We start from the raw sequence: 72,089 nt of genomic DNA on the forward strand, positions 1-72,089 counted from the left end.
CGAGGGTGGACGTGGCAGCCATTACTGATGCCCTAGGCCAGGGACTGAAGTGAGCCCCCCCAAATCCCTCTATTGAAGCCCTAACACCAATGTAACTGAATCTGGAAGTAATTAAGGGCTTCCCAGGTATCTCAGTGGTGAAGAATCTGCCTGCCAGTGCAAGAGATGCAAGACATATGGGTTCGATCCCTGGTCAGGAAGATCCCCTGGAGGAGGAAATGGAAACCCACTTCAGTGTTCTTGCCTGGAGAATCCCATGGACAGAGGAGCCTGGTGGGCTATAGTCCATGGGGTTGCAAAGAGACGGACCTGAATGAGCACGCACACACACACACAAGGTTAAATGAGGGCACAGGAGTGGCCTTTTAAGAGAGGGGCAGGGAGAGAGAAGAGGGCAGGTGGAAAGAGACAGAAACATCTTCCATCTCTCCCACTTGTAAGGCAGGAGGGCATTCTCAGTGGAGCCCACCATGAGGGCACTCAGATTGACCTCAAATTCCCAACCTCCAGAACTGCAGGGAAATACATTTCACTGTTTAGGGCCACCAGTCCATGGGATTTTGTTTCAGCAGCCTGAGCTGAGACATCCTGCAATTTGGAAATCCATCTCCACAAACTAAGTGCTAGGGAGGATCATGTCCCTTCCCCAAATGTCCACCCCAAGCCCCCAGAACCTGACGTGGCAAAAGGGCCTTTGCAGATGTGGTGGACTTGAATCTCTTGAGATGGGAGATGACCCTGGGCTCAGGAGTGGGACCTGATATAATCACGAGGGTCCTCATAAGAGAGAAAGGGAGGTGGTGGGGAGTGTCAGGTGGTGGGGGAGAGGTGATGATGGAGGCAGAGGCTGGAGGGACGCAGTTGACAGTTTTGAAGATGGAGGAAGGGGCCACCACCCAAGGAAGGCAGCAGTTTCTAGAAGCTGGAAGGGCCAGGAAACAGTCCCCTTTCAGACTTCTGACCTTTAAAACAACACGAGAATAAACTTGTGCTGTTGCAAGCTACTACCTTTGTGGTGATATACTACAACAAGAGGGAACTCGGAGTCGGGCACAAAGTCTGTGAACCTCGGAGGTGGGCAGGAAGTGGCCAAGATGACAGACTTGAAGATCCTGCATCCTGGATTTCAAGTCCCGGCTCCCCCACTTACTAGCTGTGTGTCCTTGAGAAAGCCACCCACCCTCTCTGAGGCTCAGCTTTTCTGTTGGGAACATGGAGGAGAATGATCACACCTTCCTTGCCTGCTGCTGAAAGGTCAGTCTTTCTCTCCTTGATTGTCAGTCACTGCCAAGCAGAGTTCCAGGCACCAGGGAGCTTGGCATTTTGGAAACCAAGATCCTGAACGCTGAGCCCGAACTCGGGCGACTTTAGTAATTGGATGTCATTTCAGCACAGTACCAGATATACAAGAGGTGCTCAAGCAGTGCAGCCCAAAATGTCCACAATGAAGAAATCATAGAGGAGTCACCATCTTGCAAAGTCAAAGTGAGCAGGTACAGGCTGGAACTAGATTCCAGGTTTCCGACCCCAGACTCCAAGGGAACGGAATTGGAGAACGGGCTTCTCTCACAGTCTGAGGCTGTCGAAACTTCAGGCTCTGGGGTTTGGAGTTTATCTCACTGAAGGCTTGGGAGACCAAGTGAGATGAATAGTTTCCTTTCAAGGCACTTGAAGGACTTTATGTGGGCTTCCCTGGAGGCTCAGTGGTAAAGAATCTGCCTGCCAATGCAGGAGACACAGGTTTGATCCCTGGTCTGAGAAGATCCCACATACTGGGGAGCAATTAAGTCCCTGTGCCACTATTGAGCCTGTGCTCTAGAGCCCGGGAGCCAGAACTACTGAGCCCAAGTGCCCTAGAGCCTATGCTCCGCAACAAGAGAAGCCACCGTAATGAGAAGCCCATGCACTGCAACTAGAGAGAAGGCCCTGCTTGCTCTAACTAGAAAACAAAACAAAACAAAACGAAACAAAAATACTCATGCAGCAGTGAAGACCCAGTGCAGCCAAAAATAAATAAGTAAAAAAAATTTATTTATTTTTTTTTTTAAAAAGGACTTTGCATGAAACCTCCCTAAAGTGCTAGCCCTGCCTGGGGGCTATGTGGTGGCAAGTCCCAGGGGCCGGGCTCAGAGCCTTGTTCCCTGACAAGTCCTGAAGTTCCCAGGAGATGGCCTTCCTGCCTTGTCCTCCCCCACCACACAGGGGTCACAGGGTCTCAGAGCTCTTGGGAAATTACTGGAAAGTCCCCGAGAACAGGAGCAGAACTGCTTCTCCAAGGCTCCCATGGGCATGGCTCCTGGAGATGAGGAGGCAGGAAGCCGGAAGCCTGGGGTCCTCTCAGGATCGGGGGATGGGACCTGTTGGGGGGGCGGGCATGGGCCACCAGCCAAATTTGCTCTGTCCGGTCCAGTTTTTTAAATCAGAATAAGTTCACACTCACCCCCAGGCTTTAGCTTCTTTTGAAATCAGAGTGGGGTTGATACGGGATCGGGCAACACCGGGCCTTTGACCCTGAGGGTCCCCAGTTTACTACAGCCCCGGGCACCCTGGGCCTCCTCTGCCCCGTGTGTGACCTCTGGCCCTTGCTCTCAGGTTGCAGTTCTCAGTCACCGGGGTTTTGCCCTCAGCAGGTGTTTGGCAACATCTACAGACATGTTCGGGAGTCACGGAAGGGGCAGAGGCTGCTCCTGGCATCAAACGGGGCTGCCCCCACAGCAGAGAGCGACCCACCCTGTGTTGAGGAGGCTACAGTGAACCTGCAGGAAGGAGGTGGGTCTTGGTTTGCTTTCCCCAAAGCAGAGCTGGAGGCAAGACTTGGGTGCAAGCAGTTTTTGAAGGTGATTGCAGGAGTCAGGCATGGAAAGGGGATCCCGAGGCAAGAGACGGGAACAGACAGTAAACGGGGACCTCCAGAGCTAGGGATCTCTGGGGAACCTCATGGATATCCTCAGAGCCAAGCATGGATGGGGGGACAGAGAGGATGGGACGCTGACCTCTGACTCCTGCCCCTCAGTGAGGGTGGGCTCCTTGGACTGCTTGTGCCAGGACAACATCTGCTTAACTTGAACTGGGAGCCTGGCAGTGGGTGGACTTGACCCCTGATCCCCCTCCCCAGCCACATGGCTTTCCCCCCCAGGGAGCTTTCCCCACTCTGACGCACAGATCTTCTGGCTAGATGGGCCCGAGTCAGAGACGGGCAGGTTCAACTTCAGCTCTGCTCTCTGTGAACCAGCAGCTCACCTGGCCTCTGCCCTGACAAATTCTAATTCAAAAGTCAACGTTTCTTTAATTTTCCAGCCAAGAAAATGTGGTGCAAAAAAACCACCCCAGCACCGGCCTCCAGGATTGGTGGGATAGAGAGGCACGTGGCCCGGGGAACTTGCCCAGATCCTAACTTACTGGCAAAATATGGCCTATGCTGGAGTTGAATCTCAGCAGGTAAAGAGCACACAGCTTCATCAAGTGTCTCTTAGACACAAATGAAGGAAACTCTGGTCAGACTCTGGCTGATTGGTGACATTCTCCCATCTTTCCCAAGTCTCCTCAGCCCCTCTCTTTGCAGGAAGGAGGTTGGAGACCTTACTTCTCAACTCAAAGGGGGCCTCATCCCCCTAATGTTGGGGATGCTTCTTCTTGCCAAGGGACCAGAAACTCATTTCTGTGCCCCACCCTTGGGCTGTGCTGCAGCACCCTCTCCAGGGAAATAAAAGGAGGAGGCCCCGCAGTCTGCCAAGGCCGGACTGTTCTTCACTTGGAAATATCATCCCAGCCCTGCTCCCACAGCCCCCTCCTTCTACAGCCCCCTCCTTCCTCCGCCCCACAAGGCTATTCGTGAAAGAATTAAAAATGAGCCCAGCACTAAGGCGATCTGAGTAATAAATGTGTTGGGACAATCAGACAGCCATTTGGAAAGAAGATAAAATTAATCCATTTCTCATCCCAAACACAAGAATAACTCCACATGGATCAGTGATCTACATATAAAAATGAAACTACATGGGCACTGGAAGGAAATGTGAGTGAATACCTCTAAGCTGGGTGAAAGGGAAGACCTTCTAACTATCATGAAAAAATCAGCACTGATACATAATTTGATACATACAAGTTAAAAATGATTGCATAGTTTAAAACACCATATGCAAAGTCAAAGGACAAATGGTAATTTGGGAGAAAATATCTAACATCTGAGACAAAAAGTGAATACTGTTTAAAAGGCACAGAGCATTTAAAAATGGAAGAAAACAAACCAAGAAATACTATAGGAAGATGACCAAAGGTCATAAACAGACAATTCACAAAAAGAGATATAAAATGGCCCTTAAACATGTGAAACATGCCAAATAAAGAAAATGCAAATGGAAACTCTACCCAGGTACCATTTCTCACCCATCAGAATGGCAAAGGTCAGAACATGACCCCAGTCTCTGTCAGAAAGACTGGGAAACAGCCACGCTCCTACATTCCTGGTGGAGATGAAACATGGTAGAATCTCTAAGGGAGAAAACTGGGCAATAACACACAAAATAATACATGCACTTACCCTTTGAATACAAGATCTCATGCCTAGCAATTCACCCTAGAGGTGCATCTCCAATTATATGAAAACACACATGCCACTGTTTGCAATTGCAGAATATTAAAAAAAAAAAAACCACCCTGAATGCCCATATGCAGGAGCAAGATTGAGTAAAGGATGGCATTCCCATGAGATGGAGTACTACACAGCTGTTAAAAAAAAGCTGAGGAAGACCTCTGTAAAGGATTAGGGAGTGATTTCCAGGAGATGTTGCTGGCTGTAAATAGCAAAGTGCAGAAGAGCACAGGTAGAATAATACATATGCTACCTTCTGTGCAAAAAAAAAGGGGGGCAGGGAGGAATAAAACATGTGCAGGTAAAGCATGAAAAGGATAAAAGAGAAAACAGTGAACCTGATCCTTAACAGGGATGGAGTGAGGGGAGGATGGAAGAGACACAGAAGGGAGTGGTTCTTCGGGTGTGCCTTTTAGTTCAGTTTTGCCATTTGGAAGCATGTTAAGTTTTACATATTCAAAAACATAAAATCAAATCTGAAAGGATGTGTGTGGGGGGGGCCTGGGGTGGGGGCTAAGGAAGCTAAATGAACTCAATGTATTTCAAATGAACACCATAGTCACACTGAAAGGAAAGGAGAAAAAGAAACTAAAGAAAACAAGAACCAGTCCCACCGACTCACAAGCGCGGTCTTGGGTGGCTCTGGGACAGAGATTGGGAGAGAGCTGTAGACACTCCAAGCTCTTCGAATGGATGTTTCTGTGATGCTCTCAGCAGCACAAGTGGGGAATTGTTTCAAATATTAAATCTGAGCATATGAATACATGTGATGTTATTTTCAGGATCCAGGATCTCATTGGGAGAGAAGGAGCAACAAATTGAAACTGGGAGGGCAAGAAAGACCCCCAGGGTGTGGGCTGGGATTGAAGGTATGTGGGTGGAGGTGGAGGTAGACGTGGGAGGGCCCTGGGTGTGAAGGCAAGGGGAAGGCTCATGATTCGGCTGGGGGTGCTGTCAGATTATATGCAGATATAACAAAGTCTGCCAGTCTGACAGAGTTCCAGAGCAAGGACTGTCCATGGAGGGGTCCCAGACTGGCAACAAGCAGATCCTTATAACACTGCCTGTCCACTCACTGGCTGGAGGCCTTCCCCAGAGGAGCACATCTTCAGCTCGAAAGCTGAGGGGGACCTTGAGCAAGCTGACAGCTGGGGACTGCACTCTGAACAGCTGGGGATCTGAGAGGTGACCTTCCATGTCTGCACGGAGGTGTCAGGTGAAGGCATGATTTCCAAGATAAATTTGTGTGTATGTGTGTGAGTATGCTCGTGTATGTGTATGTGTATATATGCAACTGTATCTATATATATCAGTTATTTCTTAGCTCGTTAGAAAGCCTCGTCTATTCAATGGACATGAATTTGAACAAACTCTGGGAGATAGTGAAGGACAGAGGAGCCAGGTATACTGCAGTCCATGGGGTCACAAAGAGTCTGGTATAACTTAGTAACTGAACAAGAACAATAACTAAAAAGACCTAGAAACAAAAACACCCCAGTATCAACAAGCACCCCTAGTGCCAGATCTGAGTTTCTCAAGCCATCCACTCTGAGAGGAACAGGATCCTCAGAGAAATGGTCAGTTCCAAGACTGGGGTATGGAAGGTTCTAGATGAGCCTCAAATAGCTTATTATTCCCCAGAGTAAGGAGGCATTAAGACAAAAATGAAGATGTCTTAAGAACACAGCTTGAAAAGGATCTCCAAGGGTCAAATATGGGACAATTTGAGCACCAAAACGATTACGAACAATAATGAATTATAAACCATTGGGGGGAACATGGGCATTTCTGAGTCCATACCAATACTAGATAGATGAGTGAATGAGTGAATGAATGAATGAATGAGTGAATGAATGAATGGGAGAGGAAGAGCTCTTACTTACAGAAGAACTGCCAAGTGCTGAAGGGGGACTGAGGGGTGCCGAGAGTGCTGGAGTTACAAACATCACTTTGCAACCCTGGTTGTAAAGATGGTCAGGGCAGGGGTCACCAATGGGTAATAGGGAATTCATTGAGGAGCTGGCTATTTATATGCTTTTAAGGAAAAAGCAGTGGCGAAATCAGGCAATATTCTGACCAGGAGATAAAACTAACATCGCAGCGTGGGGCCCAAGGGCCCCTGATGAGCACACATATCACCATGCAGTCAACTGGCAGAATCCCTAGTGTAAAAGTGTAGGTTGCTCAGTCGTGTCTGACTCTTTGCGGCCGTATGGACTGTAGCCTGCCAGGTTTCCTCTGTCCATGGGATTCTCCAGGCCAGAATACTGGAGTGAATAGCCATTCCCTTCTCCAGGGGATCTTCCTGACCTAGGGATGGAACCCAGGTGTCCTGCATTGGCAGGTGGATTCTTTACTGTGTGAGCCACCAGGGAAAATGCAGAATCCCTAACGCATCCCTAACCACATGGAAAACAACAGATCCATCCAAAAAGAGGAACATACTGTTTGTTTGGTTTTTTTAGCAGGATGGGGGGAGGACTGTATTTTTAAATATGTCAGTGTCGCAAAGACAAAGAAAGACTGCAGAAATGTTCCACCTTGAAGGATGCTAAAGAGACATGACAACTCAATATAAACCCCAGTTTCTGGACAGACCCTGTCCAGTAGGAGAAAATGCTAGCAAGGATGGCATTGGGCCAAACTGGAATAGGAATGGAAAATCAGACAAAAGAATTGGACTCATGTCAACTTCCTGTATGTGGTTGTATACAAGAATATTCCTTTTCTTAGGAAATATAGACTATAGTATTGAGAGGGAAAGTCCTCTTACAAGGCTCAGAAAAATCTATACAAATCAGGAGGTGGATAAAAGAGGGCAGATTGAGATCAAGAGACAAGGAGGGACAGAGAGAGAGAGCTCACAAATGATGAAACAAAGGGATAAAATGTTAGCCGTCAATTTTGGCCAAAGGTTATATGGGGGTTCTTTGTACAATCCTATTCTTTCAACTCTTGAGTAAAATTTGAAATTAATTTCAAATTTTAAAAAGTCTTTAAACATGAGCCCCTTCTCTCCCTTGGACAGTATTTCACAGAGATTTACCAGTGCCCCATCACAGGTCAGCCTGTGACCCTGGATGCCTCCTGAGTGAACAAGATGCCCCTGGGGCACCCCCAGTTGTCTGGCCTTGGGGCTAAGGATAGGTGGAAGGAAGGACTCAGTGTCCTGTGAAACCAGAGGGAAGGCAGGGGTCCTTTGGCCTTGTGACCCTCACATCGTCACGTGACCCCCCCTTCCTCTCTTCCATCCCTGGGTTGGGAGGATGGGCCACATGTGGGCAAGCCAGCCCCCCATTTTCCTGTTCCCAAAGCTGACCCTTCTGCCTACTTTCCTCTTTGGAATCCACTTGCACCACCACCCCAAGCCCCTGCGCACACAAATTGCACACAACCCCTCCTCTTGCTTCACACAGTGTGGTCCCTGGACCAGCAGCATCACACTCTCTGGTAGCTACTCAGACAAGCAGAACCCTGGGTCCCATCTCATCCTGCTGAACCCAAAACTGCATTCTAACAAGACCTCCGAGGGTTTGTGTGAATGCATCAAGATCTAAGAAGCCCTGAGCTGACTTTGCAAAAAAAAAAAAAAAAGGTCACATCTAGAAACAGGGGACTATGGAAGCAGTTTCCATCACTGTGAGCATTACAGGGGCTGGGACTTCTCTGGGTTTGCTGGCTCTTTGGCCTGGCTGAGGGCACCCCTGGGTCTCCCCTGCCAGGTGGCCAGGCTACAGACTCCAGCAGCCACCGTGTCACATCTGAACCTGGCAGCCCAAGCCTCTGTGGCCTGGGCTTCGGGAGACTCAGGACTGGGGCTGGAGAGGGATCTCACTCTGGAAAACTGAATCCAAGAGCTAAAAGGCACTAGTTTACAGCCAACAAAACAACCATCTGGAATTAGCAAAAAGCATCTGGAACCAAGGGGGCCTCCAGGCAATTCAAGTTGTTAATCTCGATTGACTGTCCTTTGTGATCAAGAGAAGGTCTTATGGAAACTGGCCGTGTGGTCCTGTGCGGGGCTGAGAGGAGGGATGCCAGGGGGCATAGGGTCTACACCAGCTCTCAGCTCTAAGAAGCAGCCTGGTGTAGTGGGGAGGGCAGAAAACCCAATCCTGGCTCTGCCGCTCACTGATCATGGTCTGTGAGCAAGTCACCCGTGTCGGGGCCTCAGTTTACCCCTTGAAGGATGGGGTAATGACAGCTCCTGTGTCTGTGAGGGCTAAGAGGGTACAGAGCACTCAGCGCAGACAGAGGTGTTTGTGGGTGTATGCGCGCACTTATTTTTGCATTCTGCTTGTGGGGAGTGGGGTGGAGGAGCCAGCCCTGCGTTTGTCAGGAAGGAATGACTACCACTCCGGTATTCTTGCTTGGAAAATTCCATGGACTGAGGATCCTGGCGGACTATGGTCCACGGGGTCACAAAGAGTCAGACACGACCAAGCAACTAACACACACACTCACTCCAGCCTGGGGCCTCGATCTGGTCGCTGGATCCCCTTGCACTGCGATTCCCCTTTGTAAGGTGAAGTCACGGTGTCGATGCCTCCCAATGGGAAAACCCGCTTCTGTCCTCGCGGAGGTCAGCACCGTCACTGTTCCCATTGCACAGGTGAGAACGCGCCTGCACGGAGGGGCTGAGATGTCTCCAGAAGTTAGACCCCACCTTCCTGCCCTGGGATGTTGGGTCCAGCACAGATCCTCAGGAGGCCGGTGACCTCTGCGATTTGGGAAGATGGAGGTTGAGAGGCGGGTGGGGGTGGAAGCCAGAGACCTGCAACCTGCTCATGCTAAGTCACTTCGGTTGCGACCTTTGTGACCCCAGGCTCCTCTGTCCATGGGATTCTTCAAGCAAGAATACTGGAGTGGGTTGCTATGCCCTCCTTCAGGGGATCTTCCCGAGCCAGGGATCAAACCTGCCTCTCTTATGTCTCCTGCAATGGCAGGCAGGTTCTTTACCACTAGCGCCACCAACCTGCTCAGTCTCCACATACCACCCAACAACGCCCGATATGGATGTATACAGGGACCTCGGTGTCTCTTCCACCACTTTTCAGAAGTGGGGGACCCCAGGGCTTCCAGTTTCAGGGAGAAAAAATGATTTCAGAGAGGGGCTCTGGAAGCACCCACAGTGCAGGGCTGAGGAATGGGGTGTCACGGGCCCCAGAACAGAGGTCCTGGCTTGGCCACTCTGACTCTCTGTGACCACCCTTCCATTTCCTGATGGGGATGAGGGTCAAGCCATGAAGAGGAAACCACCCACAAGCTTGTCTCAGCTGGAAGGATGAGATGGAAGAGCTGCCCCTCAAAGCCCAGAGAGGATATGAGAAATGCCCCCCATACACAAGGTGTCGCCCCAGAGCCTTTCCTGGCCCAACTCCAGCTGTTCTTAAGGCCAGAGTCTGACCTCAGCGTGTCTTCTCCATAGGTTGGCCAATAACCTGTTACTTAGGCAAATGCCTGGAAGAAGAGACAGATGAGCCGTGGGGGGGATTTGACCTAGGAACTTTCTGAGAGGACATGTACAGTGAGTGGAGGTTGAGGGGCCATGTGATGGGATGTGGGGGCACAGATGCCCAGAGGCAGCAAGAGTGGGAAGGGAGTATGCTGGGGAGGTGGAGGAAGGGAGGTGTGGGGAGGGCTGAGGACGGGGGGAGGGGGAGAGTCCCAGGAGGCCGAAGAGGGCCAAGCCCTAAGATCTTGCCCTTTAGCTGCCCTGCCCAGGGCCCTGGGTCCCCAGGAAGTCCCAGTGCAGCCTGCATCCTTTCTCCCTGAGCTTCTCCTGACATCTCCCATCCCGAGTCTGCCCGGGGACCTTGAGGGCAGCTAGAACACTCACCTCCATCCCAAGGAGCACATCCCCCTCCCCTGCCATCCCACAGACCTTGGCCTGACTGCTGACCACCTGCTTCTCAGACCTGGCTCAGAGTTGCCTCATCTGTGCTTCTGAATGGGTGTTGTCCCAAACAGAGCTCCCCTCTTCTAAAGCCCACCCTGTACCCCTGCACATCCCTGATCCCAGGGATGCTGAAGGCTGGGAAGTGTGTCTCCCCGGCTTCACTTGGCACACAGTAGGAGCTGAAGAAACACAGAGGGAATGGATGACAGAGTGAAGGAACCCAGGATGGGAATCCTGGCTCCTGTCCTGGGAGTGGGCAGCTCACGCTGCCAATATGACTGCAGAAATTCAGGAAACATAAGTGGTAATTGAATGTTGTTTGTTCCTTTGGGGTGTGGATCTCCCCAGTGTCTCTAACTCCCAGGAAAATCTTCCATGCATGCACATGTTTTGTGAGAGTGACAGCTTTTGGTGGAAATATAGGAAAGGCTGAGTCCTCACATGAATCAGCACCATAAAGCATGGAGAACAAGATACCATCACCCCAACTCATTCTGGGGACAAACCAGCGGTGACCGTGATAGATCGATGCCCCTTCCCCAAATTTACAGACACCGAGTGAAGAGTTTGGACTTCCGCTGTGTGTTGGGGGTTGGGGTGGGGGGCAGTTAAAAACCATCTTTCCTTAGGTGGCAGGGAGATCACAGCTGATATTTGAACTCTAGTTCTACACCCACCCAGAAGCCAATGGCAAAACAAATGATTGTTTTATCTGTTGACAAAACAAAGGAATAAACAAATAGCCTGGGGGTGGCCCAGTTAGTCAGGTGACTGTTCTTTTCCTTTTTACCTTTTTTTTTTTTTCATGTTTATGGGGGTAAAAGTTGTGGGGGGAGAGGCAAACCAGGATGCTGACAACCCCCTTTATACTTCCAAAGCCAAGTGTACCACTACAAGACAGACTGGCTGGCTTTCAGAAAAAGTTTTTGAAAGGCAAAGTCCAGCTCCCCTCTGTGAGCAGAGAGTCCCACCCCAAAAAAAAATTGAGCAGAAAGATCTGATGGGCTGAGAGCAGGAAGTGCTTGCTAAAAAGCCTGTGTCAAGGCTGAATCCCAGAGCTTGTTTGCTTGACCCGGGACCAGCAGCTTCATGGAGAAGTGGCACTCGAAGGTCACCTTGTACTGCTCTGGACCAAGGAGGCAACCTTGGCCCAGCTGGGACCTAGGGTCTGCAACATCTCTCTGTCGGACTCCATTCTCTGGCAATGCTCCATTTGCCCTTGGAAAAAATTAAAAGCAAGAGACCAGGAATGAAGGGGATGGAATGAATTATCCAGAGGACCAGACACTTCGGTTTAAGCCCAGGACCTCGCAGAGTCTTGCATGAAATCTTACAAGCAGTATAAACAGAGCGGCCGCCAACCTCGCCACCAGAAATATTCAATAATAAAACACAGCTGTCAGCGCTGGCTTTTCCCAAGCAGAGTTTGTCATTCTTGCCGTTAGAAATGCTGACAAAGACAAAAACTGTAAAATGAAAGCCAGTTTTCTTTTCCCCACCAAAGAGGGAGGTTTTTGTGAACTGCAGTCTAAATAGTCACTTAAAAAACTAGAACGATCCATAAAAATAATTCAAGACAGAACTTCTCCTTGAAAACTCATTTTGGCCGAGGGTTCGTGAGAGACCTTGGTTGATCCTGGCTAGGATAATCGCTTTGATTTGAGAGCTGTGTCTTGATTATTAAAATACCCTCCAGCCCTTCTTCTTGGCTCGCCCCGGGGGTAATTAAGCGGGAGTCTTCTTAGCCGACTCTGGGTGATGGAGTTGACGTGGAGCTGGCAGCAGTGGCTGGCTCCTCTTGTTGGGACTTTATGACGGTAAAATCTTATAACTGTTCTGTGCAAAGAGAAAGACCCAGATGTGGGCAACAAGAAACGTCTGGAGCCACAACTCAATCCTCTGGCCTAAAAGTTTCCCACTTCCTGGGGTCCCAAAGATGCCAGAAGGAATTTTAGTAATAAAAACAGAGCTTTTGTGGGGAGCAGGATGCAGGGAGATAAGGATGCCAAAAGCACATGTGTTCCATGTAATCCTGTGTTCTCCGGGTTTTTTCTCATCAGGAAGATACATACCATCAAAGATACACATCCAAACCAGGGTGTGGGTTGTGAGGGGAAGCAGGAGACGGGAAACTGGGGTAGGGGCGAGCAAGAGAGTAAGTGAGGTGAGGTGGAGGCTTTCCAGGGACTGGGGGAGATGGAGAGTTTTTTAAAAAACTTTTAATTTTATATTGGAGTATAGCCAATTAACAATGTTGTGATAGTTTCAGGTGGACAGCAAGGGGACTCAGTCAAACATATACATATACCCATTCTCCCCATAACGCCCCTCCCATCCAGGCTGCCACATAAAATTTAGCAGAGTCCCCTGCTGTACAGTAGGTCCTTACAGGTTATCCATTTTAAACATAGCAGTATGTACATGTCTAGCCCAAATTCCCTAACTGTCCCTTCCCTCCATCCTTCCCCCTGGCAACCATAAGTTCATTCTCTAAGTCTGTGAGTCTTTTTCTGTATTGTGAATAAATTCATGCGTATCATTTCTTTTTAGATTCCATATATAAGGGATGTTATATGATACTTCTTCTTCTCTGTCTGACATTTTACTCAGTATGACAATCTCTAGGTCCATCCATGTTGCTGCAAATGGCATTATTTCATTCTTTTTAATGGCTGAGTAATGGGAAAAGATGGAGAGTTTTGAGCTTAGGAGTTAGATACATTCAAATCTCGGCACCTAAGACCCAAAACAGACAAAAAAAAAAAAAAAAAGAAGAAGAAGAAGAAGAGCATTAGGAGCAGGGAAAAGTGATCCTGAATAGCACATATTGGTGGTTCAATGCAGTGTGTCATAGATTTCAGCCCGGAACAACGATTGCCCAGGTCTCAAAGTGGCTTCTACCTTTGGTGGCTCTTTCTGCCTGTGGTTTCTGTTTAAGAACTGATTACATTTAGCCAAGTGCTCAGAGAGGCCAGACAAAAAGATGGCCCTGCCCTTGGACGCCTCTCTGAGCATGAAGCACAATGGCAGGGCAGCAAAGGGGAGAACACTGTGACTTTAAAAGAGCAATTTTTACCCTAGCAGCAGGGGAGGACTGTTATCACTTTAAAAAATTCCATGTTTATTCCTGCCTCGCCTTAACTCAGAGGCGCTGGATGCAATTGTAACAAGTTCACCCCAGAGCTGCAGGCTTCGGTCAGACTCCAGGCAGGGATGCTGTAATCAAATGCACAGGTCTTATCTCCTTCGAATAAAGCTATCTCCAGCTGAGAAGAGGGCAGGGCAGCGACTGGCAGGAACGTGCTGCCTGGGGTTCCGGGGTTGTCAGCAGAGTCACCCAGGCTGGTGTCTTGACCTCTCCCATTTTCTTGCATCTCCTTTCACTTTGATTGTAGCATCACAGACATTTGGAAAGTGCAGACACCCTCAATCTTGCCAACCAGGAGGACCCTCTAGAGGACCAACTAGGCGACCCACATCCAGATCAGGTAGTGTAGATGCAATCTGCAGCTGCCACCCCACCTGCTAGAGCCCCCCAGTGTGGCTGCCTCTCAGCCACACTTGAAAGTGAAAGTGATAGTCACTTAGTCATGTCTAACTCTTTGTGACCCCATGGACTGTAGCCTGCCAGGCTCCTCTGTCCATGGCATTCTCCAAGCAAGAATACTGGAGTGGGTTGCCATTTCCTCCTCCGGGGAATCTTCCCAACCCTGGAACTGAACCTGGGTTTCTCGCATTGCAAGGAGTTTCTTTACCATCTGAGCCACCAGGGAAGCCACACTTTGAAAGGGTTAATCGCATCAGACCGGCCTCCCCGACCCTCTTTCTGCTCATCAGCTCAGAGAGCTAGGGAGGGGATCCACTGACTAGACAGCTTCAGTTAAATCAATAAAATAATGTTTAAAAAATGAAGTTAAGTGCACGATCTCTCCATTCCATGGGCTGGGCTTGCCCCGGGACACTGCTGGTGTTGCAGGTCCCCCAAGGTAAGCAGTGCCCAGGTTTCTTGCTATGTTGAATGAATTCAGTCTACTGAAGCACAGCATCCTGGGTAGGGACTGGGAGCAAGTGACAGCTTTTCTTTTTAAGCTTTCAAAGTACATTTTTGTCACACTGAAGGAGAATTCTGCAGTCCAGGATGGACTCTCCACCTCTCCTCGAGTATCCACAGCTGGCCTGGTACCAGTGTTGCCTCCATCCCACAGCCCTTCATGAATTCCTGCGGGTCTCCCATGGAACCTACCCCCTTTAAGACTCTCGAGTGTCTTTGAAGATAGCTTCACCTGTGAAGCAGGAGGACCAGTGACTTCTAACTCAGTTTAGGTCCTCAAATGGGCTTCCCTGGTGGCTCTGATGGTAAAGGATTCATCTGCAATGTGGGAGACCTGGGTTCAATCCCTGGGTTGGGAAGATCCCCTGGAGGAGGGCATGGCATCCCATGCCAGTATTCTTGCCTAGAGAATCCCCATGGACAGGGGAGCCTGGCAGGCTACAGTCCATGGGGTCACAGAGTTGGACATGACTGAGTGGCTCAGCATACGGACAGGTCCTCAAACATTCACCAAGCACCTACCATGTGCCAAGCAATCAAAACCAACAACACTGGCCCTGTGCCGGTCACCATTCTAAAGACCCTTCCAGGCATCAGCTCCTTGAGTCTTTACAACGCCCTAGGGTGATAGCCAGGGAGGGTTCTCTCAGCAAGGGGGAAACCGAGGCACAGGAAGTAGAGTAAGTTGCCCAAAGTCACAGTGGCCATAAATCGAGGAGGTAAGATTCCAATCCCATCAGTCTAGCCTCAGGACCACGGCCCTGACCCTTGTGCTCTAGAGACATGGACAAAAGCCTCAGTCCAGGCAGGAGGGTGGTCCCAATTCAGGCAGATGGAGACCTGCCAACACTTCAGATCACTGAACCTGCAGCTCTGCCTCCATCAGAGGCATTGAAAGGAGTAGACATTCTACTCACTGCCCGGGGCTGCCACACTACCGAAGGCCCTCTTCGAGTGAGCACAGCCCTAGCACAGGAATTTTGTTCTTCCATAAAAGGAAGCTGTATTTGCAGAAGGAGCCACATTTGGCTGGTGAAATTCATCCAATCGAAAGTTGTACCCGAGTTGTTATAATTCAAACTCAGATGTCGATTTCAACTCCTATCTCACAACTATTTTGGGCCCAGGAAAGCCCACAAGTGTGTCTATTCTGAGACGACACAAAAAGATCCAGTTAGAAAAATGTTCAGAGAAACTTGGGAATTATAATTACTCCTACACCCGAGAGCATTCAGCTACTCTCATTTCATAAAGTGGCTTTGCAGAAACTGCATCTTAATGTTCTGCCCCAAAGATGGTGGGAAGGGGTGGTGGTGATGATACTTTTAATTGATAGAAGTCTCCCCCATTGGGAGGCTTGGAAGGGGAACGAGGCCCAGGAACTCGTGAGCAAGCAGGTGTCCCTGGGAAGGCGCGGAAGGGGCTCCGTGGCAGCTCAAACAGGAGAGGGCCCATCACAGGGAAGAGAAGAGGAGGGATCACATGAGGAAGAGCCAGAGGCTGGACAAGATAAAATATCAGCCTCATTCTAGAAAAAACAATCTTGGCCTCCATTTAATGGCGGTTTTATGTTTCTGGCCAAGACTCTACTAAACCCCAGACAAGTATGAACTCATTTATTTATCAAAAACAGTTCCCTAAAATAGATTCACTGGGATCTCAGCAGCATTTGGGATTTCACAGCTGAAAAGTTAGAGCAGAGAGGGTTGAGTCTGGAAAGTCACACAGCAGAGTAATGAATCCAGGATTTGAATGCAAGCCCCTGACTCCTGGGTCTGCCCTCCATCTTGTATAATTCTCAGACCAGTTGGAGTGGGTCAAAGGGTGGTTCCCTGAAAGATATGTCCACATCCTGTTCCCTGGAACCTGTGAATGTGGCCTTATTTGGAAAAGAGGTATTTGTAGATGGACTTATAGATCTCGAGATGAGAGCATACTGGATTATCCAGCTGGAACTTAAATCCAATGATAAGAGACACACAGAGGAGAGGAGCCAGGTGAAGATGAAAGCAGAGACTGGAGAGGTGAGGCCCCAAGCCAAGGAAGCCAAAAACCATCAGAAGCTGAAAGAGGCTCAGACATAATCTCCATTGTGTCTGAGCCTCTTTCAGCTTCTGGTTCGATTCCTGGGTTGGGAAGATTCCTTGGAGAAGGGATAGGCTACGCACTCCAGTGTTCTTGGACTTCCCTGGTGGCTCAGCCAGTAAAGAATCTGCCTGTAATGCAGGAGACCCAGGATCGATCCTAGGTCAGGAAGATGCCCTGGAGAAAAGAACTGCTATCCACTGCAGTATTCCCACCTGGAGAATTCCATGGACAGAAGAGCCTGGCAGGCTACAGTCCATGGGGTTGTAAAGAGTAGGACACAACTAAGCGACTTTCACACACTCACTCAGAGGCTTCAGAAGAGGCACCCCTGCTGACACCTTGATTGTGGACAAGGAAGAGATAGCTGACCAAGAAGATGGCAGGCTAGCGCCTCAAAATAACCATCTTGTCTGGTCCAGGATGCCAGGTTCTGTTATGGATCACAGATGGGGGAGGTGAGGATACAAAGAAAAAGACCAATTTAATTCTTGTAAAAGCCTCAAGCAGGAGAATGTGTGAGTTTCACTTCCTTACAGCCCTTCACAGATGGACAGGGTCAGGCTATCTCCCTGTAAGCCAAACAAAGGCACCCCAGCCCAAGGGTCAGGCAGAGGGGGCCAGGCAGGGCTCCCTGAGGCAGGCCATTATGTATGCCTATAATAACAAAAGTGGCAAAAGAAGAGTTAGTCATAGAAGCAGATCGTGTATGGATTCAAAATTAACCCTTATGGTTACATTCTGACCCCCAGAACTGTGAGCAAATACCTCTGTGTTGTTTTAAGCTATTTAGTTGGTGGTAACTTGCTACGGTGTCCACAGGACACTGATACACCAGCTCTATAAGGTTAGTGCTCAATTAGAATGAGGACACCCAGGCTCGAGGGGTTAAGTGACCATAAGCGCACATGGCAGGTGGCTAAACAAAGACTCAGACCCTGTCTGTCTTCACACAGCTCTCCTCATCAGCCCATGGAGCATTCCTGGGAAGCATTCCAAGGAGGATCTTGGGATCAGGGAAGACAGAAATGTCCCGACACAACATAGGGATCTGTGCCGGGGGGAGACTCGGTCAGCCAGGGTTCTGGAGCGCATGCTGCGGAGCATGGGTTAGACAGCGGGTTCTGGGCCACCATGATTTGATCTGCTTGAGTGCTCCCAGTCCTGGGAACCTGAGCCAGGTCCTCCACCTTTAATACTCTCTGTTTGGAAATGCTTCCTTTGTGTTGGGCTCAAACCGCCTCCTGAGGCTCTTCGCCACCCACTGGGAGTTCCTCTGAGCATGTAAGAGTCCGCTGAGCATGTCAGAGTGACGGGACTTGTGTGGTCATGGAGATCTGCTGCTCCACAATATCTGGGCAAAGATTTTGCCCTCCAACCTCTTGTGGTTAGGCAGGGAATTGATTTGAAGCTATCTGACGTCAAGGTGGGATTGGCAGAGGAAATCCGTTCAAGATTCCAGAAGACAAGGCTCCTCTTCTCATCTCTTGAGTCATCTTGCCCAGCACAGGGTAGCCCAGAGGACGTGGAGGAATAAACAGGATGATGTTAATAAACACAGTGTTGACTCCTGCGGTCCACTGCTGCCAATGGCCAGGTACACTCTGAAGCCTTTTGTTTCATCCCTATCTGACTCCCACCTTAGGTGCCATCATTATTCCCGTCTTACAGAGAAGAGGAGGAGGTGAGACTCACCCTAGCTGGGTCCCTTTTCTCATGTTATGTGGTCAGCAAATTTCCAAGCAAAGATGGGAACCTATACCATTTAAGTCCAGAACTACACTCCTGGCCTCTTTTTTCCCAAACCTGCCCACTTATGGACGAAGCACTTTGCACCACTGCTGTCTGCTAGACCCTGGACCATTTTCCTGGCTGTGGCAACCCTCCCAGCATCTCCTCAGGCCTGTGCCATGAGTACCTTCAATGAATATGGGAATGGAATGGAAAGAGGGTGGGCACCAGTAGGCTAACTTGGCCTGATTGGATCCACATTGACTCGAATGGACTTAATCTGAGTTGACTTGGCTTTAGACAACTTCACATGAGTTAATGAGCTGAATAAAAAATCGTTTAGGACTATTTCTGGGAAACTGAAGAAATCTCACTTTACCCCTTTGGACTGAGACTCATCCAAGTCTCTTCCCTGGGACTCTGTTGGAGTCGGGAATAGGGCAAGGTTGGGGGGAGGGTGGATAGGGGGAAGAGGCTGCGGGGAAAAGGTCTCAGCAGTGACAGCTCTGGGAGCCTGGGCAGAGCCAGCCAGGACAACAGATGTCAGTGCAGGGCAAAGGCAGCCGAGTCTGTGCCAGGAGTTGGGTTTTCGATCCTGAGCCAAGCCTTGAACAGACGCCAGTTTGCGCACAGACAGAGAGGAGATCAGAGGTCAGGTAAATAGTGAACTCCACGCAGCCCCAGCCATGCCCACAAGCCACAGGACACTGCCCACTCGGTGTGCACGTGTGAGGAAGAAACAGACCCATGGCCTTGAGCCCCCAAGGGTTTCCACTGGGGTCAGCATGTTCCAGGGTCCATGAGGGCATTTGCCATCCAGTGTTTCACCTCTGACTTTGATTCTGGGAGTTTCTTTCCCTCCTGGAGGCAGTGCAGAGTCTTGGGAAGAGTGAGAGCTTTTGATGTCAGACAGGCCTGAGTGAGTGACTCTGGAGGACTTGCTGTGGGCAGGCGGCTTTAGCTCTGGGCGCCTCCAGTTTCTCATCCATAAAATGGGAATAATATTATGCAGACTAGAAACTGCTCCATGGGGAGCCCTGATATGACATGCAGCAGGTGCACAATTAATGCTCCACAAGTGAGGCCTGGGGAGGTAGGGGGAAGGGGAGGCATGAAGCCTGAGCTGAGACCATCCTCATCCTCCTGTGGCAACCCAGCTGCCCACATGTCGATTTCTCCCTCTGCCTCGCTTGGTGATCTGACAACTCTCTCTGACTGTATGCACTTCACGTGCATGATCCTGTTAAGTCCTCGCAACAACCCTATTACCATCCCCACTCTGCTCACGGGGAAGCCAAGTTTCCGTGACCCACTGTCTTGATTTGACCAGGACTGAAATGTCACGTAGGACGTGGGACTTTTGGTGCTACAGCTGAAAACCAGGCAAGCTGACCAGCCTAGATGAGCAACCTGCCTGTCCTCACGACCAGCCCTCCACAGGGCACAGGCAGCTGAGCTGGCTGGATCCCAGGGTGCGCAGACCCAGAGCAGCATCTCCCCAGGAGCCATCCTTGATGGAGGCATGTCAGGCAGACATGGACCATAGCCTTCCTCCACCCTCCAAAACCCCCGAGAGAAGTTACAGGTGAGTTTGTCCAAAGAGTCATCCTCAGGCTTCCCTGGTGGTCCATTGAAATCTGCCTTACAATGCAAGGGCCACCGGTTCAATCCATGGTCCGGGAAGACCCCACATGCTGTAGAACAACGAAGCCAGCGTGCCGCAACCACTGAGTCTGTGCGCTAGAGCCCAGGAACCACAAGTATCGAGCCCACATGCTAGACCTACTGAGGCCTGCGTACCCTAGAGCCCATGCTCTGCAACAAGAGAGAAGCCACCGCGATGAGAAGCCTGCGTACTGCAATGAAGAGTAGCCCTGGCTCACTGCAACTGGAGAAAGCCCACAAGCAGCAATGAAGACCAACCACAACCAAAAAAATAAAAAAAAAAAACAAATAATAAATCTTTAAAACACAAAACTAAAAGGGTCAGCCTTAGTGTGAGTCTATCATGTTTCCCAGCATCCCCCAGAGAAGGTCTCCCCCAGCCCCATTTCACAGCATATGTTAACTGAGGTCTCCTGAGGTCAGAGAAGTTCCCTTGGGGCCTGGAAACACACAGGTCTGCGCCCACAGGCCCCTGGAGGTCTGGAATTGACTTTGGAAATAATCAGAAGTATTTGTGGGAAAGAGTAACTGTCACTCAGGTTTCATCTGCGGCATAAACAGTCATTTTGTAACATTCCTAAACCCAACCCAAGGCAAAGCAAACAGGGAAGTAAACATCAGTCTGCGTCAGGGGGCCTGGCTCAGGGAGAGTCACCCACCTCCAACTCCAGCCTGAGCCCAGGAGGGGAGGCAAGTAGGGGGCAGAGAGGGGTGGGCAGGCGGGCTGCGGGAACACATAAGAAGGGGCAGCTTCTCAGCAGAGCTGCACCCTGCAGGGGTGATACAGACCCAGCACCATGGCCTTGAGAATGAAAGTCACCACGTCTTACCACTGGCATGTTCTGGACAGATGCAACACTGCCAGCTTTCCCTGGGGATGGATGGATCCCCCAGCCCGCCGGGCCCCTGCCCGCTGCCCTCAGACACAGGACCTTGTTTGGCTGCACCTGAAACTAAGAATTAGAGCTCTGGATGGGTCAGGAGCAGGCAGTGGGGTGACTGTGAGTGGTCGTCGGGGGCAGGATCTGGGTTCTGGGCCCCAGAAAGTGCCTATTCTGTGAGGCAAAGAGGAAACCACTGTATCAGCAAGGGAGCTCTGAGGGGCTCAGGTCCCTCTGCAGGCGTGGGGGGTCCTGGGACATGCAGGACCTGAGGAACAAAGTCACCACGGGGAACAAAGTGGGAAGATTAGTCTACGTCGTCATCATCGCCACTTATTTTAACTGAGAGCTTAGAGCGCTAGTGCTTTTCAGACATTTTCACCTTTATTCCTACAGTGGCTGCGGGGACAGGGCAGTTTCCAGCCAATGTCCCCAGCTTGGGGGAGACTGGGCCCCCCGTCCTGAGGTCTCATTCATTCCTAACCTGTCCATATGCTTACCTGAAAGGTGGGGGTCTGCGTCAGGTGGGACAGTCCTGGGCCAGTGAGGAGGCTGCCCTGGGGGGGCCCTCAAGCCCCCTCACTGCCCTGAGCACCTTGTCCTCATTTGGGCCCCCAGCCCCCCAGCTGAGGGTTTGGTTGGTGTGGACTTATTTCAGCCTTGGACTCTCAAGGAGCCCAGGGGCTGCCCCAGGGAGGGATCTGAGACTGGACCCCCAAGGCCATCCTAGTCAGAATTTCAGCAGACAGTCCCTGCTACTCATTCTCCCAAGATGCTGAACCACACAGGGAGGGCAGGGCTGCATAATCACAAGTCCCACAGACCCTGGGATTTCTGGACTTTCCCCTCATTGTAGCATGGGGGCCACTCGAATGGTGATTCTCCAGGGCCTGTCTCCCTTCTGCAAGCAGTTCCTGCCATGGGTTCCCAGCACTGTTGTGTTTAAAGGAAGAGCCGAGGGTTTCCCCTACTTGGGAATGGAACTTACATGGGCAATAGCATAGTTAAAGGATGGAGAGAGAGAGAGATTAAATGTGTCATTGTCAGATCCCCTGGGTCTAGCCATTCCTGAAGCTGGTTCATCTCTGAACATTTTTTTGCTCAAGCTAGTTTGAGTTGAACTTTTGTTACTTGAAATGGAAAGAGTCCTGTGATAAACACACTCAGTTTGAGATACTGATCCTTTGCTGCTGCTGCTGCTAAGTCACTTCAGTCATGTCCGACTCTGTGTGACCCCACAGACGGCAGCCCACCAGGCTCCCTCATCCCTGGGATTCTCCAGGCAAGAACACTGGAGTGGGTTGCCATTTCCTTCTCTAATGCATGAAAGTGAAAAGTGAAAGTGAAGTCGCTTAGCCGTGTCTGACCCTCAGCGACCCTATGGACTGCAGCCTACCAGGCTCCTCCATCCATGGGATTTTCCAGGCAAGAGTACTGGAGTGGGGTGCCATTGCCTTCCCCGGATCCTTTGCTACTTATATTATTAGACAAACAATAAGGACATTTGAACCTGGTTCAGTGACCCCCAAAGAATAATAGAGTTGGGGCCTGGGCTGCTTACAAGTGGGGAGCACAGCTTGGTGATGAGGAGTTTCCTTCTCCTATGAGGCCTAAACTTTTTCTAGACACCCACCAGCAGCCCGATGGCTAGAACAGCATTTGAATCCACCCCCAATGGGGCTGTATGAATATCAGCACCAGCCCTGGATGGAGGAGGAATATCAGCCCTGGATGGAGGGCATGTGTTTTCTGTAGGGTGGGGGTAACTTTCTTTTCTGGCTCATTATAGGAGTGGCTCTGAACAAAGGAAAGCCAGGAGTCAGGATTAACCTGACGTCCAACGCTTCACAGCTTCCAAAACACCAGGGTGTCAGCATAGCCTGGAATCCTCCAGGGGGAGAGATGCACTGGAGGAGAGGAACCCTTAGATTTGGATGGAAGATTCTCTGGGTGCCAGCAAGCTGACCCTCCCTCCAGCTGTGACAGGTCTCAGCAGCATTTTTAGGGACAAACCAATGCTGAGTGCACGGTGAGGTCTGCACGCTTACAGCTGATGGAGAGACCCAGCACAGGGGAGAATGGGGATGTCTCAGAAGGCAGTGGAGTGGTGGCAAGTGGCAGGAGGGCCTCAAGGTGAGCAAATGTGGCTGAAGAGCAGGAAATGCAAGTGTGAAGAGAGAGAGAGAGAGAGACAGGAACAGACAGGCAGGCAGAACAGAAGCGGAGAGTGAGATGGGAACCAACGTAGGCTCCTGTTCAACTTAAGAAAGGAGGAGTTGGGGACAATTTTCTACTTTCTTCCCCTGAAATCTCCCTTACCAGACAGGCTCCTTCACTGCTGAGAAGATAGGATTTTTTTTTTTCTTTCATCAGCAAACTGTCAAATTACAGATGCTCAGCATGAAGGGGAAGTCAGACTCTTCAATCCCTTTGGATTTTTTCAGATAAAATTTCTTGGCTCTGTCTCTCTGTCACATCATTGAGGAGAAGTGTATTTTCTTTGGGGTAACCGTGTCAACTCAGATTAACTTTCAATGAGACAGCCTCGGCAGTGAGTGGCCACGATGGGAAATTAGAAAACATCATTTGGGGTCTTTTGGGGGGTTTGATGAGTCAGTCACTGCTTTTCTATCTCCTAAAGGGAAGGCAGTTTTAGTGGATGTGGAGGTGATTTTGTTTTTCTGAATCAGAAGGCAATGAAGGGAAATGGGCTGTTAAACTTTTTACTGGACTGGAACTTGCCCACTGACGCACAAGCCCATCAGGAGCATCTGGGCATCAACTCACTCCATGTTCACGGCAGGTCCTCTGGGCTCTACCCATTTCACAGATGACCATCTGAGGCTCAGCAGCTTAGTGACCCAAGGTCACATGGCTTTATGGGGTGGAACCAAGGTCCAGCCCCCAGCCGGCAGTCCAGAGTGCACGCTGTTCCTCACTGACCAACACCTGCTCTAATCAGTGTTGGCCACAAAGTGGGCATCACGTGTCCTGCAGTTGACAGCCCCAAGCCTTGGCTGAGAAGCTGACCCAGCAATTCCTAACAGGTGCACAGGATGTGTTACTGAATGAATCCTCATCTCATACACACATACTGGACAGATGTCCTGGGAAACCACAGAGGGGGGCTTTTCCAGAGATGAAACTCACCATTGACAAATGCTTCATTTGAATCCCCCCAAAAGCAGACCCTGAGACTGAGCGTGGATTCAGCCCCTGAGATAGGGCAACAACTCCAGGAGGCAGGGATTGGGAAGGAAGGATGATAAAGCTGCAGTTTCCCATTTGACGCTAGTGGTAAAGAATCCACTTGCCAACATAGGAGATGCTAGAGACATGGGTTCAATCTCTGGGTCGGAAATATCCCCTGAAGGAGGAAATGGCAACCCATTCCAGTATTCTTACCAGGAGAATCCCATGGAGTCACAAAGAGTCGGACATGACTGAGCATCTAAGCACACACACATGAGCAGTTTCCCTCTGAGGAACTTTGGAAAACATCCTGGAATTGTTCTGCACCAGGTACCAGGGTTTCACCCACTGATTCCCACCCTCCTGGCTGAGGGCTGCCACAGGCATTTACTGCCCACTCCTTCACATGGGGTGGGAAAGCTCTGGGGTGCAAGAAAGAGTCGGCCGGCAGCCAAGCTGATAACAGAAGACAGAGGATGCAGAGGTGAGCTGGCAGGGCTGCAGGAGAACTTAGAATGGTCGAGGGAACCCAGTAGAACAGCAGCGTCTGCCACAGGAGTCAAGAGAGGACAGTGAAAGAAGTGACATTTCTGAGGGCTTACTATTTGCCAGCATCTTAGCCTGTTTGGACTGTTATAACAGAATACTACAGACTTGGTGGCTTATACCTACGGACGTGCTAATTTGCATCACTTGTGTCTGACTCTCTGTGACCCCATGGACTGTAGCCTGCCAGGATCCTCTGTTCATGGGATTCTCCAGGCAAGAATACTGGAGTGAGTTGTTATTTCCTCCTCCAGGGAATCTTCCCGACTCAGGGATTAAACCCACATCTTTTATGTCTCCTGCATTGGCAGGTGGGTTCTTTACCACTAGCACCACCTGGGGAGCCCAGGTGGTTTATAAACAATAGAAGTTTCTTTCTCGGCTCTGCAGACAGGAAGTCTAACATCAGTGTGCTGGCAGGTTTGGTATCTGGTCTGGGTTTCCTGGTTCATGGATGGCTCTCTTTTCACTCAGTTCTCTCATGATGGAAGGAGAGTCGCTCCCTGGAGTCTGCTTTGCAAGGACACTAACCTCATTCCTGAAGGTGGAGCCTCATGACCTGATCACTTCCCAAAGGTCCCATCTCTGATACTGTCACACTGGGAGTTAGGAGTCTATTAATAACATATGGATTCTACTATAGACATTCAGTCTACTCTCCCCACTCCCAGTCTATAAACACTTACATCTCCACGCTGCAAGTGAGGAAACTGAGGCACAGAGAGGTTATTATCTCACCCAATGTCACTGATGGCTCAGTATTAAACAATGCGCTTCCCAGTCCAGGAGACATGGGTTCGATCCCTGGGCCAGGAAGATCCCCTGGAAAAGAAAATGGCTACCCACTCCAGTATTCTTGCCTGGAGAATCCCATGGACAGAGGAACCTGGCAAGCTGCAGTCCATGGGTTTGCAGAGTCAGACACAACTGAGCAACCAAACAGTAAAAACAACAGGTCACTCGGCCAGTAGGCAGCAGACAAAGGTGAGGCTGGGCAGTCTGGACTCAGAGCTCATGCTCTTAAGCAGAGCTGGGACTCAAGCAATTGAGCAAGGCACTCAGGTTTAAAATTTAAGGAGACACCCTCTTGGGGTTGGTCCTGTGCAGACCTGGTGCCTGAGAATCAGGCCTCCTTACATTTTGCACCCTGGTCTGGGCCCTACTCACAGCTCACACCCTGCCTGTGAGATGAGCCTCCTTGCTCCCCAAACTGTGGCACATCCTTTACAACCCGAGCTGTTCTGAGACTGACCGAAGGTCATATGCCCTGACATGCAGAAGAGGTAATTGAGACAATTATGCAGATTGCTTACGCAAGAAATAATTTGTCCCTTTGATCTGAATTTTTCAAGAGGCTTTAAGTAACTGAGCACAAAATACATCACAACTTGATTTTTAAATGTATTCAGAGGACTTCTAGATTCTGGTCCAGGATGTAGAGTTGAGAACTCTTCGTTCTCATCCTCACAAGAAAAATGTGGAACAAGCTGAAAATCAACATTTCTTCTTAGATCTTTCAGAGAACTGAAGTCCCAGGGCAGACTGCTGCCCCAGAAACTTAGGAGACAGGCGGGCAGATACACAGTTCCAGCTTATGGGGACAAAAAGCTGCTGGAGCCATTAACGGGCTGAAACACGTAAGCAGAAATTGACTAATGGCTAGAGGCTGAATGTGGACTAGCTTGAGATGAAAAACTCGGGGATGTCCCATCTCAAGAAGGGTCCCAGTCTTTGAGTTTTCCCTTCAGAAGCCTCACTTGTGTTTCTAGCAGGAAGAAAGGGGAGCAACTGTTTTGAAATATGCCCCCAAACTTCTGTTTTCCTTAGCAAAGGTCTGCACTCAAGGGTAAATAATTTACCAGAGCCTTAACACCTAGGGCAAGCTCAGCTGGATACCTGGAGCCCCAGCTGGCCTTTCATCTCACTTTAAGGGAGAGGAGAAAAGACTAACCAAGCCGTCTGAAGGTTACAGCCCAGGGGCTCTGGCCCACTGAAAAGACTGGTGATAAGATGACTATGATGTCACTATACTAGCTCCAGTGTGAAAACAGGAGGTTACAACTGAGAAATGAAAGGTACACACTCAGTTTAAGAAGGAATTCCCAAAGAAACCTAGAGGTAATAGGAGAGACTGAAACGTGCACATGAGAGGAATTCAAAGCCTTTTTAAAAAAAAATTAATTTATTTGTTTTAATTGGAGGCCAATTACTTCACAATATTGCAGTGGTTTTTGCCATACATTGACATGAATCAGCCATGGATGTACATGTGTCCCCCATCCTGAACCCAACTCCTATCTCCCTCCCTTTCCCATCCCTCTGGGTTGTCCCAGTGTACCAGCTTTGAGTACCCTGTTTCACTCATCGAACTTAGACTGGTGATCTATTTCATATAAGGTAATATACATTTTTCAATGTTATTCTCTCAAGTCATCCCACCCTCGCCTTCTCCCACAGGGTCCGAGTCCAAAAGTCTGTTCTTTATTATCTGTGTCTCTTTTGCTGTTTCTCATATAGGGTCATCATTACCATCTTTCTAAATTCCATATATATGCATTAATATACTGTACTGGTGTTTTTCTTTCTGTTTTTACCTATGGTTACAACATACATGAAACGCAGTCCAGCTCTGAGCCAGACTGACCTAGCTCCTTACACTAAATCCTGTTTGCCTCAGTTCCTGTTACTCAATGCAACATGTCCAGATTTCCAAAAAAAGTCACAAGGCAGAGAGAAAGGCCTCAATGCTCTGTGTTAAGGACTCTGTGCTGCAAACTCTGTGCTGACCTTTGGGAGACTTAGTGGACCAGCACAGCTGCTGTGGGGCCCGCTGACCCTATTCAAATGATTCCATCAGCTTCCGGCCCTCAAGCAACTGCCCACCACCCAACTATTCCTACGACCCCGGCGTCTGCACCTTGCCTCCAGGTCAGTCTCCCATCAAAGCTGCCCCCTCCCTGAAACACTCCTCTGAATGACTACCTACCCATGCTGGAGGCAGGGGTGGGTCAGACCACCTGCCCCAGCCCAGTCATCCTCAAATGCCTCTTCCCTGGGCCCGGGGGACCAGAGCTGCCCAAGGACAGGAAGGCATGGTCAGCCCTGGGCAGGAGACGGTGGAGGGCTCAGTGGAGCAGAAATATGAGAAAATGAAGTGCATTTCACTAAACTTCAGGCAAGAAAACATTGGCTCATCCCCTCACCCCTAGCCATTTGTTTTCTCCGAAAGCAATCACTGAACTTTTCCATTTTCAGTGCCTTGTAGTATGCCTTGTGACTTCCCAGAAGCACAGAACTCAGACTGCTCCTAGAACCAGGGACTGGGGCCTTGGGAGGCATCGGGGGACAGACCTTCAGCCTGGCACCCTTGTTCCCAGATGCCGTGAGTGAGACCAACTCGTGGCTCTCCAGGAGGTGGAAGGACCAGTCTAGCCAGACTCTGGAGGCCAGTGGGTGACAGAAGCTGTGCAGGGATGCCCATTTCTCACGTCTCACCTTTAGACCTTGTTACCTGTCTGTGATGAGAGTGTTTAAAAAGCTCTATACCGATTTGACACCACCGTGACCAGGCCTGAGCATCAAGGGGCCACCTCCAGGTCTCTGAGAGACTGGAAACGAAACACCCACCCCTTTGCCACACTTAGTGGTGTTGTTGTTCAGTCGCCAACTCATGTCCAACTCTTTGTGACCCCATGAACTGCAGTAGGCCAGGCCTCCCTGTCCCTCACTGTCTCCTAGAGTTTGCTCAAACTCATGTCCATTGAATCAGTGATGCCATCCAACCATCTCATCCTCTGTCACCCTCTTCTCCTCCTTCCTTCAATCTTTCCAAGTATCAGGGTCTTTACAAATGAGTTGGCTCTTTGCATCAGGTGGCCAAAATATTGGAACTTCAGCTTCAGCATCAGTCCTTCCAATGAATATTCAAAGTTGATTTCCTTTAAGATTGACTGATTTAATCTCTTTGCTGTCCAAGAGACTCTCAAGAGTCTACTCCAGCACCACAATTGGAAAGCATCAGTTCTTCAGCGTTCAGCCTTCTTTATGGTACAACTCTCACATCCATACATGACTACTAGAAAAACCATAGCTTTGACTATAATGGACCCTTGTCAGCAAAGCAATGTCTTTGCTTTTTAATATACTATCTAGTTTTTTTTTCCATAGCCTTTCTTCCAAGAAACAAGCATCTTTTAATTTTGTGGCTGGAGTCAGGCAGGCTTCCCTCCTAACCTGCACGAAGCTCCCACTGAGACCACTTAGAAATGGGGGGACATGTGGCACGAGAGTGGGTGGGGCAGCTTGCCATTCGTCAGGCTGGTATTCCCAGCACTCCCCACCCCCACTTTGGTTTTCTGAAGCACATGGGACCTTGATTTGGAGGCCCAGGCTACGGTGGGGACCCCAGGCAGGACCCCATGTCCCTAGGAAACTCCAGGAGGCACTGCGGTCTGGTGGTTCTGCATGTGGGCCCTGGAGCCAGGGGGCTTGGGGTCAGCTTCTCAGCTCTATAACTTTGGCGAGTTTCTGTAGTTCTCTGTGTCTCGGTTTACTGATCTGTGCAGTGAGCCTCAGTGGGGGCAGAGCGGGCAGATAGCACCCACTTGGTGCATGAGGCCCTCTGCCATTTTGTCCTTTTCTGTGGGGGGTTGGGATCTTTGCTCTTGATCCAGGTCTCACCACAAAGGCCACCTCCTCAGAGTGGTCTTCAGTGACCCTGCTTCCTCTGCTGGTTGCCTACCCACTCCCATCACTCTCAGTTCAGTCACTCAGTTGTGTCCGACTCTTTGCGACCCCTGAACTGAACTGACAGTGATGGGAGAGGGTAGGCAACCAGCAGAGGAAGGAGGGGCCCATCACTCTAGGCAGCGAAGTTTAATTTGTTTCTTTGTACGGCTTGTGGCTCTCCCAGTAGAACATGAGCTTCAGGAGAAAAGACTCCATCAGTCCTGCCTGTGACTACATCCTGCTGCCGATAAGCTCTGGCACAAAGCAAGTATCAAGAAATATTTGTGAACGAAATATTCACGTGCCCATCCTGGTTTCCCCGCCCGGCATAGGTCAGCACAGGGTCCTGTCACACCTGGACCAGGTACAGAGGAGTGCCTGCCTGGGAGATGCTGGATGCAGGAACTGTGAAGAGAGGCATCCCAGGCTGAGCGCCAGGGCTCAGGGCCTCCTGGGTGCCGTCCCCCATCAGACCAGTTGTGAGTGATCTGTATAGACTCCCAAAACAGAGCATGCTTTCAGTTCATTCCTGTGCTGTTTTTCAGACTCTCCAAAAAAGCCTGCACCCAGAGAGGTGCTATCCAGATCTCCAGGTGCCCTCTCCCTTGAGAAAGAGAGACACACCCTCGTTCCCCATGCCTGAGCCAGGAAAGGTTGGCAGCACCAGTGCCCCCCGCCTCCAGCTTTGCACAAGCAGTCCCAGCAGTCAGGAGGCTGTATGGGCTGGTGCCTCCCAGAGTTTCCAAAACATTCGGCTGGAAATAGGAAAAGTGGAACCACATTGTGATCCAGGCGAAAGATAAGAGCTGGGCGAGCACGCTCCCCTGGACTTCGTATTTTCATTTTCATCAAAGAGCCTCCTTCAGCCCACAAGCCCCATGAGCAACTGGCCTGGCCAGTAATGGCTTCCAAGGGCCATTCCACCTCTTAGACCCTCAGGCTCCTTATCTGCTAAATGAGGGTAATGAGACCTTCCGCCTCACCAGCTGCTGTGAAGGTGGACGGAACACTGTATGTGTCATGTGATGAACATGACATAAACCCAAGTCCCTTCCTCTCTGCACCCCAGATATTTGGGTTGTGGAGCACATCACTGATAGGTTGCTTTCTCTGTTTAAGAAGGTCTATCTTGAGGACTTTTCTGGTGGTCCAGAATCCCAGGGACGGGGAAGCCTGGTGGGCTGCCGTCTATGGGGTCGCACAGAGTCGGACACGACTGAAGTGACTTAGCAGCAGCAGCAGCAGTGGTTAAGACTTCACCTCCCAGTGCAGGGGGTGCCGGTGGAATCCCTGGTCAGGGACCTAAGATCCCATATACCATGTGGCCACAAAAACCAAAACATGAAACAGAAGCAATATCGTAACACATTCAATAAGGACTTTAAAATGGTCCACAACAACAACAACAACAAAATCTTAAAAAAAAAAAAAAGAAAAAACGAAGGTCTAGCTCTTTGAGCTCATCTCCTACCACCCGCCCCCTGATTCACTGACTGTTTGGATTTCCCAGTAAGACAACATTCCTACCTCAGGGCCTTTGCACTTGCTGTTCTCTCTGCCTGGAACTGTCTGATATTTTCCTGGCTATGTCCCAATCATTGTTCAGGTTTTATCCCAATGTCACCTCCCTAGAAAGGCCTTCCCTGGTCCTTTCATTCAAGATCCCCCACCTCCACCCCTGCCCCCAGCCCAGCTTCCTGCTCCATTTTCAAAACTTCCTCCTGGGGAATGGCCACAGTGTCGACCTGCTTCTCCCATGGAAAGAGAGCCCCATAAGAGAAGGTCCTGGAAAGTCACCCCAGCACCTGGTGGCATGCCTGGCACATGATGGGTGCAATAAATTGTTATTAAATATGAGTGCTCTGCTTATGCTCAAAGTGAGACTTGAGAAAGCAAGTTTTCCTCTTGGAAGGAGAGAATCCACCTCGAATGGAATCTTTTTTAAAAGCTTCAGGCCAAACATCAGGCTGGGTGCTCCTGGGCCACCCCAGGAGCCTCTGCAGTTCTTGGGGGTCTGATGGGGCAGGTGAGGTGCCCAGGTGGAGGGTGTCACTGTGAATCATGGGCTGGATAGGACCACCCACTGAGGGGCAGGGTGGTCCCTGGCCAGGGAGGGTTTCTAAGCACTGCGGCTGAGGCAGATTTCAGAAGAGACCCATGGTGGCCGCCGTGGAGGCCATCTATTTGCTTTAACTGGTCTGGTGCCCAGGGGACTGTGGGGTCCCAGGGGAGAGAGAAAACTAGAAGTCAGGACACAGGAGCTCTGAGTCCTTCTCAGCCACTCATTTGCTGTGTGCCTTTGAGCAAGTCACTGTACCATTCTGGGCTCAGCTTTCTCATCCATAAAACGGACAAAGTAAGGCTGACACCACTTTTGCCTTCACTTTTTTCCTCTTTCCAGCTGTGCTGTCCTAAGACAGTCACTCCATGCACCTGGGTGCTTTCCCTGGGATCCAAAATGGGATGCGAATCGTACCCACCTCCCAGGACTCAACTAATACTGACACTAATACTGACCGCAACTTTCAGGCACTTAGTAAGTGGTCAGTAAATATCCAGGTCATGATCAGAGACTGGAAATCTGCTCAAACCAGCTTGCAGCAAGAGGAAGATGGATCATTGCAAAGAATGTAAGAGGAGATGCAAAAATATTTTTTGTGGTGAAGCAGGAAAAAACAAAAGAGCGAACCCAAAGGAGGAGCAGGGGGTGTATCTTCAGCCAGTCTTGGTTGATGGGTGGGAGCTGGTGCTCACTTTGGGCAAGTCTGGCATTTTTAGCACCTAACCGGGGTCTGGGCCTCTGGGCTCCAAACTGTACATGAGGTGGAGCCATCTGATTCCTCGAAGGGGAACAGATAACCAGCAGAGAAACCAGGATGGCTGGGAGACCCATCCCTGGCATGTTCCTCCCTTCTGGAAGCCTGGAGCGAGGCGGAGAGTCTGGGGACCAGGAAGAAAGCCTCGTCTGGGAAGTATTAACTGCACAACCACAGCTGACCAGATGGGCAGGCCCCTGTCCCCCCAAATGACTTCCAGGCGAGTCCTGGGCTGGAAAGTGGCTCAGCCAGAAAGCTGATTTCTAAAGACTCAACCACAAGCAAATGTGAGCCTTATTATGCATGTGGCAAACTCCAGGCCAGACAAGCTTAGTTCTGTCCTGAGTCTTGTCAGCAGGAAAACCGTCAGAAAGTATGGACGCAAAGCCCTTTCTTGTGGGACTGCAGAAGGCAAAGGGGAGGAGCAGGGGTGAGCAGACCCAGATTCTGGCCTCGGCTATCTCCTAGCAGCAGCGTCACCATGGGTAAGTCTCCTCCACTTTGTAGTGTAAAAAAGTATAAAACTAAGGACCAAGAGGCTTCTTGAGATTTGTGTCATCACAGGATTATATGATTTGAAGCCTCCATGACATCTGAATTTTTTTGCTGTCCTGGAAAACCTAAAGGAAGTGAAGGGGTAGTTGGCACCAGGGAAACCAAGATAAGTTCAGATCTCTCAGATTTTCAAAAGCCAAGCCAAATCCTGAGAATCTGTCTGTTGTGACAGATGGAAAGTCCAGCTCAAACCAGCTTAAGTAAAAAGGGACATTTATTGGTTCCTGGAATATAAAGACATGTTAGCTTCAGGCATGGTGGTATCCAGGTGCTCAGATAATGTCACCATCTTATTTTTTGTCTCACCTAGTTATGTAATTCACCTAGTGATGAATAATCAACCCCCGGCACCTCCAGACAACCTATTGTCCTCGGCAGTCCCAATGGAAGGAGAGAGTTCATTTCCTGTTTGTCTCAATGAAACTCCCAGGGTTTCTTTGGGCTTACCAGCCTTGTTCACTTGTCCATCCCTGAACCAGTCTCAGAGGTCTGGGTTTAAATCCAGCCTCAACATTTACTATAGAAGTGTTAGTTGCTCAGTCATGTCCAACTCTTTGCAACGCCATGGACTGTAACCCCACAAGACAACCCATGTCCATGGGATTCTCCAGGCAAGAATACTGGTGTGGGATGCCATGCCCTCCTCCAGGGGATCTTCCCAACCCAGGGATCAAACCCAGGTCTCCTGCACTGTAGGCACGGACTCTTTACCATCTGAGCCACCAGAGAAGCCACTGTGGACTTAGATGAAGAACTTAGGGGCAATCAGTTTCCTATGGCTTTGATGACAAATTACCACACAATTAGTAGCTGAAAACAACACGAATTTATTATCCTAGAGTTCTGGAGGCCAGAAGTCCAAATGGACATCACTGGGCTAAAATCAAGGTGTTGGCAGGGTGATTCCTTCTGGGAGTTCCAGAGGATAAACCTTATCTTTGCCGTTTCTGCCTTCCAGAGCTAGCCCCCTGGCTTCACTCTGGTCGCCTCTTCCATCGTCAAATCAGCAATGACCAGCCGAATCTTCCTTATGTCACATGACTGATGCTGCCCACCTGTTCCCCCTGTGATTCCATGGAGCCACCCAATAATCCAGGATCATCTCGGCACCTCAAGATCAGCTGATGAGCAACATTAACTTCACCTGCAACCTAGTCTCCCTTTGCCATGAAATACAGCATGCTCATAGGCTCTGGGGATTCGGCTGTGAACACTAGGAGGCCATTATTCTGCCCACCACACTTGCCTCACTCTCGCCATCTGTAAAATGGGACAGTAGCACTGTTCCCTCAAAGGATTCTGCTGAGGCTCAGAGGAGAGTCCTCAGCACAGAGCCTGGTGTACAGTAAATACTCAACAAGTGAATGGGGCACCCACCAGCCTCAGCATTTCTGAGGAACTGCATAGTTAAGTTGGGAGAAAGGGAGCACATGGTTTGAGTCACAAGTTATGTAAAATAGAATAAGGACCAGAGGATGCGATGCCCCACATGTTCCCCCCACCCCGACAACTCCCCGCTCCGGAGCAACTTCTGTGACTGCTGTTTGGACAAGGTGGAGTGTGTGTGTTTTTTCATCAGACACCACCCCACGGGAGGGCCCAAGGGAGAAGGAAGACGCACAGAGCCACTTCAGAAGGGTGGTGGCTACTCTGTAACAAGGACCCAGGGGCTACTGACGCCTCACCCCACTCCCCTCTTCCACCCACTACTCCTGGGTTAGAAGTGGAGCACAGGGTGGCTGGAGCACGCAGGGCACTGGGCACCTGTGGCGTCTCAATCGCTAGTCTGCATGCTGGTAACAATGGTTCACGAAGAGGTTCAGTGAGGTGGGGTCCCAGCTTCTCTGCCCACCTCTGCCATCCTGTTGACTGTATGGGCCTCTGCTGTGGTCTGGCTGCAGCTGGGCTGGGTCATGGTCAATGCTAAGGATGTGTTCGTCGAATGAAGATGCAGCGGGGAGAGAACTGAAGGCGCAGTCCTCACCTTGGCTCTGCCACTGCCCAGCTCTGAGCCTCAGTTTCCCATCTGTAGGTGGGAGAAGCCCCTGATGCTGACCACACAGCTCACTGTCTTTAAAGGGCCACTGAAGGAAGTGGCCCAGAGCCCCAAAGAATGTTGTCATCCTTAGCTATCTCCTGGCCTTGCCCCTGCAGATCTCCAGTCTGGATCCTGTAGGGACTATTGGGGTGGAAGAGACCATAAATGAGGAATGTGAGGCACAGAGAGGGCAAGGAACTGGCTGAAGGTCACACAGCTTAGAGAAGGCCAGGTCAGGTACCCCAGCCCCAGCTTCAGCATCTCACCAGAGTGACCAGCAGGAGCCTGCTCTGCTTACGTGTCCAGGTGGCAAATAACAGAGAAATGTGGCAAAGCAAAGTGAAACACCAACCTGACTTATCCCTCACTGCCTGCCCCTCCGCATTGGCCCAATGTTTCTCAAGGCTAATTGCAGGTTTAATGATCCCAATTATACAGCCATTGTCATTCTGACAGCGATGCGAGCTTCAAGTGGGGGTGAGGCCCTCTTCCCAGTCAACCTTGTTTTTATTGATTTGTAAGCAGCTCAATTGTCTAAGAAAAGACAGCCCTCCCGCCAGCATCTCTCAGTCCCGCTGCAACGCGGGGACTTGGTACCACGGCCTAGGCCATCCCCAGGCAGCTGGGGCCTCAATGCTGTTTGTTCACAAATGCACAGTAAATGACACCCCCTCGTCCAGGGGGACAGGCAGGAGCTGTGCTGCATTGGCTGGCGTGTTGGAAATAATACTGCGTCTCCACATTTCTTCATGTCTAGACAAGAAGTTCTGCTGCCTGCCTGCCTGAAATATTAAAATTTCATACTCTCCTCCCAGGAGAGGCCCTCTGGTTGTAAACACACAGAGACAATTTGAGTTTTCTTTCTTTCCCTTCTTCAAGTTTCCTCTTTTTGGCTGACTGTGTGGCTTACAGAGCCGAAGAGGCGCTGCAAACTTCGGGACGCGCATACTCCCAGCCTTCTCTAGTGTGGCGTGGCTTTGTGTCTGGGTACAAGTCCTGCACGTGTCACTCGGCAGCTGATCGGGCCTCAGTTTCTTCATCTGAGAGACGGTTGTGACAATTCTGACCTCACCAGGTAATTGCCGAGCTGGGTGAAGCACTGAACAATATAACCGCCATGCTGAGTTGAAATGTCCCTCCAAAATCCACATCCACCTGTAATCTCAGGACGTAATCTTGTATGGAGCTAGAGCCCTTTCTCCAGTACTTTTGCCTGGAAAATCCCATGGATGGAGGAGCCTGGTAGGCTGCAGTCCATGGGGTCGCATAGAGTTGGATACGACTGAAGCAACTTAGCAGCAGCAGCAGCAGCAGAGTCCTTTCAGGTATACCAAGTGAAGATGAGACATTTCAGAGTGGGGCAGGCCCCGTACATAAGACTGGTGTCCTCGGAAAGAGAGGCATATCCAGAAAATGACCATTCATCACCTTTGGGAATCACAGGCACGAAGCATCACCGTGACCTGTTTTACAAGCGTGGTAGCCAAGGGGCTGGGGGCTTGCCCTGATTCACAAAGTGACCTGATGTTGGAGCAGGATCCCCTGGTGGGTCTTACCCCAGCCTCCTTCCTGCCCTTTCCTGTCCACACTGCCCTTTCTGTATTTCCCACAGCAAGGCCATGAGCAGCTTGAGGGCGGGGCTCTACCTCAAGCCCCCTCCAGTCACCACTGCCTGTTCCCAGGGGCACACATCTACAGAGGAGAATAACATGAAATAAATGTGAGACTGCATGACACACACAGCATACTTATGGGGGGATCAAATATAAGCATTCAGCTTTCCCAGTACCCATTAGAAGGATCCCAATTCCCCCACTCACAAATGGAAAATGGGGACCGAGCTGCCCACTCCTCAGTTATTCTGCTCAGAGGTGAGCATCCTGCAGGTGAGGGATGATGCCACAGCTTAAAGATGTCATTTTCCACAAGCTGGGGCCTCGAGGCCTGGGCTTTCTCTGGTGCCCAAGCTCTGCTCCTCTCATCCATCTCACCAAATCCAAGCTCAAGCCGAGCCTTCTCTGTGATGTGCGGTGGACATTCTTGGCTGGCCAGACAACATCCACTCCCCTGTTCTGCTGCCCTCTCAGAGCCTTGAATTTCCTGTGTGCACAGGATTGCCAGACAGAATACAGCATCTCCAGTTAAGTTTGATGTTCAGATACACAATGAATAATGTTAATACGGTTAGATATGTATCTATAAGTATGTATACTCTCAATGCATACATGTAAATACATATTATAATATATTGTATTACTCACACAGCTTAATAATTTTTTCTATATGCTGATGATTCTAAAAATTTCATACTAAAATTTTTTCATTGTTTTCCTGGAATTCAAGTTTACTGGGCTCCTTGCATCTGTATTTGCTGAGCCCATCCACCCTGATGAGCAAGCCACGTGCTCTGTTTGGGGACAAGCCTGGCCAGGTGAGCCGAGCAGCCGTGGCTCCCAGTCCAGCCACAGGCACTGCTTCCAAGGTGGGCTCCTGACCCCGGGTCCTTGTTTGTGAAACTGAAAGTGTTAGTTGGTCAGTCATGTCCAAGTCTTTGCAACCCCATGGACTGTAACTTGCCAGGCTCCTGTGTCCATGGGATTCTCCAGGCAAGAATACTGTAGTGGGTTGTCATTCCTTTCTCCAGGTGATCTTCCCGACCCAGGAATCAAACCGGGTCTCCCACATTGTAAGCAGATTCTTTACCAACTAATCCATCAGGGAATTCTACAGAAAGACATCAGTGCATGGTCCTAAAGAGAAATCTTAGTTCCCTGCCCAGGAATTGAACCTGAGTAGCTTGGATAAAAACCAGGAATCCTTGCCCCTAGACCACCATGGGCTAGAGGAACTTTGTTTAGGTGCTTGCAAAAGTGAACTTTCTCTTTACTGGAAGGAACAGTAACCTTCTAAACCTTTCCTTCTAAACCTGGAAGGAAACAGCGACAAGAGGGGCTGACTGTCATCTTTGGCCAAATGCGGGCTGGTCTGAGAATGAAATCAGCACAGCAGACACAGAGGCTGGGGAGCTCTAGCCTGGCTGTATTGCTGGAGCTGCTAAAGCCACAGCAGCTTGGACTTTCCAGGTAAAGCAGGTCCCCAAATATTCCCTTTATAAATACAGTCCATTTGAGCTGAGCTTTCTGTGGCAGCCAAGCCATGCTGCCTTCCTCACGCATGGTCCGTTGATTCCTAGTCTTCCTGGTGAAGGTGAGTCTCCAGAATTAAGATCACTCAGTCCCTGGGTACCCACAGGTTTTTCTAGCAACAAAGCGTCCACACCAGGAGCCTCTTGGATTTGACTTTTCTTGTTTGGGCTCGCTAACCCTGGAGGTCTGTTCTTGGGAATGTGTATGGCCCGTTTGACCCAGGAGCCCTGCCAAGGCTTAGTCTCCACCATCTCTGCACTGATTTATCTTCACGAGGAATTCCCCCTGACTGTGGTCCAAAGTGCAGCCTCCCACACAGATAGCATCAGAAACACATTGCCTAGCTTGGTAAAACCCTCAGGAGTGGGAAGCAAGAGGAAACATGCCTTATTGGTTCCTACACACAGAGCCAGGCGGCTGCTGGCCAGGGAAGGCATTCTCATTTCTGGAATTCTTTGGGTGTTGAACAATGGAACAAAAACCAGGAGTGTCTCCATGGACCCAAATGGAAAGCAGAGCCGAGAGGACCCTTGACTTTAATGAAACTGCCCATAGATTTCGCTGCAGCTGACATTCGGCGGTGTTCACCTTGTGTCTTTTCCTGGTTCTGATCCCACGTCTTGGCAGGATCCCTGAGCAGACAAAGACTAAGGGAGCTAGTGTCAGTGCAGGCAGAGGACCCATCTCCCACCCCGCAGGCTCCACCCACAGCAGAATCTGCATAGAGAAGCAAAATATACTCCTGGGGTTGGAAAAAGCAGCAGCCACGGCAATGGCGCTTGACGCTTCGGCAGCAGGCAGTAGATAACAGGGCCCTCTCTTTGCCAGACGCTCATTCTTCACAAGGGCCCCAGCTTGGAACAATGCGGGCACCCAGGTTTCCTATCGTTTTACAACTGTAAACGCATCACCCACTTGTTGGAACAAGCCAGGCAACCAAGATACATCAAGAAAAAGCTGACTCATCCCATCCCTCCCCTCCCTCACTACCCATCTCACACTTTCCCATCCACACCTCTTCTCTAATGCCCGACAAACACCCCTCAAAGACTCCCCAAATTGTCATTGTACAATAAACACCACTCAAAACTGGTTTTCAAAAACCCGTGCTGGTATCCTCAGGATTTACTCACGTGGCTCTGACTTGTGACTTTCCATGGCGGCAACTGTTCCTCACATTACCCTGCAAGTGACATTTAGGTTGTTTCTGGTTTTGGTTTTTTTTGAACCACAAACCACTCTGCCATCGGCATCTGTGTGTGCAGGTGTGAAAGCCAAGAGATTTAACAGCTGTAATTGTGCGGGCACCAACCTGTCAGACGGAGGCAGCCTCTGATGTCTGGAGCAGGCAGTCAGAGGAGGCTGGCTCTGAGAAGAGGACCTGCAATTGCTAAGTCCTGGGTTTTTATTTATCTAAGATCCATTTGTACAAACGGGCTTGATGGGTTAGGCTTTCCAGGTGGCACTAGTGGTAAAGAACCTGCCTGCCAATGCAGGAGACATAAGAGACATGGGTTTGATCCCAGGGTCAGGAAGATCCCCTGGAGGAGGGAATGGCAACCAACTTCAGTATTCTTTGCCGGAGAGTCCCAGAGAGGGAGGAGCCTGGCAAGCTACAGTCCATAGAGTCACAAAGAGTGGGATGCGACTTAGCATGCATGCAGGCTTGGAGGGTTAGGGGTATGTACTTTTCTTTTAATTTGTTGTTGTCATTCAGTCACAAAGTTATGTCTGACTCTCTTGTGACCTCATGGACTGTAGCCCGCCAGGCCCCTCTGTCCATGGGGTTTTCCAGGAAAGAATACTGGAATAGGTTGCCATTTCCTTCTCCAGGGGCTATTCCTGGATCAGAGATAGAACCTGTGTCTCCTGCATTGGCCGGCGGATTCTTTACCACTGAGCCACCAGAGAAGTCCATGGGTGGTACAGACATATATAAAGTTCACTGAGGTCAAACTAAGATTTATAAACTTTTACATTTTTATGCCTCAATTAAAGAACTTTAGGGAAATTCCCTAGTGGTCCAGTGGTTAGGACAATGTTTTCACTGCTGAGTGTATGGGCTCAATCCCTAGTAGGGGAGCTAAGATCCCACAAGCCTTGTGGCTCAGCCGAAAAATAAAAAGAACTTTAAAACACAAAAATAAAACTCTGTGAGTACAGGTGAAAATGGAGAACAGCTCCCTGCAGTGACACTCTGTAGAGAGAGCCAGACTCTGTCACTTATCACCTGCAGGACCTCAGTTAATTCATCTCAACTTACCTGGCCTCAGTTTCCTCATCTGTGATTTGGGAATAATAACAGTGCCTTTCTCAAAGTGTCATTGTGAGGACTAAATAGCTTAAATATGATAATAAAATAAAAAGTTGCCAAATATTTTTTCTGCGAAGGATACAAAAATCTTACAAGGTCTTGGGAGCAAGGGGCCTTGGGGCTGAGTGAGCTGAGGGCCTCGGCACATAATACACACCATGGGTTGTGTCCGCAAGCAGGAAGGCACTTTCTTTGCAGAGATAGGCAGTGTGTGAACTGCAGAGAGGAGGAGACCAAAAGGCCTGCACAGAGACAGCTGCCACGTCGCCACCTCATGCCACCAGGTTGCGGGGTGCAGTGGCTTCACCAACCCAGCAAGTGTCCCTGGGACGATGCGGAGTTCTCACAGCTAATTGCTGTTTGGAGTCTTTCAATCCTTTCAAACACGTGGCTAAAAACTCCTTATTTGTATGCATTCAAAAGAACGTAGTGAATTCCCAAAAGTTGGGAACTGCTATTCTAGGCCAGTTCTATATGTTTGAAATATAACGCAAAGCACATTTAAAAGTTTCTAGTAAGCCCTTCCTTAAAAAAAAGAAGAGGTAAAAAGAAGCAGGTGACATTAATAAATTTTTTTGGCTGTACCACATGGTTTATGGAATCTTAGTTCCCTGATGAGGAATCAAATCCAGGCCCCAGCAGTGAAAGTCTCAAGTCTTAACCACTGACCGTTCAGTCCCTAAGTCTTTGCGACCCCATGGGCTGCACCATGCCAGGCTTCCCAGTCCTTCACTATCTCCCGGAGTTTGTTCAAACTCACGTCCCTTGAGTCGGTGATGCCATCCAACCATCTCATCCTCTGCCACCCACTTCTCCTTTTGCCTACAATCTTTCCCAGCATCAAAGTCTTTTCCAATAAGTCATCTCTTCTCATCAGTGGCAAAGTATTAGAGCTTCAGCATCACTAGACCACCAAGTTATTCCCAACATAAATTTTAATTAAGATTTGCAAACCTTTCTGAGCCAAACTTTTTCCATCTGTAGAATGATAATCATGGCTCTCCTTCCCCAGGGTTTCTGGGGGCGCTGAGACACTGTGTGTGAAGCTTGGAGTCAGGAATGGCAGGGGTTGACTGCACGGTGACCACCAGCCTTCAAGTCACATGTAGCTCCAGGTAACACAACACTTGAGAGCACAAATTCCAGATCCAAATCGCCCAGTTCCTCCTCATCTGGGCTGGTGACCTTGGGCACATTTGATGCCAAAGCTTCATCTGGATAAAGGAGGCACTGCTGTGAGGATGAAAGAAAGGCACACCATGGGGATCGTAGTGGGTGATGGAGAGTGCCATGGGAATGGTCACTGAAGTCCCTCAGCACACTTCTCTCTGCTCCGCTTGTTGTTGTTGTTCAGTCACGAAGTTGCATCTGACTCTTTGAGACCCCATGGACTGCAGCACGCCAGGCCTCCCTGTCCCTCACCATCTCCTGGAGTTTGCCCAAGTTCATGTCCATTGAATTGGTGATGTTACCCAACCAACTCATCCTCTGCCATCCCCTTCTCCTTTTGCCTTCAATCCTTTCTAGCATCAGAGTCTTTGCCAATGAGTCAGTTGGTAGCACCAGGTGACCAAAGTATTGGAGCTTTGGCTTTAGCATCAGACCTTCCAATGAATATTCAGGGTTGGTTTCCTTTAGGACTGACTGGTTTGATTTCATTGCTGTCCAAGGGGCTGTCAAGCACCACAATTCAAAAGTATCAATTCTCTGGCACTCTGTCTTCTTTATGGCCCAACTTTCCTGCTCCACTGGAATTCCCTGGAAAATGGAGGCAGAGCTCGACCCTAAGGCTTAATTGAGGGCTGCAGTCCCAGGAAGCAAGAGCGAAGAGAGGGAGGAGGTGGGCATCACCAAGCTGGTCACTGCAGCCTGCTGGCTCAGGCAGGATGTCCCCAGAGAGGCAGTGAGATCCCTGACTACAGGACTGATCCACCCGTGGACGGAGGCAAGACTGTCCCGTTCCCAGCTCCTCCCCCTCTCCTGTCCTGTCTTGGGTCTACGTTCTGCCTTGCTGGGTGTTGACTGCTTCCCCATAGTTTTAGGGTGTGACTTGCGGCAGTCATAGGAGAAACCAAAGCATCTAAGGGTCCTCATTGTGTGAATCTGGGCCCTGGAGCAGCTGTGGCTCCAACTCTGATGGCAAAATGGGGGCTGTGCTGAAGCCATACCCTCACCAGGGTTGGGGAGGTCGGGCGTGGGGTGCAGAGGAGCAGGGATGTGACAACAAGGGAGGTGACTGGCGGTTTTCAACCTTGGGGGCAGAACGCTGCTTTGCTAAGGAATGCGGCTGAGGTCCAGGGAGCAGGTAAGACCATGTGGAGCCTGGGGTGACACATGAACAGGGCTGGGTGCCTACACCCCACACCGCCTCCATGGTTACCCACCCACTGTCTTCACAACAGATCTGGGGATCTTTCCACATCAAGGTGCTGCAGAAAACAAATAAATGACTATTTCTAAAGCACCAAGAACAGTTCCCTGCATACATGAAGCACCACCTTAGAGTTTGTAACTAAGTAAATAAACCAAGGTAGTTTTCATGAAATGCGCATGCACGGCTTCTGATATATTTGGTGCATTCAGTTTTCCTTTGGCCATATTCCTCCATTTGGGGTGCAGAGTGTGGAGCACAGGTTGGCCCAGCTGGTCCTGCGGGTCCTGCCCTAGGGCCGGCCTCATGCTTCTCTATCCAGTGCCCCAGCCCTGCAGCTCCCAGGGACTCCTCCATTATTCCAGAGTCAGAACTGGTGCTGAAGCTGTCATTTAAAAATAAGATAAGATGGGGGAACTCATTTATGCTGAGACTACAGTATTTTCCCAAGCTGCCTACAGGACAGAACAATAAAAAATTTATCCTTAATAGCATTTTGCTGAATTTTGCCACAGGAGATCTTTTTCTCCCCACCAGAGTTTGGAAGGATTCTTGTCTGCGTTACATCCCCTTCCTCGGCCAACCTCCCACCTCCCCTCCTCAACGTGGAGGCTCTGCAACCAGCCTGCCTTCTCCTCTACCTGCCTGCACCCCAGAGACACATCTGGACTCCGGTCACCCCACCCCAGGCAACTCTGAGAAGGAAAGAGAAAAAACAGACAGCCCCATAATCAACGTCCCTTCCCTTTCCCCCTCCTCCATCTATAGATGTGTGAGAAGACAGAAAAACAAGGGAAAAGAAAACCCAAGAAGCCAGTAGATTTCATAAAAACAAATGTAATAAAAGATGTTAAAAATTAAAAATGGGAGTGCATGGAGAGGTGGTGGTGCAAGGTCCAGAACACTTGATGATACAGTGATAACAACAGTTATGCATTTAATTTAAAAATCAATATATACTTATGAATGTATATTATGCAATAGCAGAAAGAAAATTCTGGAAGGATTCCTGACAAAATTTCTTTTAAAAAAAAAAGCTCCTCTTTTAATTTTTTTTTACATGTTTAAACTTATTTATTTGGCTACTCCAGGTCTTAGTTTAGCATGCAGGATCTAGTTCTCTGACCAGGGATCAAACCTGGGCCCCCTGCATTGGGAGCATGGAGTCTTCACCACTGGACCACCAGGGAAGTCCCCCGACAAACTTTTAACAGTGGCTCCTCTGAAATGGGGCATGAAATGAGAAATAAGGAAAGCAAAGAGCGGACTTCTGATTTCTGCTCCATACATACTCTTCACTGTTACATTTTCTATAAGTAATTCTTTTATAATTTTAAAAAATTAAAAGAGATCTCCCATGAGGTTAAAAATAAATTTAAACTGTATTAGATCACTTGTTGGCAAACGTGGGAAGTCACCACACACCAGAGGTTGGAGTGTATACAGATGATCACTCTGGGAGATGAGTTTTCCATATTTGTGAAAAATGTAAATATGCGAGCTGGCACCTAGCATCTCCATTATTCTGAGGAGTGTCCACTAAAGAGACAGACAAGAACGTCCACTGTGGGATTGTTCACAACAGCAAAGACTGACGTCCTAAAAGTCCCTCTGTAGATGGCTGGCAAAATAAACTATGGGATGTCCGAACCATGAAATTCACTGCAGCCTTTAAGGGCACAAAGGAGAGTTACACATGCTGATAAGAGAAGATCTGAGTACATACATGTGTGTGCAAACACAGAAGGAGGCCTCCAGAGAAATGCGCCAAAGAGACCCCTGTGGATGATGGCCACCACGTTGTTCTCCGAATATTTCTCTCCCACTCAACTTCTTGACCACTTGGAGGTTGGGTGGGAGGACCACGTGGCCATGTCTGGCCCTTGAGTTGTAAGCAGCAGTGTCCCAAGATCATTTAATGGATGCTGTGCGATCCCCTCTACCCTGAGCTCTTTGGCTCTGGCACGAGAACCAGCCATGTTCAAGATTATTATTTCCCTTTCAAGGATGAGACTGAAGCGCAGAGAGGTTAAGCTCCTCGCCCAAAGTCACAGCAGAACTGGGATGTAAGCCCCAGCCATCTTGCTCTGGAGTCCAACTCCTACCCACTACAATTTCATCACCTTTTCCCTCAGGCTTTCCTGACGTCCTTGAAAAACCATTTCATTCCCCTACCTGCTCCCTGCCTTGTGACTTTCTAGAATGACAACTTGGATATTCCACTTAATAAGTGAAATAAACCATCAGTCTTAACAAAGAAAAGAATATGATTTCTGAACAAGCCTTTCTCGGGGCAAAAGTGCCTCTGCGATTTAACAAAGCTCTTTATTAAAGAGCAGAGGGAGGGTGGAGATAAATTTCATGGAACCCAATGAGAAGGCGCTGGGCTCCATAAAGCTGTGGCAATGGAGTGTGTGTGGACCTTCCTGAATGTGTCCAACAAGAAACCAGCAGGGCTTACTCTGTGCCAGGCCCTTTGCTGGGCCCAAGGATACAACTGTGAACAAGACCAGAGAGACCTCAGCTTCATAAAATCACAGTCTGGGGAGGAACCAGACATTAATCAAGTTCTCAGAGGTATAAATGTTAAAGTACGATTTTGATAGGAGGATTTGACCTTGACACATGCAAAGGGCCTGTGGTTGAAATGATTCAAGTTGATAAAACGTAAATGTTAAAGATTCAATGTCTGGCATGTGTCAAAACTTGTGGGTATTTCTTGGGGCCGATGCCAGAGAGCATTTGCATCAACTAAGAAATCTGCCTTGTTGTCATTTTGCACTCCAAAGCCCACCTGATGGTTTTGCCTTCCAGCCTGGGGTCTGCTGAAGGAGAAGAATCTGTCTGATTGCTCCTTCCCCACAATAGATATTTCTCATTATAAGCAAATTCTGCAGTGTTCGGATCTGAACTAAGAATGTGGTTAAGGTGTGAGATGGGCCCAGTTAAGCAGCTGGTACAACCAGGAGTCTCGGCCAGCGATGGTGTCCCTGATTCACCCACATTTCACCCAGATCATCAGCCCCACTCAGACAGCCAGCCCTTTGCAAGTGAACATTCCCCAGCCCATCCCCCACCCAGTAGAGCTATTATGAGGATTAGAAATAAGGGGCTTGGGAGACAGTATGTTTCCTTCTTATCATTTCCCAGATTTCAGACCAATTTCTCAGCCTGGCTTCCGGCAAACCCGGGGCTGCAGGAAGTGCTCAGCTTCTGTGTCTGTCCAGACATCAGCCAAGGGGCGCAAACATCCTAAGAACAAATGTAAACTTTGCATTCTGTGACTTCGCGTGAAAGAGGAGGCTGCTGGCCCCAGCAGCAAATAGAGACGGCATTTATATGTCACCCCACGACCTCATTTCTAAATTCAAACACGGTAATGTCTCCCATAATGGGCTGCTGGGGCCTCCCTGCCCTGAGAACGCATATTTTATCATCGCTTTGTTGGATCAGGACTCAGAAAGGGCTCATCAGCCACCTGACAAAGCATCAAGCAGCCCCCCGAAAGGTTATTGCCAGCTGTGAGCCCATCACAGTGAATCTGGGGGGCCAGGCCAGATGCTAGCCCATCTGCCCACAGCCTGGTCCCATCCTGGGGTCAATTCGGCTTACAAGGCTCCCCTCAGTAAAGATGCTCAGTGTGGCCAGGCCAGAGCAGGTGCAGAGAAGCCATTCCCACACCAAGAACTGCCTCCTCCCCACCAGGGCCAATGTCAGAGGGTGCCCCTGGTACTGCTCAGGCTTTGTTCTTAGGGACTTTGAGACCACAGCTGGGGAAGGATGAGGCTAAGGTCACAAAGCAGGTCAAAGCACAGCCAAGAAGAGAAAAGAGAACCTCAGCTTCTCTCTACCCCCACCAGCCAGCCCAGATCTGCTGGGGCTCCTGACCCCTGGCAACACCTCACCCAGGTTACTCACCATTTGGGACCTCACTGAGTCCCTCCACTTCAGGGCCCTTCCTGACCATTCAGACAAGTGGCAGACCCCCTGTTCCAGCCCTGACTCTCCTGAACTTCTCCCATCCCATCACTGACCCCTGTATTGGCCCTGCCAGGACACTAGTCTGACTCCCCCTGACACACAGCTCACAATGGCAAGGGCTGTGGTGTATGCTTGTATGCCTCACTGCAGAGGAGGCACACACAATCACAGGTGAACACATTTACACACACTGACACACACACACATTCTCACACACAAACTCCAACTCCTGCAGAGACACACACTCAAACACAGATGCACACACACTTATATACACTCACACACATACACCATGCTTGAAGAAATGGATGAATGAAATGCTTGCTCACCACCAATTGCACATTCTTGATTTCACATGCCTGGATCTTTGTCCCAGAGGGGACCAGGCTGGCTGCTGAAAAGAGAAGGACTCTTGGGTCCTAACCATGCTTTGATTTGCTCTGTGACCTTGGCCACCCCTGTCCCTCCAACCAAGGCCTGTTAGTCAGGGGGTGGACCACATGTCCACCTCTTGCTGGCAGATGTGTTCATAACTTAGAACAAGCCCAGACTGCAGAGGTGGGCAGACAGCATAGCGCCCATCAGCTGTGTGACTCCAGCTGGACCATTCCATCTCCCTGAGCCTCGGTCTCCTCAACTGTAAATGAGCATAGTAATGACTTCCTCATAGGTCTGCATGTTGTTGTTGTTGAGTCTCTAAGTCCTGTCCAGCTCTTTGCAACCCCATGGACTATAGCTGGCCAGGCTCCTCTGTCCATGGGATTCTCCAGGCAAGAATACTGGAATGGGTTGCCATTTCCTTCTCCAGGGGATCTTCCTGACCCAGGGATCTGAGGAGGAGCTGATGCAATAATAACAGAAATGAAGTTCACAATAAGTGTCAGTCCCTCGAATCATCCCAAAACCACTCCCACCCTGGTCTGGGGAAGAACTGTCTTCCATGAAACCAGTCCCTGGTGCCAAAAAGGTCTGCATGACATTTGCATACAAGTTTCTGGAAGAAAGCACAGACCCAGCCCCCATCATTGGGTAAGCATCTGATTTTTGCCTAGCTTAGGGTACCCCAAACACAAAGCCTGAGACAAGGATGTTGGTGGAAGTAGTTTAGGGGAGGTGGTCCAGAAGGGGAAGGAATGGGAAGCAAGGCAGTGAAGCAGGTAAATCAATACAAGGTATGAAAGACCAGTCACTCTGTAGTGTGGGACCTGCTTAGAGACTATATAGGACATTGTCCCACCAATGGCCATGAGGTCTCAACCTTCCAACTCCTTTCTGTTGTTGACTGAGGCTGCCCCTGGGGAGGAGAAAGGGGGATGTCTTAGCTCCCCAGCACTCATGCTCTGTCTCTACACTCGGCTTCAGAACACTCCTCCTATGGATAGAGAAACCCTGTGGTTTCAGAAATGCAGGAAGCTATCAGCAGCCACCAGCCTCCAGGGTGGACCACAGGGATAGAGTGGACCATTCGCAGCATCTGCTACAGCTGCTAACACCACTGTTATCATCATCACCAGCATCACCAGCATCATCAGCATCATCACCGTCATCATCATCACCATCATCACCAGCATCATCACCGTCACCATCACCACCAGCATCATCACCGTCATCATCATCACCAGCATCATCAGCATCATCACCGTCATCATCATCACCATCATCACCAGCATCATCACCGTCACCATCATCACCAGCATCATCACCGTCATCATCATCACCAGCATCATCAGCATCACCGTCATCATTATCACCAGCATCATCACTGTCATCATCATCACCAGCATCACCAGCATCGTGGTCACATCAACAGCAGCAGCATCATGGTGATGATCATCATTTTCATTATCATCATCTCCATCATTCGCCAAAATATCAACCCAAACAAAGACCTTTACCTTTCACTAAAATTACCTCAAATGGGACCATAGACCTAAATATAAAATGCAAAGCTATGAAACTTTGAGACGGAAACAGGAAAAATTCTAGGTGACCCTGGACTTATTAGGTATAGTTATTAGGTTATGGTCATGAGTTATTAGGTATAGCACTGAAAATGTGATCCATGAAAGAAAGAATCAATACGCTGGACTTGGTTAGTACTAGAAACTTCTGCTCTGTCAAGAAAATGAGAAGACGAGCCATAGACTGAAAGAAAACATTTTCAAAGGACACATCTAATAATGGACTGTCACCAAAAATATATGAAGAACTCTTAAAACTCAACAATAAGACAACAAACAATCCCATTTGAAAATGGGTCAAAATCTTAACAGACACCTCACTAAAAGATACACAGATGGCACATAAGCTTATGAAAAGATGCCCCACATTATATATCATCAGAGAAATGCAAATTAAAACAATAAGATGCCACCACACACCTATTAGAATTGCCAAAATCCAGAACACTGACAACATCAAATGCTGGTGAGGGTGTGGAGCAACAGGAACTCTCTCATTCAGTGCTGGTGGGGATGCAACCTGGTACAGCCACTTTGGAAGACAGTCTGAAAGTTGTGAAACCAAACTCTTCTCGTGGGATCTGGCCATCGAACTCCTTGGTATTTATCCAAAACAGCTGAAAATATGTCCACACAAATACCTGCACATGAATGTTAATAGCAGCTTTAGTCATAATAGCCAAAACTTGGAAACATCAAGATTCCTTCAGTAGGTGGATAGATAAATAAACCGTGGTGCCTCCAGACAGTGGAATGTTACTCAGAATTAATAAGAAATGAGCTCTCAAGCCACAAAAGGACATGGAGGAAACTCAAATGCATATTATTAAGTGAAAGGACCCAATCTGAAAATGCTATTTATTATAGGATTACAACTATATGATATTCTGGAATAGGCAAAACAATGGGGACAGTAGAAAGATTGGTGGTTGCCAGAGGTGCAGGGAGAGGGCAGTGAAAATAATCTTTATGATACTAAAATGATCGTTTTTTGTTGTTCAGTTGCTCAGTCATGTCCAACTCTTTGCGACCTCATGGACTCCAGCATGCTAGGCTTCCCTGTCCCTGGAGCTTGCTCAAACCCATGTCCATTGAGTGGGTGATGCCATCCAACTATCTTGTTGTCCCCTTCTCCTCCTGCCCTCAATCTTTCCCAGCATAAGGGTCTTTTCCAATGAGTTGGCTCTTCACATCAGGTGGCCAAAATACTGGAGCTTCAACTTCAGCATCAGTCCTTCCAGTGAATATTCAGGGTTGATTCCCTGTAGGACTGACTGGTTTGATCTCCTTGCAGTCCAAGGAGATCATATGTCATACATATAACATCATGCTGCTGCTGCTGCTAAGTCACTTGTGATCCCATAGACAGCAGCCCACCAGGCTCCTCTGCCCATGGGATTCTCCAGGCAAGAATCCTGAAGTGGGTTGCCATTTCCCTCTCCAATGCATGCATGCATGCTAAGTCGCTTCAGTCGTGTCCGACTCTGTGCAACCCTATGGACAGCAGCCCACCAGGCTCCTCTGCCCACGGGATTCTCTAGGCAAGCATACTGGAGTGGGTTGCCATTTCCTTCTCCAATATAGCATCATACATTTGTTCAAACCCAGATGGCGCTAGTGGTAAAGAAACTGTCTACCAATATAGGAGACGTAAGATGTTCAAACCCTGGGTCAGGAGGATCCCTTGCAAGAGGGCATGGCAACCCACTCGAGGATTCTTGCTTGGAGAATCCTACGGACAGAGGAGCCTGACAGGCCTACAGACCATAGGATCTTACAGAGTCAAACACGACTGAAGTGACTTAGCATGCACTCATAGAATGTACAGCACCAGAGTGAACCCTTGATTACAAAATAGAATGATCAGGGACGAACTGGTCCAGAAGGTGACATGTGAGCAAAGACTTGAAGTGGCCAGCGTCTGCACAAAGAGCATGCCAAGCAGAGGGAACAACCAGAGCAAAGGTCCCGAGGCCAGAGTGCCTGGCGCATTCCCATCCCTGCAAGGAAGCTGATGGGGCTGGATGTCGTGAGCAAAGGAGGTGTAGAAGGAGGTGAGTTTGGATAGGTAGCGCAGGTTTAATGAGAACAGTTCAAGTACATCCCTGAGACCATATTAAGAGTTTAGGGTTTTACTATGAATAAAGTAGGAACATTGCAGGGTTTTGATCAGAGGCTGGTCATGCTCAGACCTACAATTTAGAGCATACGGGGTGGGGACAGAAGGAGAGAGACCAGGGAGGGGGCCACAGCCACAGTCCAGGCTTCAGAGGCTGCTGGGGTGGTGGCCATGGGAGTGGCAGGCATGGGAAATAGAACCAACCAGATTTCCTGACTGGGTGGAGAGGGTCTCTTCCACAGGGCGTGATCTTGGGGAACCTGGGGCATGACCCTGGGGAATCTGCATTTCCCAGGAAGGCTCCGGCTGGGCAGGTTCCCTCTGTATCAGTGTCCAGGGTCTGGCACCCTTGGGAAGCCATCCTGGGAAGAGAATATGTTTCCTGGAGGGGATGACACTTTCCCGCATGGAGCCCCTAACCCACTAAAAAGCTCCAAGAAAGGAGAGAGGCTGGCATTCTTTTGTCCCAAGGAGAACGTTCTGTGGCCATGAATCTTCATTCAGCCATCCGCAAGTGACAAACATCTCCCACCTCCGAGCTGCAGCCGCCCGGCAATCGCTCTGTTTACAGGATGTCTAGACAGTTTGGCGGGGAGGGGTCGGGGAGTGGAGTCCCACAGCGGTTCTCAGACTGGGCACAGGGCTATTTCTACAGAGAAGAACTAAGCCAAGGGGCAGAAAGCTGCCTCTGTCTGGAGAGTTCATTAAAGAGGAATATGCTTAATTCTTTCTTTTTTTTTTTTATCAGTTGACAGCTTCCAACAGATAAAGCTTATTTTATTTAAGCTTTCACATGCCCGGCGAGATAAATATCCCTGAATTCCAATCTTCACAGAGAAAAAAACTTTAAAAAACAGACGAAATCAGAATCTTGAGTAGGTTTCTTGAAACTTGCGCAAGGGTGGAGCCACGTGACTGAAGCTGTGGTGAGCGTGGAGGGGTGGACAGGTCCCTGGAAAGGACAGAAGAGAACCTACCGGTGGGGGCCCTTCTAGGGAGGATACCTCCTGGCTTTCTTCCCAGAAGATGGGGAGGGAGAGGGAGAAGGGGCTACAGGTTCAGTCCCGGCCCGACCACTATGAACTGCCTTGAGTGTGTGCAGGTCACTTCGTCCCCTGTGCCTGGCATTCTGCGAGCTCACTGACAAGACGCGGGAGCAAGCGCCTGGCTCAGAGAAGGTGAGCGTGCACTGTGCCCTCCCCGTGCTCTGGGGAAAGAGATCAGGGATGGAGCTCTGCCTATGAGTAGCACCTGGGCCTTGATTTTGGCTTCCAGTCTGAGCCCCGGAGCCCCCTCACAAGGCCAAAGCCCCTCTGAGCTCTGCACAGAGATGGGGAGCCACGTGATGGAAAAGTGGAAGCTCCAAGGAGCAGGAGCAGACACTGACGCTAAACTCAGCAAAGGAGCTTGTCCATAGGAGCCCGGGGACTCGAAGGACTTGCAGAACCACCTGGGTGGAAGGAGATGTGGGCTCCAAAGCGGGTGGGACAGATCAGGGTGGGGTTAGGGGAGTGGGAGGTGGGGGTGGTGAGGGAACCTGCCAAATGAGGCCAGTGCTTGTGGCTGCCAGTGCTGGACCAGGACCTCTGCTCCCATCCTGAATTCTCGGGGCTGGACACAAAACCACCCCCACCCCTGACTTTGCTCACCTTCTGGGCTCCAAGGGAAGCACCCAGGACCTCAAACTCATACTCTGGGCTGTCAGAGTTGGGCCCTGGACCCCTGGCTCATGCTCAGTCTCTAATAACAGGTCCTAGGACCACCACTGCCTTCCCCCCACCTCCAGCTCACACCCAGAAGTGAGCCCTGGACACTGAGTCCAGCCACCTCTACAGTGAATTCCCCAGATCCCAGCTGCTCTATGTCATATCTCCTGATCCCCAGCCTGTTTTTTTTGGAGGAGGGGTATCTGACCAAAGAGCTGGGCAAGGCCTGCAGGGGCTACAGAAACTGCCACAGCCCCATAAGCCCACTTGCTCCTGACCCACTTGGAGTTTTGCATAAAATCAACTGGAAAATTTTGCTTTAAAAAATGGTACAAGGGAGGGAATAACAGGACAACTCAGGGTCCTTTGTGGTGTTGAGGGGGCTTGGTGTCTGGGCTGAGCTGGTGCATTTAGGATGGGGCACAGGGGTCAGGATGACATTGACACACACAAGAAGAGTGTGGAAACCAGGAAGCACCATGAGTTTGGGACTTCCTTGCTGGTCCAGTGGCTAAGACTCTCAGCTCTCAATGCAGGGGGCCCAGGTTCAATCCCTGGTCAGGGAACTAGATCCCACAATGCCACAGCTAAAAGATTTCACGTGCCACAACTAAGACCCCATGCAGCTAAATAAGTTAAATAAATAAAAATAAATATTCTTAAAAAGAAAGCACGATGGGTTCATCCTGGTTTTGATGCCTAGCATTGGGCAGAAACCCTGCAAAAATGCACAAAGGATTTCTCTGGGTTGTTTCTTACAGTTGCATTTGGATCTATAATGAACTCAAAAAAAAAATAAATAAACATGTTTTAAAATGAATACCCCCCTGAAGTGATAACCTTTGAAAGCTTTCAAGCACTCATTAATTTAGTCCAAAGATTCAAACTTTTATCCAAAAAATATACATTAAGCACCACATTAGTCAGCGGGCTGCCACAAGATACCACGGACTGGGGTCCTTGATACATGATCTACATCACGGGAAAAATCCAACCTGAGAAGATGGGGGCCAGAAGATTCCAGAAAAGAGGAAACTGCAGGGCATGGGTTGTGAGGTAGGACTAAGCCAGCCTGTTGGAGGTCAGCAAACACCGGGGTAGAGAAGGACCTGCATACGAGGAAGGTGGTGGGGCTGGACCCAGACAGAGCTGAGGGACCCGCATAGCACAGATGGGTCAGTGGCCTTTGTCCCTGGTGATGTGAGGCGTTCCCAGAGTGTTCTGGGTAGGGGTGTGACATGGTGAGCTTTTTAGAAGATCATTCTGGGGACTTCCCTGGTGGTTCAGTGATAAAGAACCTGCCAATGCAGGGCACACAGGTTTGATCCCCAGTCCAGGAAGATTCCTCATGCCAAGAGACACCTAAGCCCATGTGCCACAACTACCACACTGATGTGCCACGATTGCTGAAGCCCAAGTGTCTAGAGCTGGTGCTCTACAACAGAGAAACCATGGCACTGAGAAGTCCGCACACAGCAACTAGAGAGTAGTCCCTGCTCACCGCAACTGAAGAAGGCTGGTGAGCAGCAACGAAGACCCAGGGCAGCCAAAAATAAATAAATAAATCGTAAAAAAGGAAAGAAAAAAAGATTATCCTGGCTCCAGGTCCCTTCCTGCCCACAGGCTGCAGTGTTAACTGGTATTTGTAAAGTGTCTACTGTGTGTCCAGCCAGAGCCAGGTGTGGTCAGACCCAGGAGAGGCCCAGCCTCTGACCCATCTGGCATCTTGTTGGTGAGACTGTACATCAATAATGGTCAGTGCAAAGGGGAATGTGAGTGTCCAGGGCCCCCACAAGTCCCGGCAGAGGGTCAGTGACTCAGCTCCTGGGAGGTAACACTAGCCAATGGTCCACCCATGAGCACCCAGGCCCTGTCTACCTGCCCCCAACCCAGGTCCATAAATAATCCCACCTCCCGGGGATAGGCACATTTGTGGCATCTTGATCCATGCAGCACTCCTGCCACGGGAAGGAGTCACCCACAAGCTGAGAGCCGACAATGGGGCCAGACCGAGGAAAGTCGCCGCCAGCTTTCCCCACCTTTCACGGGTATTCCGGGCTGGGGCACCCGCCTCCCGAGAGGCCCAGGGCTCACTCCTTGGCGGAGAATTCCCAAAGTCATCTGTTGGCAGCCGGATCAAAAGCAGCACAGAATTCAGACAGCTTCTCGTACACGGCTTATTTCTAATTAATTCCTCGCTGGCACATGCAGAATCTGCACTTTCTCTCCCTCCCGGCTCTCCCAATCCCATACATATTTAAGAGCTTGACAGCTTTCCTCATACTAAATATAAATCACATTTTAAGCCGGGAGTTCAGGATGAGTCGGTGGTCTCAGCCCGAGTATCCGGGGGTGTGTCTGTCCCGCTACTTCCTGCTGGCCGGGTGTGTGGGCACCCTCCAATCAACCATCGTCTCCCAGTCCATCCACAGACTCAAAGGGCAGTGGGCATGTGTCTTTTTGTCTGTCTAGCACTGTCCCTTCTCGGGGAACAGCGCCCCATTTTTCCTCGGGGGAGTAGAGCTAATACAACTTGTGAGTCTAAGGGTGGTGCTCGACGCAGATCTGGCCAGTCAGAACACCGGCTCCCTCCAGCCACAGTGACTGGCTCAGGGATGTGCCCATCACTCAAAAGAGGCCAATGAGAGGCTTCTCTGGGACTTCCGCCAGAATCCCTAGAATAGAGGTGTTCTCTTTTCACTTAAACCATTATGTGAATCAGAGGAAATCCTGAAGTTTCGGGCAGCCTTCTTGTCACCAGGCGGGGAAAGCTGGACTGTGACTGAGACCAACAAAGAGAAAAGCAGAGATAGTGAGAGAGGAGAGAGGCTGAGTCATAGTCGCATTGTTTAAGGCCCTTGATGTAACCAGTCCTGAAGCTTAATCTAGTTAGATAAGCCACTTTATAGGAGCAAATTCCCTTTCTTGCTTAAGCTAGTTGGAAACAGAAGCTAAAATTATGCCAGCGGTTGTTTCCAATTAATAATATTCCTGGTAGTTTTCATTTTCTTCTTTGTGGCTTTTTAAACGTCTGTTGTGTTTTTTGATTGTTTAAACATGAGCATACCTAATTTTCCTATCTAAAAGCTTTTCAGGGGCTTCCTTGGAGGTCCAGTTGTTGAGACTCCATGCTTCCAATACAGGGGGCACAGGTTCAATCCCTGGTCAGGGAGCTATGATCCCACATGCCACGTGGTGCAGCATACTCACAAAAAAACAACTTTTCAGACATTTTCATTCCAAAATAAAATTACAAGAACAGCTACATTTGCTTTTGTTTCTCATCTATTTCCCAAGCCCCCTCACCCAAATCAGGCCATCAAACCCTCCACTCAACACACACACACTCATGCACGTGCGCGCGCGCACACACACACACACACACACACTCTCATCGGTTTATTTCCTGACCCCATCAGCTCTCTATTTCAGTTCTATTTATTTATTCACAGGATTTGAACAAGACCCAGCAAACAGCTGGGGGCTCCCACACCCAGGGACAAAGCCAGAACCATCTCACAGAGCACAGGGTGGAAAGGGAGAGCCAGACGTGATGGCCACAGGCCTGCAAAATAAATAGGGAGCGATCTCCTCCAGACAGAAAGCAAAATCAAGTCCAAAACCGTGACAGCTGTGTTCCAGAAACTAATCACAATGGCAGCTTACTTTAAAAATAGGAAAACAACTTTTCTAGGTCAAAGTGAAGAGCAGCTTCCCCTCAACACTCAACCATCATAGATGGAGTCAAAGGGAGAGACATAGAGAGATGTCTGGCTATCTGTCTCATCTAATCCTCACCACAAATAAGTAAATTGTATTAGAATCCTAATTTTTCAAAAACCAGCAGGAGACAACATGAATATGGTACTTAATATGTACCAGAACTAGTCTGGTATTTTAAAATATGATAATGCTTCTAATCTGAACAACCATGATTGTTCTTAATGTATAGATAAGCAAGCTAGGGACACAGAGCTTTAGAAACTTGCCCAAGGTCACACAACAGCTGAACAGTGAAGCCAGAATTTGACCTTTGTCCATTTGATCCACATCCCTGGTGCCACCACTGATCCACACTGCCCCCCTGTCCTGGGGAAGGAAAAATGGCATGAAGATAATTTACATAGCTTGCTCAAGGTCTCAGAGCTGCTGGTTCCTAGGGCAAAGAGGTAAACCCAGGACTGTCTTACCCAAGGACCCTACCCCCCTGCTACATTATCCCCCCTTTCTGGTCCCAGGTCCTTCTTCTGTAAAATGGGGGTGACGAGACCAGTTCACTGCACAGGTGCTCACAGCACCCTGGGATGTATTTGGAATTGAGATCACTCCATTTTATACTCCCTTCCCCTATTGCAACAGTACTGAAGAAAATCTGTCTTTACCACTTTTAAGTAGGGTCAGCCCCTGTTTCTCTTTGGCAGGGCCCAGCAGCTTTGAGTGTTCCCCTTTTTTCTTTTCCTGAACAGAAAACTCTTTGGACAGCTCATTGTCCTGTCCACCATAGATACACTGGAATTCAATCACCCAACAAGGCAACTTCCTTGAGAGCAAAAGACTGGAGTTCACCTTGCCTCCCTGGTCTGAGAAACTGGTCACCAACGGACAAGTGAGTGGACCACACTGAAGCCAGAGCAGATGGGGCTTTTAGAATGGCATCATTCACCCACCTGACCCAGTGCCATGGCCACTGGCCCACGGTGGAAGGCCAAGAAACTTGTCCTGTTCTGTCTGCCGCTCTTGGCCCTTCAAACTCAATGCCTGAGTCTGTCTCTCCATCAGAGAAGGTGGCAAAGCCCTAAAGCAGATTTGAACAGTTCTTTGTCACCAACTGGCCAGGTGGAGCATGAACACATGAAGTTAAGACCCTCCTAAGACCCACCCTGAGCTCCAAGGGTGTCCCACTGGGACAGAACCTGGGGGAGTAGAGAGGCAGCCAGAGGCACAAACCAGAAAAGCCCACAACTACAGCTGTACAAATTCAAATGTGAACTGCAGAGCTGCTGCCCAAGAGCCTTCACCTCAGCTCACCGCTCTGAGCCTCTGCTGCACATGCAGAATGCAAGTCCAGACATCCGGGCACATGTGTCCCACCCCAGCGCCCACGCCTCTTGGCCAATGATCCCTGGAAACCCCTGTGCTGTTCAGGCTTCTGGGTCCCAGGGTTTGAGCCAGCAGCGTCAGCATCACCTGGGAATTTGTCAGAAAACACAAATTCTCAGGACCCATCCCAGACGTCCTAAATCAGAAGCTTGCCTCCAGTCAGGCCTGGAAGGATTCTGGGACCCACCGAATCATCTCCGGAAGGAGGCTGGGATGTAGAGTCAGGCTCTGTTCCTCCAGAGCCTATATCAGAGCCCCTGTACTTTTCACAGCCTTGCTGTTTCTCAGCACACCATGCTGTTGGAATCACAGACTCCACGTCTCAGTGCTGATTCCTTTTTGTTGCCCCCCACATGTGTGTGTCCTGTGCACCAAGTCATCTTCTGGGCCCAGCACATAGCAGGATCAATATTTGCTCAATGAACTATTAATAGAGAAACAAAATAAAGAGGTTTTCAAATCTCCAGGTAGCAGGGAGTGAGTGCAGTAGCCAATAAATTAGGCCACACCGTGGGCTCCAATGACCATGGATCCCCACTCCCTCCCGGGCAAGCCCAGCCCCGGCCCCCTCAGTTGTGAATAAGCCCTCCTCCTCAGCCTGTTCCGGAGTGGAATCGGCTGGAAAGCATTGCACTCCGGCCCCTCCCAGTGACTGACATTGGAATCACTTTGGCCTTAGAGTTTTGAAAGAGGTTGATTCTGATCAACTGACCTGAATGTTAACAGCATGGGAGTTTAATTTGTATTCAGACGGGAAGAGAACCAGCCACTCGGAGGAGATGGTGCTGTTTAATTAGGTCTAGTAGTTAACTCAGAATAAAGGCAACGTGCAGCCAGAACCAGCAAGGGAAAGGCAGTCTCCCGGGAACTCGAAGACTTCAGAGTTGCTGCAAAATAAGGAGCTGGTGGTTTAGAAATGATAGATTCTCTTCCTGAAAGAAACAGGTTCTCTGTCCAATGCTGAGGGTGTATGCCGTCTTGGCTCCTGATTCAGCCAAAACCGAGGAGAAAATAACTAAAAGATGTGCAGGTCAAGACTCAAGTGTGTGTGCAGGACTTATGGGTCCAGTTTTTAATACAAGCAAGACAAACTCCTTCTAATGTTGATGGTAGCACATTTGGTTTGTAACAGTCAAAAAACTGGGAACAGCTCAAATGCCCACCCACAACAGAATAGATGAATCATACCATAGACTACTACACAGCCATGAAAAAGGGCAAACTCCCATCATGCATGAAAATGTGGACAAAATGCAGGCAAATCATGATGAGAGAAAAGGATGGCACCAAAGGTCATAATGCACTGTGTGGTTCCATTAATACAAAGACAGGAAAAATAAGACAAGGTTACCTACAGGGATAACTGTAGGTGAACAAGCCTTTACCTTAGTAGGAAGCAAGAATAGGTTTGAAGGTGCTGTAAATCTTGGTCATGGTGGAGGTGAGACAGGCATGCCTGTGTGCAAAAATTCAAAGTGGCTATGTAATAGGTGCAAGAATGTGTTGAGCAGTGTGTTTGGTAAGACTTGAGCACTTTGCTGTATGTATATGAAACCACCATTTAAATACGTGTATATTTAAAGAAAACCCTATTCTGAGTAACACAGCAGCTAAGGCGGGCTTCTCCTCCACGGCTCTGCTTGGTGTCACACTTCTGACACGTGCGAGCTCAGCTCCCGCTTTCCTCCCCGTGCAGCCGACAAGCATGGCTCGAGTAATGGGAGCGATTATCCTCACAATTATAGGTTGAATTCTTTGCAGTTGTCTCTCCAGTTTACAAAATAAATTATACATCTTTTCTGCACTCTCTTTGCCCACATGGTTTAATCAAGTGGGGAGACTTGGCACTTCTTGCTTTTACTTCAGGGCTCCAAGGGGCAGGGAGACACGAAGACACTGCCGATTATGAACTGATTTGCTCCTCATGAAATTATACGGTAAGTGTGAAGCTGTCCCCACGGCCACGCAGGCGCAGGAAGGAGACGTGAATTATGCTGCAAAGTCAGAAGATGTGAAAATTGATTCGGGAGCGCTAGCTGTTTTCAATTTTATATTGCCATTTATTTTAAGAACGCCTGGGCTCCCCCAAACAGGAGTTTATAGGCAGATAGGAAAACATAATTAACACCTAAACTGACACTCCGGGTCTCAGGGAGGTGGCTGCTGATGCTCTGATTTGCAGAGCCAAGGCAAATGGGATTCCAACCAGCCTTGAACGGGGAAACTCTGAACAGTGAACAATCAATAAAACATTAAAAATCCATTGCCTTTTTTTCAGTTTCTCCTCCCTACCCTGTCTCTCTCAGAGATTTTATGTGGAAACTTGTCTGAGAGGGGAGGGAAACAGTTGGCGAGATGATTCCAAGGATGTTTAGATTCAATGTTTGAGAGGAACTGGATCTTGAGACGCTAAAGAGCCCAAGAGAAATGATTTTGAGTACAAGTCTGCAAAATGAGAGCACGGGGTGGTAGGGAGATCATGGGGTTAAAGACAGAGATCTGCAACCAAGTATCAGCTTGGCCACATTCCAGCTTGCACACAGCTCCCCATTTCTTGAGTCTCAGTTTCTTCATCTGCAAATTGGGGATAACAGCAGTCAGTACCTGCTTCCTAGGATTGTTGGGAGGATTAAATGAAGTGATTCAGGCTAAACCATAGCAGGGCATTGGGAAGAGCAGCCACACTGGATCTTGTCATCATCACATCCTGTTGTCTAGTTTCCGACAACAAGCAGATCAGGGGGCCATAAAACCAGGACCCTACTTCTCACCTGGAGCAGAGCAGCTACAGGATTTGTGGGAGCCAGTAAATAATCCACCTGCCATGCAGGAAACACAGGAGACCCATGTTTCATCCTTGGGTTGAGAAGATCCCCTGGAGAAGGAAACAGCTACCCACTCCAGTATTTTTGCCTGGAGAATCCCATGGACAGAGGACCCTGGCAGGCTACAGTCCATGGGGTCACAAAGAGTCAAATATGACTGAACAATTAAGCATGTGGAAAAGAAAAATGTGGGACCCCTTGCGCAAAAAGCAGGGGGAAGTGCCACTAAAATTACTAAGCTATTATCCTTTTCCTTTCCCTCTGCTGTCTCTTGACTGGTCGTAGTGTTTTCTAGCTGCCGTTCAAAGTCATCCTAAGTAAAGAAAAAAATGTTAAATCGTCAGCATGAGTTAGCTGCTCAGTCATGTCCAATTCTTTGCAACCCATGGACTCTAGCCCACCAGCCTACTCTGTCCATGGAATTCTCCAGGCAAGAATGTCAGCATGAATTTTATCATTTACCTTTGTATTACACAATGTCAGTTTTAAATACAAATATAAGAATGTTTAACTTATAGGCAGCATCACTGACATGACACAATTGGTATTTTGTAGTTTGTACAGCACACGTGTTTTGCTGTTAACAGAACAGAAGAAACATCACACACAATGGGAGAAACACCGCACACAACGAACACGACTGTTTTTGTTTTACTTCTTGGTATGTGCGCATTCTGCAGACACCTTGTCCCTGGCTCGCTGATGAGAAAGGAGCTGGAGTTGCCTGCTCTCTCCCTTTCTCTCTGTAGCGCAGTTTCCAGCCTATGGATCTGGCTGGCGCAGAGAAGCAGCAGGAGAAAGGCTGTGATGGGTTGTTGGTGGCTCTCAGAACCACGTTGCCTTCTCTCTGTGTCAGGAGTAGCTTCTGGTTCAGAGAGAGAGCCTTGCTGTGGACAGAGCTTGCTCACCTTGAACATGCTGAGTCTTGTTGAGTCCCCCTGAATCCTAGGCCCCCAGAATTCTGCTCCATGTGGACCGGACCTCAGGGACTGAGGACTCATGTACCGTGTGTGCCCACTCTGCTCACCCACACTCTCCACTGCCCCACGGACTTTACTTACAAAACACAAGTTCAAAGATAAAGTGATTCCACATGTCGAGATGGCAACGACAGCAGAGCATTGATCCAGGATGTGATCACAAGGGGTCCCCACCCCTGAAGCCCCTCCTCCTTGAGCAAAAGCCTCAGACTCCAGGGCATTAAAGGGCATGGATGCTCATTCCAAGGGCCAGGCTCTGGGGCCAAGGTGGGTATAATCACTATTCCCAATTTACAGATGAGCAAACGAAGACCCTGCAGGTTGTCTTGCTTAAGGCCCCACCTTCAAGAGGGATGAGCTTTCCCTGGTGGCTCAGTGGTAAAGAATCCGCCTGTAATGCAGGAGACATGAGTTCAATCCCTGGGTTGGGAAATGGCAACCCTGGAGAAGGAAATGGCAACCCACTCCGGTATTCTTGCCTGGAGAATCCCCAGGGACAGAGGAGCCTGGCAGGTTATCGTCCATGGGGTCAGAAAAGAGTCAGACACGACTGAGCGACTTTCACTCACTCAAGAGGGATAGAAACTGAACTGGAACCACTTGTGTCCAGAGGCCCCACCGCACTCCCCTGGCCCCCTTCTTCACACATGAGGTGCCATCTTGAAAGGCCCAAGGTCAGAAGATGTGCCTCCTCCCTCCCTCTCTCCCCGGCTTCCTCCTTCTCTTGCTTCCTTCCTTCTCGGGTCAGGACCTGGTGGGGCTATAAGGGGAGGGAGCAGAGCAATACCACAAGCAGCCTCAGCCATCCTGTCCCCAGGGACCCACTGACTCGTGTTTGCATGGCCCTGGGTTCACTCCTCCAGGCCTGGTTTTGCATCTCCTTTTCTCCTGCACCTCCTGTATGTGGGTGAGAGGCTTAAAGTGGAGCCTCACCCACTGTGTCGTGTATGTTTAGTTGCTCGGTCGTGTCGGACTTTTTGTGACCATTTGGACTATATAGCCCGTCAGGCTCCTCTGTCCTTTGGGATTTTTTTAGGCAAGAATACTGGAGTGGGTTGCCATTTCCTCCTCCAGGGGATCTTCCTAACCCAGGGATCTAACTCGAATCTCCTATGTCTTCTGCATTGCAAATGAATTCTTTACCCGCTGAGCCATCAGGGAACCTCAGCCCCTCCCCTCTACTAGCTCCCCGGGGACTCCTGCTGCCCTTGTCTGGGGAAGGGGCAGAGCCTGCAGGACGAATCTTAGGGCCCCCGTACCTCCCCCATCTGCCTGGACCCCTCCCATGTATCACCCAGCTCAGAAGAGGAAGGGGGCTGAGGCTTGAGCTCCCAGGAAACAAGCCCAGAGAGGTTACACTCTCGGTAGGCTGTGCCCAGCAAACTGGCTATGGACCCCCAAGTCAGTGCTCACTCCCAACCCCATGGCACCCCCTGCCACTTCTGTGGCTGCCCTCTGGGGTGAATATGATAAATTGGGCCTGCCTCAGCCTTTCACCTCCATAATGAGCTCCCGTGGACACAGATTCTGTTTCCACTCAACAGAGCGGGGAGCTGAGATCCAGAGAGTGAAGTCCTGTCCAGAAGCTCATAGCCTGGAAGTGGTAACGGGAGGCTCTGAGCCGCTCCCTATCAACAGAGGTGCACGGATCCACTTTCTTTTCTACACCGCACGCTGCTCCTACTTTTCCTGACTTGAAAAGTCCTAAAATCCTGTTGTCACAATTTCCCGTTGGCTGCTCCTTTTGCTCATCTGTTTTGAGGCTGTGTTAGAAAAAGAAATCCTTTTCATCAAAGGACTGCTATCTAGAATGCATATAAAGAAATGGAGCCAATAAGAAAAAGTCAACCAATTTGGGAGAAAACGGGCACAATATTTGGACACATGTTTCACCACAGAAGATACACAATTGACCAGAGTTAACAGCCCCTGTTCCCTTCTGTGGAGCAGGGAGCTGGCTTCTGGGACACCCATCATGCGATGGGCCCCAAGATAGGGACCCACACACTTGACACACTTGGTTTAAGGCTCAGCTGCTACTGTCTTGAAGTTCTAAATAATTTTTGAGCAGGGCCCCCACTGTTTCATTTTGCACTGAGCTCTGCAAACTCGGTAGCTGTAGGTGTGGCAAGTTGTCCACAGTGGGAAAGACCTCCGTTCCTATCTGTGTGGGGAACGGCCCCAGTAGTAATGAGCTCTGCCTCTGACCGGGTCATAACAACTTCCATCTATTGGATTCACCACCTACCAGGCCCTGTGCCAATAGTCCTACAAAATCAATCGCTGCATTCTCACAACATCTCTGGGATAGATGGTATCCCTACTTATAGGTCAGGAAACTGAGTCTAGGTGGGGTGAGTAACTTGCCCAAAGTCACAAGGCCCAAGAGGTAGCAGGCAAGATTGGAACTTAGGTCTGGTTCAAATACAACAGGATTTAGGGTTTGTATTCCATCACGCCATCAACACTCCTGATGAGATACTGAAAATTAAAAAACAGGACACACAGTGCAGGAATTAGAAAAGGAGTCCAGTGAGAGTGGGGAGGCAATCCCTGGAAGCCTGATCAAGCCATTCCTGAACTCCCACCCACACAAGTTATGCCAGGAGGCTCCCCAGTCTTATTCCTCAGTAAAATTGTTTCCAGGCTCTCACAAAGGAAGCTGGCAGGGACAGATGAGTAACTTATCATGTCGGCTGGCACATGCTGGGCTCGGTCTCAAGCTCAACCCAGAGCCCAGGGTTCATGCCTTTATTTGGGGAGCACAGGAGAGAATTGCACAGAAGGCCAGAGCCTGGATCTGAAGCTGGCATAATCAGGGTTTGCATTTTGGCTTTAGACTCAAGTCTGTGGCTTGGGAAAGTTCCTTTACCTCTCAGAACTTCAGCTTCTTCATCTATAAAATTCACTCAGTCTTCCCTCATGGATCCTTTGGGGAGATGAAAAGATTACAAACAAAGCTCTCAGCTCCTGTCTACCAAATTCTGATCATTCAATCCTATGCAAGTGCCCCCTGGGCCGTGGGAGCCACATTATTCTCATAGGAGCTGGCGGGGGCAAAGTTTCTCAAAATGGGAATGTGACACACCACATCCCTGATGACTGACAGCACTTTCCTGCTGACAGAAAAGATCAATTCAAGGCTCCAGGTGGCTCCTTACTCATTAGGATTCTTTTGTTTTTCTCTGCTGAGGAATATTTCACTTTTCCTTCTCTCTCCTGGGGGCAAACCCACTTCCCTCTCCACATCACAGGCCACAAAACAGGAGGGAAGAGAGAAGCATGCCTGGTCCTGAGGGGTCTGCTGTAAACGCATGATTTAATTATCTCCAGTTGATAACTAGCAAGCTGTCCAGGATTTTCCTGCACAGACTGCCTGGCGGTTTCCTTTGCTGAATGTTAATGATGTTATGGGAAACCTTTAAGCAATGCTCCCAAGGAGAAAATGTCTCCATGTGGAGGTCAGAGAAGAGGAGAGGGCTCCCTGGACAATGATGGCTGCAGGCACCATTATGGGGTCTACGCCCTGACCCTGGCTGAGCACTCATTGCCTGCAAGGCCCTCTCTCCGCTCCTGTCCCAAGCACCTTCCCACCCCAGGGCCTTTGCATGTGCTGTTCACATGGATACAGCACTCTGTCTCCAGATGTTCTCAGAGAAATTCATCCTCACCTCCTTGGGGAAGCCTTTCCCAAGCACTCTCACTAATGATGACTCCCCTGGCCCCACCAACATGTTTGCTTGTTTGTTTCCTGCAAAGCACTTAGCTCAACCCGCAACGATTGCACGTGCTTGGCCTGTTTCTCTGTCTCATCTGCTAGACAGTAAGTCCATGAGGTCAGGGCAGGGTATTGGCCTCACTCCAGGCCCCTGAGGCCCAGCATAGTGCCCAGGCAGCAGCAGGTGCCCAATGAATGAATGAAGGTTGAATGAACGAATAGAGGGGCTCAGTGTTTGGGAAAGGGAGCCAGGAGGCCAGGAGAGATTGGGTCCCATCTCCAGATTTCAGTGTCCCCTGGGCTCACCTGCTTTGAGCCCGTGACTAGATTCCACGCCAGCGTCCCCTGTTCCTGCATCAAACATCCTCACCCTCCTCTCCCCAGAGTGTGGTTGGATGGGCAGTTGGGTGGATCTGGCGAGGGGCAGGGGCACCTGAGTGGATACTGGCTGCCCCTTTCTGGACTTGGCTTTCACTGGAGGAGCTGGGTACCTGTGAGCCCAGGACAGTCACACAGCAGACGTCTCCCGACCCTCAGCAGCAGCCCACGCTCCCTCCCCTCCTCACTGCAGCCCTGCTCTTACCAGGACATGCTTTTACCCTCATTGTTTCCTTGCTGTGATTTAATGTCAGTATCTCCTCCAGGAGAATTTCACTTGCCTGGGCTGAGCCCCAGATAGCTCAGCTGGGAAGGGCCACCTCTGGGCTTCCCTGCTGGAGCTGGGCAGAAATGAGCACTGTCAGGCCTCCAGGCTCTGTGAGGCCATCCCTTGGTTACTGGTTCTCACTTCTCTCAGGTCAGAAACCCAGAGACGGTTTTCCTCTCCTAAGTGCTCAGTTGTGTCCGACTCTTTTGTGACCCCATGGACTGTAGCCCTCCAGGTTCCTCTGTCTGTGGAATTTTCCAGGCAAGAATACTGGAGTGGGTTGCCATTTCCTTCTCCAGGGGATCTTTCTGATCCAGGGCTTGAAAAAAAGTGCATACTTGCTCAGTCGTGTCTGACTCTTTACAATGCCATGAACTGTAGCCTGCCAGGCTCCTCTGTCCATGGGATACAGGCAAGCACAATTTCTGAGAGAGCAGTCTGACTGTGGGCAGGGCTCAGTGATGTGACTTAGGGCTGTGAAGTTCCCTTTGGGAAGCTGTGAGTGAAGCTAGCTTCCCAGCTGAGTTATGCCTCAGTGTGAACTCTTTCCCCTAGGTTTTGTTCTCATCTTTGCAAAAACATTGAGGTTTTTCTCTTTCCTGTTACAATCAAATAAAACCTTGGCTTCTGTTTTGCATTTTATGCATCTGATCTCCTGCACTCGGTCACTTTCTTCAAGCTTATGTCAGCTGCAAGGGAACTAGCAGGGACGAGGCCGGCATTTCCCCTCTTTGTGGCGTTACACTCAAGAGTCATGGATCCACAGGTGGTACCCACAGGGACCCCAGGAGAGGGGCTTTGCTACCTCTGAGAAAGCACTTGGAGCCCCAGAACAGTGCCATGCATGTGCTCAGCAGTATGCCCTCTCCAATCTGCTATCCCTGTCAACTCAGCTGCATCTCACTGCAGCCCGGGGAAAGAGGAGGGACATTACACGTGAGGGACACCTGAGGGCTGGAGGACAGGCAGGAAGCATTTACATCTGCTGTGCGCTGGCCCACCACACGTCCACACCTTTGTGGAGTTGTTTGTTCCTCTCGTCACCAAGCTTTCACCAAGCATCAGTTGTGCTCCCAGCCTACCTGCCTGGTGCCGAGAACGTAGCGGTGAGCAGAGCAGACAAGACCAGAGTCCCGCCCTGTGAGTATTCAGTCTCCAAAGGTGAACAAACCAGGAACAATACGAGGAGTTCCAGCAAATCAACAAAAATAAAGAAAAAAAATTCCGATGGGAAAACAGACAAAAGATGTGAACAGGCAATTTATAGAAAAGGAGACTCAAAAGCTGATAAGCACAGGAAGAGATATTTAAATTCATTAGCTATGAGAGCTCTGCAGATGAAAGCAAGGTCTGAGGAGAATTTACCAGGCAGCCAAGGGCTGGAGGGGCATGCAGAGAGGCCCTGGGGCACAGGGTGTCTGATACACTTGCTGGCATTTCAGCAATTCTGGATGTAAACACCAAAGAAATGCCCACCAAAGTCAGAGAATGGGTTTTTCATCACTGGGTCGGTGCGGGGACCTTGCTGACCAGCTGACATCCTTCTTGAAGGATGAAACCCACGAATGGATAGGAAGCATTTAGAAGCATCAGCCTGGATGCACACATAACAACATGGACGGGCTTTAAAATAGGATGGTGAGAAAGAAAAGAAATTGTGGGACCTGTAAGGCTTCTGTCATCTCCATGAAATAAAACACACAGAACAGCAAAGGACACACGTCAACATTGAATGGCTACAGGAGGGGTAGGTTGGGAGCGTGGACTAATGGAAATAAAGAGAGAATGACAAAGGTGTGAGTTGCTGTTGCACATGCGCTCAGAGCTGGTCCAGGGCGTCAACTCGCCTGTCTCCAAGGGGTGGGCTTTCTAGAAAACCTTGACTTTAATGAGGAGAAATTGAGGTGGCGGGGGGCATTCTCCCCACCTCAGCCAGGCTTTGAGGGCCTGCACTGGGAGCCTTGGGGAAAGAAGAGAAGCCCCCTCTGCTTCCCATCCAGCATGACCCGCCTGATGGCAGCAAGTCCCCAAGCATCTTTCCTCGGTCCCCTCCTCTGTTCCATCTTTCCTCTTTCCTCAGGCCCTGGCACGCTGGAGTGGTGCATGAAATCGTATGCGTGGACCAGCTGGGCCTGGAGTCAAATGGTTCCTGAGCCTCCTGCCTCAGACTCGAATCATCACCTCCCTGCTCTGCCATTCAGACACGGGGTCTCATCTCCCATCACCAGCTGCGGGGGCCCCATGGTGTCTCCATTTCCCCTTTGGCGCCTCTCTTCCTTCCTTCTCCACTGACCAAGGGCTGAGTCACTGTCCATCAGGCTCTGTCTCCACTTCATCCTCACACGGCCCACACTCACTGAGCCCTGCTCTGTACCCCGGAAGCCTTACACTCGGCCGGCTGCCCCCACTCTGGGAGGTTCTTGCATAATGACACCCACTTGGCAGATGAGAAACTGGGGTCAGGGGAGTACAGAAACAACCCCAGTTCACACAGCTGTGCAGAGAGGAGGCACAGCCTCTGTCATCTTCTGCTGTAGGCCACCAGGGGAGGGGATTTGTGGGGCCAGTGTGGAACTTTCCAGAAAAGCAGTCTCTTCTTCAAAGCAACATCCTGACAGAGCAACTCTGTCCTTTCCTGGCATCCCCTCCACCACCCTCTCTGACTGATTCCATGTCTGAGCCACAAAAGCCAGTTCACATTCAGAGGATCTGAGGTTTTCCAAACACCCCTCTGGCCAGGAACTCCTTAAAGACCAGCCTGTGTCTCATTTCCCTTCTTGTCTCCCCACAGACAGGCCTGAGCAGAGGCAGGTGTCCGGCCTGGAGTCAGACAGACTGGGTTGAAATCCGCCCCCAGGCTGTGTGACGTGGAGCAGGCCCCCTCACCTCTCTGAGCCTCCCGGGTCATGGGAGTCATAACCTCTGCTACTTGCCTGCCCCCAGCCGGTGCCCACATTGCACTTGTCAGTACAGATTGGACGTCACTCTGGAAGGTATCTGCAGATGTTTATTCATCCTGGACCAACAGCCTCTTGGGGAAAGGAAGGGAAGGGGAGAAGTGACATCCTGCGCACCGGCTGGGGTCCTTGGGGCCTGTGGTCTCAGTGAACTGGCAGGGCAATGCCCTCGAGGAGGGAGGGTGAAGCCAGGAAGGGGGCATGATGGTCCAGGGAAGAGAAATCCTAATTACAGCAGGCGCCATAGACCCAGTGAATGTCCCTCTTCTCCCAGTGACCCTGGCCCTCTCTGCAGGTTTCAGTTTCTTGTAATTAGTCAGATTATTTCTACCACCAGCCCTGGAGGTCAGGAGAACTGAATTCCTATCACCACAGGCCCAGAGGGATGAGGTCCAGTCTGGCTGGAGTCACACAGCATGAGCAGAGCAGAGCAGAAGCCAGGCCCCCAAGTTCAGCTTGGCCCAGCACCCTGCAGGCCCCATGCCCACAGCCCTGAACTCCGGAGATGAGTTCGGCCAGTGGTGACCAAGAACCTGGCACCATGAAGAGCGGTGGGGCCAGGTAGACAGAGAATCAGGAGAGGGGCTCCCTGCCCTCACCCTGTCAGTCCAAGGTTGAGCAAGAAGATGACTGATGATTAAGAAGCCTGCTTAGTTGTAAGAGGAGGGAGTCTTCCAAGAAGGAGACCCTGGAGTGAGGGGAGATTTGAGGTCCAGACTATGAGAAGGCAACAGACAGAGAGAGGTGGAGGAGAGCACTCCAGGCAGAGAGGGCAGCAAGTGCAAAGGCCCTGGGGTGGGTGGGCCCAACCTGCTGAGAGAAGGGAAGGAGTCTGGCATGGGGGAACATGAGTGACAAGTGGGGAATGTGCTGTTTGAGAGAAGGTCCACAGGGACCAATCACACAGACCTCCCAAGCTGCAAGGAGGAATTTGCATTTACCCCCAAGTGCCCTTGGAAGCCACTGGAGGATCGCAAGCCCAGCTGCAACAGGGTGTGAGTCTCCAAGGACCAGAGTGTGAGCTGTGCCAACCCAGGATGGAGACCACTCTCCCCCTAGGCTCTGCACATCCACCCCCCTACCCCCAACTAGGGTCCCAGATAAGCCAGAGATGAATCAGCTGGGTTCCAGGGCCTTCAGCTCACAGCTGGGATGGTGGGCTGAAGATTTGGGCATTTTTATCTTTTCCAGCCTCTTCTTCACTGCCCCCATAGGACTTTCAGCTCATCATAAATTCTGAAGGTCATTCCTGTTCCATGTTCAGTTCAGTAATAACTCCAGTTCCTCAGCTGCTTTGTGGGCCCTGAGAGGCTCAAATGAAATACTGGATGATGATAATGATAATGGTGATGCTGATGATGGTGGTGATGATGGTCTTGGAGGTGGTGGTTATGATGATGATGGTGGTGATGGTGACGGTGGTGGTGGTAATGATGGTGATGGTGGTGGTAATGATGATGATGGTAGTGGTGGTTTCGGTGGTGGTAATGGTGGTGATGGTGGTGATGGTGATAGTGGTGGTGGTGGTGATGGTGGTGGTGGTGGTAGTGGTGGTGATGGTGGTGGTGATGATGGTGGTGGTGGTGATGGTGGTGGTAGTGGTGGTGATGGTAGTGGTGGTTGTGGTGCTGGTGATGGTAGTGATGATGGCAGTGGTGATGGTGATGGTAGTGATGATGGCAGTGGTGATGGTGATGATGGTGGTGGTGGTGATGGTGGTGGTGGTGGTAGTGGTGATGATGGTGGTGGGTGGTGGTGGTGATGATGGTAGTGGTGGTTGTGGTGATGGTGATGGTAGTGATGATGGCAGTGGTGATGGTGATGGTGGTGGTGATGGTGGTGGTTGTAGTGGTGGTGATGGTGATGGTGGTGATGGTGATGGTGATGATGGTGGTGGTGGTGATGATGGTGGTGGTGATGGTGGTGGTGATGGTGATGATGGTGGTGGTGGTGATGGTGGTGGTGGGATGGTGGTGGTAGTGGTGGTGATGGTAGTGGTGGTTGTGGTGATGGTGATGGTAGTGATGATGGCAGTGGTGATGGTGGTGGTAGTGGTGGTGATGGTGGTGGTGGTGGTGGTGGTTGCAACAATAATGATGATGGGAATTTCAGTGTGGTGGCTATTCCTCTGCCCTGACCCCCATCACTGACTAGGGGCATCCACCCCCTGCTTCTGTGTGTAGATGCTGGCTCTTAATGGTTCCCAGTTAACTCCCATTTCTGAAGTGACACCTTTCAAAGGGGCCAGAAATCTGAGACCAAAATCTGACTGACATCACTCCTTTGCCTCAGGGGAGCCAGCCCTGTCGCTCAATACACTCCAGGTTCCCTGGGGGATCCAGCTGAGGCTGGACTCAAGCTGAGACCACACCCATGCTCAGCAACTTCCCCACCATCCTACAGCACTCTCCCCCTTTCCTCAGAGAGCAGCCCAAGCCCTATCTCAGGACCTGCTTCTGGGACCTGGGCCTGAAACAAACTCAGTAGAACACGAATGCTTATCATCTCACAAAACATGTCCCAGAATGGGAGTCCTCAGGCTTGGAGAAAGCCTCTGCTTCCTCTGCCTGCCCATCTCTGTGGCTGGGTGATCAGGTGCAGCCATCGGAGAAGGCCCGCTGACCAGCTGAGACCAAGTGGCCCATGAAGCCTAAATAGTCACTGTCTGCTTTCAGTGGAAAGTGATGGCTGATCCCCTGCTGCATACCCACACCTTCCCAGCTCTCTGATGAGGGAGGGAAAGGGGCAAAGGGTAAGGACTGAGGACCTACTGTACCTGGAGACTTTCATCAATGCTTTAATCCCCACACAGTTTCATGGAAGAGGCAATAATGTTATCATTTTATAAATGAGGAAAGTGAGTCTCAAGAGTCAGGATCTGAGCACAGGACTCTCTGGCTAGAAAATCTTTAAGGTTCTCTCACTTGACTGAGCAGATCATGGCGACAGGAGGCTGACTTTCACTTCAGGAGCCTCAGGGAGAGACATCCCACCCTACTCTCCCACCCTGGGGAGAGGCCCTCTGCAAACTCTTGCCTGGGGTGGATGACTCATTTTTTAATCATGAGAACAGACTGGGTGTAAGGTATTTGTTTGGGTCCAGCAGCACCCTGGGGGAGGGGCAGGGCAAGGAGAGGGTGATGCTCTTGGGGCCTGAGGCAAGGGTCCTGGCCTGGCTGCTCTGTCCCCCTGCATCCTGCCACCCAGGCACCACTTCCCTCCCACCCAGACAGCCAGAGAGGTTTCTTCTCCAGGGTTTTCTGGTCCTTGGAGCAAAGCTTGCCGAGAGAAGCTCAACATGACGAGCCTTGGCCAACCAGGGAGAGTTTCCACCTGGCTTCCCGCTGCGCTGGTCCACTCCAATTACGTGCCCATGGTGGCCACCTGATCTTTCCAACGCGTGGCCTGGGTCATGCTGCTCCCAGCTTCTACCCCTGGGTCTGAGAATAAATTCCTTGTGTAAGTCTGCCAGGCTCTACACATAGGA

Source organism: Bubalus kerabau, chromosome 13, assembly GCF_029407905.1.
Source record: "Bubalus kerabau isolate K-KA32 ecotype Philippines breed swamp buffalo chromosome 13, PCC_UOA_SB_1v2, whole genome shotgun sequence".
In the NCBI taxonomy this organism is placed as follows: Eukaryota; Metazoa; Chordata; class Mammalia; order Artiodactyla; family Bovidae; genus Bubalus; species Bubalus kerabau.